This window comes from Alligator mississippiensis, chromosome 2 (genome assembly GCF_030867095.1).
Source record: "Alligator mississippiensis isolate rAllMis1 chromosome 2, rAllMis1, whole genome shotgun sequence".
NCBI classification, from domain to species: Eukaryota; Metazoa; Chordata; order Crocodylia; family Alligatoridae; genus Alligator; species Alligator mississippiensis.
The window spans coordinates 90,380,326-90,452,414 of NC_081825.1; positions in this window are offsets into that span (position 1 = coordinate 90,380,326).

The window sequence follows — 72,089 nt, forward strand, 5'->3', positions numbered from 1 at the left end:
TTTTCAAGCTAATTGGGATCCTTCAGCTGAAGAGTGAGATAGCCATTAATAAGGGCTGACAATGCCAGGGATAAATATAAAGTTATAAAAGACTCCTTTTGCCTGCAACTCTCCTTGTCTGGACCAGATACAATCAAGCACTTTGTAGCTTATTCTCTTTGGAGCCATTATATGCTCTTTGGTTTCTATTTTAAAAGCATAAGGATTTAAATGAAAAATTATACTAAACCAAAATTACTTTCTCTCTCAGGACTCACTCTGCCATAATTTATTTCAATGGGTGATGCAACCACACCAAATCTTTTTAAAATGATTTTTATATTAAATGTCTATTAATTTAGAGGACACTACCCAGATTTCCCGATGTTTCTAAGGAATAAGGATGTGCATATGCTTGCTAAATCTCAAATTAAAAAAATTTGAATTCCCTGAAAAATCCCTGAAATTGCTTTTTTGTACTATACAGTAAAGCCAACTTCATTACATTGACTGCTGCTGTGGCTATTTGGGACTGCAAGTTGAATGAATTCATAATAAAAGTAATTTTATGTGGATGTGGAGAAAACTGGGAATTATTAAGTGAAGAGTAATGAACACCTTGCCATCAGAAGATGGATGATAAGAAACAGTAGTCAATACCCCATTAGCAAGTCTATTATAACCTTGGAATAGAAACATACTTTATTTTAGAAAGCTAAAACAATGTAAGTGAATTTTAACAGCTGAATAAATGTATGGGCTAATTTATGGTTACACAAGTTAAATAAATTAGTCATACCACCATTTCTATAGCAAGATAAAGTTAGTAACTCATTATCAGACCCATTATCAAACCCTTCATTACAACTATGTTCACTTATGGTTACTGTAATGTCAGCATTTCCATTACAAACTCCTGTTTTAAGGGGTTTATAACTCGGTCGTAAGACTGAAACTTTGCAGTGAAAGCTGCAGCTCTGTAGCATTTTTTTTTTTTTTTTTTTATCAACAGCTTTTAAAAATGTCAGCCCCTTTAAAAATGCAGTAGTGCAAAAATAACAATAATTAGCCAACAACTTCTGGGTTAGGCATTTCCTGGCAGGTAAAATCAATCAGGCTCTTAACATAATTGTGCCCTGCCAGGAAATGCCCAACCCATAATTCATACTATTGGTTTTGCAGACTGTCAAGTTAGACAGATATGAAGAAAATTTAAACTGCTTCATTTTTTCTAGATAGAACATGTAAACATTGTTCAGCTAACTGCCATGGGTATGTTGTTCAGCATGAAAGTCTAGTTACTTAATGGTTAATACTCAGTGTGTTTTTGTTGTTTGATTAGGCAGGGACTAATTTTGTTAATATGTTCATTTATATCATTGTAACTCCATTAAATGAGTTCTCTCTAATTGACAGCAGTGTCATGACCTAAAGTAAGTCTACTTTAATCTTTACCCTCATCTAGGCTAAAAAGCCTCTGAGCATATTAGCAAGAGAAAAGTAAAATAATTCAGAACAAGTAGGACTAAATGCATAGTAGAAGCAGAGAAAATGTAATTAGCAACAGCAACATCCTGCCACCCTATTTCATATATAACAATTTGCTCTAAGATTATATCTTCATCATCTATGTGAAGCTTAATTTCTCTGCCAGGTAGAATATGGATCATTCAGAAAATGAATCTCTCCCCGCTCCCCCAAGTGTTAAATGTGGTGCAGAGCAGCTATACAACCACTCTTTCCTGCTCTATTTGCCTCTGGCCTGGATTAGCAACTGCAGTTGCTTTGTTTCAGCTGTCTTTAGAATTTTTGAATTCACAAGAAAGTTAATTTCATGAGCCCGTCCCTGCAACATCCCAAGATCAGCTTTCTGCATTAACCTATATGAGAGCAGCACAAAGGCCTCTCAAGTCCACATCCTTATAAAAGAAGGTAAGGTGGAACCTTTTAGACTAATGCATTCAAAGAAACATGAGCTTTCAAGTAGCCTACAGCCTACTTCAATAGATGCTACCAGCACTGTACCTAGACTTCTGGAGGCCCTAGGTAAACTTTTAGTATCGGGTCCCTCTTCACCAGAGATAATGATAATAATAATCAGACAATGGGAAAAAATTACCATTTTCAGGTCCCCTTTCTGTCCGGGTCCCGGGCAGCTGCCTGGTTCGCCCACGCCTGTGTTCGGCCCTGGATGCTACAAAACAGCTGATAAAGATGATTCGTACTTCTGATGAAGTAGGCAGTAAGCTTATAGAAGCTCAGGCATCTTTGAAGGAGTTAGGCTATAAGATTCCACTTCACCCTGCCTTTTGCCTAACTTCAGACTAGCACAGATAACTACCTTTATAAAGGTAGTTCCTCTATACTTACCTGGCAGGGGAAACACCATGTATCTAGGTCTATGAAGGCAGTTTTCCTTAAGCGTTCCCAAGGATAACTGTTCTTCTGGCGTGATTTAGTACCCACCAAGGTGTTGGGGCTTAAAGCCCACTTTACGGAAATGGGAGGCTCCTCCCTAACTCTGCAGCCATACGGGTGAAGCAGGCAAAACTTGGGGGCATCCAAACCCCAAGCCTCCAGGCTTGGGTCTGCACGTAGGATGCCTTCCAAAAGACTTTGGAAATATCTGAAGCCCCTGGTGGGGGTGGAGCATGTTTGCCAGTAGTAGGGCCACTTATGGTTCTGGACTGACTCACAGATTTCGACTTGATTTGGCTGATTTAGCTTGGAACACAAAACATTTATTTAAAAAAAATAATAAAATAAAGTTCCTCTCTATCTTTAGAAAAGCTACTTCTATCTTTAGAAAAGCTGTTTCAAGATTTATTGTGGTTCATGGATGTGCTGGTGGCTTCAGTTTGGGATGTTATTTGAGCACTGTATTACTCAGTTAAATTTCCTCCAGAAAGCATTTTTTAACAAAATAAACAGGATATTAGCATTTTTTGTATGCCGCTGGAATTCAAATCATGGTTTTTAGTTACCCCCTACATGATCTCAGTTGCATGTACAGCCCAAACTAAAGAGGAAATTTTGCATGGATATCAGTTGTCACATGACAACTGGCACTCATGACATAGGCACTCAAGAACACAAGCTGTAGTGATTGAATCTGATCTGCAACTGTATACTGTAGTGGTATCTCTACATGGTAAAATGACTTATGCTACATCCAGTATCCATACTGGCACTGCATTTGAATCCTACACTTTGCAGAAATCTGAGCATGATCTGTTGGCATGATTTTTAAATTGGGTATCTTAAAAATATAGGAAATATGCTATGCTAATTTGTACAACTATTTCTTGAAAGATAATAATTTATACATGCTCTGTACTGATAGACTGGGAGAATAGCTGTTGGACATACTACTACTTTCCCTCTAAGGGAATTGTAATATCACCCAGCAATTGATAGCATCAGTTAATCAGTTAGCACTGATTACCTAGAAGGAAGATGAAATGCAGTTAAGAAAATGTCATCATGTTATACTAGGACCAAGGGAATCCTGACATTCAACAGCCCAACAAAATACAGTGCTCACCCCATTTTTGGTTTTCCTTTTTTTTTGCATGCATGCATGCAGACCTTGGGAACACACGGTTTGGGGTAAAACAGCAAAAGGGAATGTGAGTGCATGTGGAAGCAATACTAGGAGTTGCGGGAAAGGGAAAGAGAAATGGCAGAAGCAGGGTTTAGGGTGAAGCAAGAGGAAAGGGACTAAGGCAGGAAGATTATTAGGGATGGGTGGTAGGGGACTGGAGAGAATTTGATAGGCTTAGATCAGGAGATGGGCATATGATTAAGAATGGAAGAAGACCAGTGAGCCATGTGAAGAGTAGATGGGGGATGAATGACAAGAATGAGGGAGTTAGCAGGCCCTTTGAAATTCTGCCCCTCTGTTTCTGGCAGGATCCAAAGGATGCTACTTCACTGAGGTTCTTCTCCCTGCCACCAGATCAAGCAAGACCTGGGATCTCTGCCCTTCTGAGGTAGTTTGGAACTTGCTCCTTGAACTCCACACCAGATGGGGTCTGGGGATGCAGTTACTCTGCAGGGGCTGAACCCTTCTCCCTCACCCCCCGATTGAGAAAGCAACAGAGAACGCTTGCAGTATCTGGACTCCTTGCACACATGTAATTTGTTTCACTGCTCTATATGTGTTAGTACTTGGGAGCCTGAGCCACAAAGCAGGGGAGGGGCCTGATCTCTCACTTTTGAGACAAGATTTGTGGAGAAGAGGATTCCCTTTCTTCAGGAAATCTGTGCTTTTCTCCCAGTCTGACTCCATGTGAGCCAGGGTGAGGGGCCTACTCTTTTGATAAATCTACAACTCTCCCCAGTTCCCCATGTGATCTGGCATCTAAGCAAACCATGCCCTCTGAGCAGCTAAGAATAGGTATTCCTGGATCAGGCACCAAGCATACAATACTAAGACTAGGGTGAGAAGCTAAGAATAAGTATGGTCAGGACAGTGAGACTCACGATCATGGATTATATGGATGCAGGATGAGAAAAGCCATGTAGAAAAATAAGTCTTTCACATGTCTTAGAGCTACTGTTTCAGACTGTATTCTTCTCCATGGAATATTCTCATTCAGCTAAGAATGTCTTAGTCAGATGAATGGGCAGCTGGTGGGAGTATGAGCTCTGGAAATAAAAGAGGGGGTGTTGTAGTAGCAGTGCAGAAAAGAGGGAGATGGACAGGTGCAGATCACTGCTGTGCAGGGGAGATGATAGTGGCTTCAGCTAAAACCTCAAATCCAATCAATCAGTTATAAGTACTTATATGTCCTCTGTTACCATAAAATATGCAAATCTTATAAGTCAATGTATTTATCCTAATCACACCCATCTGGAGTGTCGCATCTCTGAAATCCCACATCCTAACTACTACTGGATTACCCTTCCTCTTAGGCTACCCCGCCAGTGCATGTCACCCTTTAAAAAAATCATCCCCACTGTTTCATACTTGTTAGGGGCTGGAAGGGACCTTACAGCTAGTCTCAGCTTTCTCTCTCCAGCTCCTCTATAATGATACATGCCTGTTTGCTGAGAGCTGGAGAGAGGCAACCAAGCTGTGCTGGACAAGAGGGGTGAAAAGGACAGGATGAAGAAACAATGAAGGAATTTAACACATGCAGCCAGCACATTCGGTGGCAGGCACACTTGTCACAGAGGCAGAAGCAATAGGAGAGGCTGTGGTAAAATGTGCATATGAGAAAAACTATTCTTTTAAACATAAATGGAATTAAATCCCTCAGAATTCTGTTAATACAAAGTTAAGGATGCCAAGTAATGCCTTGTTGCCTTGGAGACTGTGAAGAGGGTTAAATTAAAACCTCTGAAAAGGAGGAAATGCAATATTAAGGTATGGTAAAGTACATAGATACTTGGCTGTAATCATGGGCTGTATTGCCCAAGTCTTCCATCAAATGCAAAGTGAGTAGGTGTATTATGAGCACATGGATGTCTGGGGCTGGAGGATAGAGATTGTATGGGCCAAAAACTTTCCTGGAGGGACTTTCTTGAAACAGGAATGGGGATTGTAGTGGGGACATGGAGCCTGGCACAGTTTGTAGCTATAAAATTATGAGCACTGATGGAAGTGACAGCTTGTCTCGCGATCAGGCCCCTGAAGCAGTCTACAACCATGCACTGATAGAAGTGCATGGCTGCAACATGCTTTAAAAATGCCCAACCACATGACAATCTGAATGCTTATTATATGGGGGTTCACATGAAAGTGCTCTACTTTGAATTAACATCTGTCAGCGCACATTGGCAGTAGGGCTGGGTTGAAACAGTCTAGCCGCACACCCAGTGCTGTCTTCAAAATGGGAGGGGGAGAAGGGAATGGAGGGAGTTCTGTGTGGCATTTGTCCAGCCTGTGCTGGAGGGCGGAGTGGGTGGATTGGAGCCTCCCCACCTCAGTGCAACAAACCCACCTCCTATCCACCTGTCAAAACCCATAGGGCAGTTTGGGCAAGCCCTTGACCAAGCTCCCTCTGCTCCCTTCCCCTGCTCCCCATTCTGAAGACAGCACCAGAGTTGAGAAGGGGGAGAGGCGGGTTAGGGGAGAGTGGCTACAGACATGCAGCCACTCCAAACTGGAGCTTGATCCCCAGCCTCCCAGACCCAACGGCCAACATTTTTTGGATCAGAGGGAATGCTGTAACTCATGGTGCTTCCTGCAATGCACCATGAGTTACAGTGGGGAGCTGCACATCTGTCAGTGCCCTGAGGGTATAAACGTAAGTCACCAAATGAAGCAGATCAACTGTGGCAAGATGTCTCCTGCCATAGCAGATCCCCTTCCTGGGCTGAAATATACATCATCTATTGTCCTGCATTGAGCAATATGCTCTCTGTTTACAAAGATACATCTCAAAGATTCCCCAGGGTAAAATCTGTAAATAAGGAAAACCGAGATTCCCAATTTACATAGACATGCCCTGGGCAATCTCTGGAAGATTTCCCAGGGTGTGTCTGTAAGAGGGAAAGGCCAGGCAGGTACTCCTGGAACATGTTGGGCCTAATCCTACATGGGAATTCCTAGGGTTTGCAGGATCAAGCCCCTCAGATCTCAGGAGCACCTGTCTGAGGTGGCTGACGAGCATGAGCAGCTCTGGACTGCCTGTGCTCTGCCACCATAAGCCTAACAAACACCTGCCACTATAAAGCTGCACAATTGATAACACCTGTATTGTGGCCACAGATTCAAGACATTTGTGGAATGAAAAGGGGTATGGACATCTGTTTGCTTGGCTTTTGTGCTACCATAAACATTTTTATTGTGGCACAAAGTAACATATGCACCCTAGGCATGCATATGAACCTCTGATAAGTTTCTGCTTGTGATGGACATTCCAGAAGCAGACACCATAAAGCAGGAAGCAAAATCTTTACATACTAATAACTTCTATTAGATTGAAAATATAAACAGAAAATATTGGGAAACCTATACATTACAGATGCTGACAATCAGTGTTCCCTCTAAGCTGAGCATGTACGTGGCTGTGCACAAGTAAAAATCTTGCTGTGCACAAATTTTTTAAGGCCGTGCATCTGCCCAGAGAGGAGCTGGGTGCTGAGCGTGGCAGAGGCACCAGGGCCAGCATGGGACACTTACCAAAGCTAAGTTCCTCAACTCCTTATGCAGGGCAGGCACCAGCTCCTCCCCGAGGTGAGGCAAGGCAGGGGCGGGGACAGCAACAGATGGGGCTGGGGCTGAGCGGCTGGGGCTGGGGCAGGCTCTGCTGGCTCCAGAGAACTCCGTGGGCTCCGCCAGCTCCAAGGAACTGATTTGCTCTCCCGCATCAGCTTGGGCAGCAAGGAGGCACATGGCATCACGGCTGGGGAATGAAGCAGTTCCCCGGAGCTGGCACAGCCTGTGGAGTAATTCGCCAGAGCCAGCAGAGCCTCACGCGGGGCAGGCAGCGGCTCCTCCCCGAGGTAAGACAAAGCAAGGATGGGGGCTGGGAGCTGGTGTGGGCTCTACTGGCTCCAGGGAACTGCTCCACGGGCTCCACCGGCTTCGGGGAACTGCACTGCTCCCCAGCCCTGATGCCATGTGCCTCCTCACTCCCCGAGGTGATGAGGGAGAGCGGAGCAGTTCCCCAGAGCCAGAGGAGCCTGCACCAGCCCCAACCCCATCCCTGCCTTGCCTCATCTCGGGGAGGAGCCGCTGCCTGCCCTGTGTGGGCCCCAGCCCCAGTCCCCGTCCTTGTCCCTGTCCCCATCTCCGCCCCCGCCTTGCCTCGGGGAGGAGCTGCTGACTGCCCTGCATGAGGAGTGAGGAGCTTACCTTCGGTAAGTGTCCCATTCCAGCCCCAGTGCCTCCCTTTCAGTTCTATCAATTGTGTCTGGCCCATGGCTGCCCCACAGCACTCCACTGCACTGTTCTGGGCAGCAGTTAGCATGGAGAAGGGTGGTGGCTGAACCCTGCCCGCTTCCACCTGGACACCTACTTTGGGACACTTACTGGCAGACCATGCCACACCAAAAGGGGGAGGCGGGACTGAAGCGGCGCATTCATGGACCACTACTCCTTAGAGGGAACAATGCTGACAATGGCAGTATATTATGACATGCACTATACTTCTATCAAGTGAATCATAAAATCATAGGAAGTTAGGGTTGGAAGGGACTTTGGGAGGTCATGTAGTCCAACCCCCTGCTCAAAGCAGGACCATCCCCAACAAGATTATCCCAACTAAAGCTTTGTCTAGCTGGGTCTTGAAAATATTGAGACTGTTGCTCCTTGTTCTGTCATCTGCCACCACTGAGAACAGTCTAGCTCCATCCTCTTTTCATCCCCACTTCAAGTACTGGAAGGCTGCTATTAAATCCCCTCTCTCTTCTCTTCTCTAGACTAAATAAGCCCAGTTTCCTCTGTCTTTCCTCATCAGTCATGTGTCCCAGCCCCCTCACCATATTTGCTGCCCTCTACTGGACTCTCTGGAATTTGTCCACATCTTTTCTGTAGAGGGGGGCCCAAAACTGTGTTCCAGATGTGGCTTCACCAGTGCTGAATAGAGGGGAATAATCACATCCCTTGACCTGCTGGCAACACACCTATAATGCAGCCCAATATGCTGTTAGCTTTCTTAGCAACAAGGGCACACTGTTGGCATATATTCAGCTTATTGTCCACTGTAACCCCCAGGTCCTTTTCTGCAGAGCTGCTGCCCAGCCAGTCAGCCCCCAGCCTGTACTGGTACATGGGGTTGTTCTGTCCTAAGAGCAGGACGTTCACCTTGTTGAACCTCATGAGATTTATTTTGGTCCAATCTTCCAATTTGTCTAAGTCAGTCTGAAACCTAGCCCTAACCTACAGCATATCTACTACTCCCCCCAGCTTGGTGTCATCTGCAAAACTGCCGAGGGTGCACTCTATGCCATCTTCCAGGCCGTTGATGAAGACATTGAACAAAACTGCCCGAGGACCGACACCTGGGGCACTCTACTTGATACTGGCTGCCAACTAGACATCGAGCCATTGATTACTACTCTCTGAGCCTGATGTTCCAGGCAGTATTCTATCCACCTTACAGTCTATTCATCCAGCCCATATTTCCTTAGCTTGCCTGTGAGAACGTTGTGGGAGACTGTAACAAAAGCCTTGCTAAAATCAAGGTATACCACATCCACTAGTCTCCCCGCATCCACAGAGCCAGTCACCTCATCAAAGAAGGCAATCAGGTTGGTCAGGCATAACTTGCCCCTGGTGAAGCCATGCTGACTGTTCCTAATCACCTTTTCCTCCTCAAGTGCTTAAAAATGGATTCCTTGAGGATCTGCTTCAAGATTTTTCCAGGGATTGAATTAAGGTGGACTGGCCTGTAGTTCCTTGGATCCTCCTTCTTCCCTTTCTTAAACATGGGCACAATGTTTGTCCTTTTCCAATCATCCATGACCTCTCCTGATCACCATGAGTTTTCAAAGATGATGGCCAATGGCTCTGCAATCCCATCAGCCAACTCCCTCAGCACCCTCGGGTGCATCCTATCTGGCCTAATGGACTTGCACACACCCAGCTTTTCTAAGTAGTCTCTAACCTGCTCTTTCAGCACTGAGAGCTGCTCACCTCATCCCCAAACCATGCTGCCTGGTGTCCAGGGGCTGACCTTGCCTGTGAAGACTGAGGCAAAAAAGGCATTGAGCACTTCAGCCTTTTCTGCATCCTCTGTCACAAGGTTGCCTGCCCCATTCAGTAAAGGACCCACACTTTCCCTGATCCTTCTCTTGCTACCAACATACTTGTAGAAACCCTTCTTGTTACCCTTCACATCCCTTGCTAGCTGCAACTCCAATTGCACTTTGGTGTTCCTGATTTCATCTCTCCATGCCCAAGCAATGCTCTCATGTTCTTCCCTAGTTATTTGTCCAAGTTTCCACTTATAAGCTTCCTTTTTATGATTTAGTTTCCTGAAGAGTTCCCTACTAGGCCAAGCTGGTCTTCTGCCATACTTGTTAGTCTACCTGCACATTGGGATGGTTTGTTCCTGCACTTTTAGTAAGGCTTCTTTGAAGTACAGCCAGCTCTCCTGGACTTCTCCCCCACTCAGTGCTTGCTTAAAGTTCTTTTTACCAACCAACCATGAAATAAAGCCATCAAGCTTTTGGGATATAAACCATGTCTATGATTTTTTCCCCCTTGCCATGTCAGCAACTATACACTCCTATCATTTCAAAGCACCACCATTTTATCATCATACTACATGACAAAGCGTACAGGAATGAAAAGGATCACTTAAGAATCACATATCATCCCCTTGCCTAACCACAGTAGCACTCTCATACAGACAACTGCAGCGACAACTACAACTCCCTCCATCACCAGCATCAGTACCTACAGAAATATTTTATGTTCAAATGGTTTAGAAGTTCATTAACAACAATCTTTATTAATGCAATGTTAAGCTTATCTGGTGGAATGTTATGCCCTTCCAGAATACAGAGGTCAGAAAAACAGAAATCATTAAAAATTAAGGCACATGCCACCCCAACCTTAATTTACCTGCTTGAACAATAACCTAATATTTCTATAACACACATATATGACTTCTACATAAGTCAAAGTACTCAAAGAAAAGGGCACAAAATCATTTTAGGGCAGAGTCAAATATCTTTTTGCTAAGGCAAAACTTGTGCCTATTTATGCTGTACAAACCAGGAACTACCTATACTGGCCTTACACTCAGACAGTGAACCTACTCCACAAAAAGAACATCATCACAGTGGAATATCTTTACCCTTATGCCCAGGATCCCATCTGACACTAAACTTCCACTTACCCATCACTAAATCAACAGGCTACCTCAATGCTCATTAGACTGTGCGAACCAGCTAGTATTTGTTTCAGATTTGGATTCAGCCAATTCAGAGAACAGTGATTTGATTAAATAATTTGAAACACTGCCCCGAATCAATTCAGCCGAATCTGATTTGGAGATTCGGCTGCTGCTGAATTGGCCAAATCTCCAAATCATACCAGCCCCATCCCCTTCCTGCTCTCAATGGCTGCCCCGCCCACCCCAGCTCCTGGCTCTTTGGAAAAAAAAAACGCCCAACTCACAGACTACTTCCGGGCAGCAGGAGATCCTTGCTGCCCCTCATTGCCCCATGCCACATGGGGGGGCTCTTCCACAAGCCCCCCAACCCCTGCCCACTCTCCCAGCCCCCTTCCCCCATGACTGCCTCATCCACCCCGGCTCCCAGCCCTTTAAAAAAACAACAACAAAAAAAAGCCCTAACTCACTGGCTCCTGCCCAGCAATGGGGGGCATCCCTGCTGCTCCCCACTGCCCCATGCTGCATGGGGGAGTCTACATGAGCCCCTGAGGCTGCTGCAGCAGCTGGTGGGTCCAGGGAGGGGGTTGGGGTTTTTTTCTTAAAGGGCCAGAGCTGGGGTGAGTGGGGCAGCCATGGGGGTCAGTTGGGGGAGTGGGCAGGGGTTGGGAGGCTCATGGAAGAGCCCTCCCCCCCCAAATAGCATAGGGCAGTTGGAGGCAGTGGGGATTGCCCCCCTTCCACCAGGCAGAAGCCGGTGAGTGGGGGCTTTTTTTTTTTAAAGGGCCATGAGTTGGGGTGGGTGGGGAAGCCTTGGTGGGGGGGCTGGGGGAGTGAGCAGGGGATGGGGCCTGGCAGGGGTCCCCTCCTCACTCCTCCAGCCTCCCCTTCCCCACCCACTACTTACCACCTTGGAGTCTGGGTCCAGCTCCCTGCTGCAGCAGGTGAGGACTGCCCAAATCATCGAAGCTCTCCAAATCTTCTCTGAATCAATTCAGACAAGAATCAATTTGGACCTTTTAACTGGTCCCCTGATTCAATTCAGTTTTGGAGGTTTGACCACCAAATCGGACCGAATCTTCTCCGAATCTAACCAGCACCCGAAGCTTTGCACAGCCCTAGTGCTCATTATCCATATGGGAAGAAAACCACTGCACATTACGATTGAAAACCTGCACAACTCAGCACCAAAGGCATGCTAAGTCCTTCAGAATACTTATGCACCTGTGGCAGAAATGCCACCGTCTGTGTCTCTCTCCAGAAATCTGTCCCGGGCAGCTTGGGACACTGGGGTCAAATTCCTAAGGGAGGGGGGATTTTTTTCCCTGCCTACATGACAAAAGCCTGGTGCCTAGGATGTGGTCCCTCTGGTCACCTGAGTGGGGGAAGGGAAAAGCCCCTGCTCATTTGCCCAGGTAACCAGTGATGCTTTTTAAATTGGTTGGCTAGTTGCCAACACTGCTGGCTTCTATTGGACTGGGCTGCTGAGGTCAGAAAGGCTATATAAGGGCCTGGTCCAAGGAGAAGGGGGAGAGAAGCCATTTTACCAGCATGGCCCAAACACCAGGACACAGGGAGAGAGTCTGATCCAACTGAAACACACTCTCTCTGGAAACTTCTGAGCCAGATCTCTACCATCTTCTGGATGATACTTGTAAGTGTTTCTAGAGAGTTAGTCAGCTCACAGTGACGCATCTGCTTATCAGACAGCTACCTCAGCCAGACTGTTTTGTTCAATGGTGTGCAGGCCAGGCCCCGATCCCGCCGCCAGGTCAGGGGGGGCGATCCTCACGTGGGCTGTGGCCAGCAGCCCAGGGACGCAGGGTCGGAGAAAACCGGGGGCGAGCTAGAATTAGTCACAAATGCGTAGTGGTTGGTCAAAAAATTATTTACTTACACCCAAAGATGGTAGTGGTGTAGGCTGGACAGCTTTCCAGGTGCAGCTCCGCTTAAATCCTCGTTGGAGGACTACGACAAATTCTTTCCCACGGAGTTGTCAAAGCTCCATGGGCCGTCCGGTTCCCAGGCCCCAGAGTTGTTAAGCTCCGTGGGTTCGGTTATTAAGCCTCTATTGCCTGCTTAAGAGATGCGCGTTGGGTCCGCAAGGGTCCACATCACTTAGAGATCTTCACACAGCGCGAAGTCTCCTCCTCCTGGGGCTCGTAAAGTCCTCCAGTTTTCCTCTCTCTCCGACTTGGGCAGAAGCTACCCAAGCCTTTTGTATGGCTAGCAAGCCAATAGCTAGCGGCCACGTGTGCCTACATTTAGAACCGGCCAATAATGTGGCGCGAATCCAAATACGAATGGCGGGAACTCCTTTGCAACGTGCATCACTAGTATGCAGCAAAGAAATGCACCCTGCAAAGAAGCTACAAAACGGCGGGAAAGCCTTTTGCACCCAGAGCTCCCCTCCACAGCAGAGAACTCCACCATGCAAAGAAACTATAATTTGGCAGGAAAATAATTTAGCGGTGCCGAAGCACACACAAACAAAAACCACAACTTTGGGTTGTGACAAATGGTAATCCCTTGATAGTGCTCTACCTCTTACCCTATTCTAACACTACCCTGTGTAACCAATAAAGTTCTCTTTTGTGACTCGTGTAGGAGACTTATTGAGGGGTGGGTTTAATTATACCTAGGAGGCCCCTTAGGTCTGCGGACTAAGTGAGACTATCCTTTTTGGCCCCCAACTTGGGGAGGAGCCCCAAGTGTTTGTATTGGGTCAAGTATCCATAGGACTATTGGGCCTGTGTTTCCCCAAGGACACAGAACCTAGAAGGTCCCCTCTCAGGGTGGTGGCAGCACGTTACTCCCGGACTCTGCAGTGGGGCTCGAAAGGGGGTCTGCCAGGGCTTAGGCGCCCCTGGGGAGTCACATGGAATCTGGAAGGTGGACAGGCGTAGTGAGGTGGGAGTCTCAACTCAGGAGCTCCTCCTACTGGCCCTCCACACACCCTTTCCTAGGATCACACAAAGATCAAGGGTCAAAGCATGACTTGGATGCTCCTTCCCTAAGCCAGCTTCCTCCATCATAGTCATGGCTTCTGCCAAACTGCTGCAGCTAATCCCTCCACTATTCAATTATCCACATCTCATGCAATGAATGAACCTGAGAGGCATTCAGATAAAATTCCTAATAGCCACTGCCAGCATTATGGAGGCAGTTGAGGTAGAATTGGCACATACCTTAAGCTTGTATTTTCTGTTTCTCATTTGTTTGACTTAAGTGGATCCAGATTATGCCAGGACAAAAAATGTGAAACCTGCCAACACATCTCCACCAATCCCACAATAACTACACCACACAACAGAACCACCGTCATTCCTGGATCTTACACCTGCACCTCCAGAAATGCAATATATCTCATCCAGTGCACTAAATGCTCTGATGGAAAATACCTAAGAGAAAGCAAACAACAACAGTGTACCAGAATGAATGCACACTATCAAAGAGAAAAATACCCAATTACCCAATACCCAATTACCTGTGGGTGCACACTTCTCACAAGACAATCACTCTCTCTCTCCAATCTCTTAGTTCTAATCCTCAAAAGGAATTTACAAAACGCCTTTCATAGACAAACCTATAAACTTCACTTCATAAATCTACTGGATACAAAAAATCATGGACTAAATATAGACATTGGATTTATGGCACATTCTAACCTGCCTAACATCTGGTAACCCCAGGTAACCTGTCTGCATTTTACCAGCTGCATTCTATCACCCCTTCCCACCACCTGTCTCACACCTGTTGTCTCCCATTCCCTCTGAACCTCACTGTCATGCATTTTCTTTTTCACAGACCTGCATTTTGCATATTAGCTTCTATTCTACCCAGAAGAGCAGGTGTACAAATGTATGTGTATAAATGCCCACAAACACCAACAGACTCTCCCTATGCCTGAAGAAGGGTTTGTGCCCAAAAGCTTGCAAAGAACAATTTTTGAACTATTTAGTTGACCTAATAAAAGATATCACTTTTACTCAAAGAACCTTGTCCACCTATGTCCTTAGACCAACATGGCTACAACCAACTACCCTTAATACAACAAGTACTATCACTCACATATACAACTCTCTAAACTGAAAGGAGAACAAGGAGACTTGTATGTTGTATGATATATCTCTAACAATTCTGTCTATGGATTATTTTAATGGCAGGAATCTAATTGTTTTATCCTGTTGTATTCAAAACTCCTGAATTCTCTCCTTAGCAACATACATATTTAACGTGGGCTAAATGAGCACTTGTATGTTTTCCTGTCATGCTCGGATGGATCATCTGTTGAAACTGGCATATAGGAGCTGATGTGAAAGCACTGGCAAATCGCCTGGCCTCATTCTGTGACACTGTTCCAAGAAGTGAAAAATCACTGGGAAGCTTTCATTAGGAACTGGATATGACTTTTGGACACGGTGTTTCCAAAGGACATAATGCAAATTGTCAAGGTCTCTGAAAAAAACTTCACTGAATATATGAAAGGAGCCAAACTTCTGTACATCAGTTCAGTTCATTTCTACATTCTGGCTCTCAAAGTAAAATTATGTCAGCAGCCACAGGCCACAGGATTTTGAAAGAGGGGAAGGGTGTAGATCAGTGGTCTCCAAACTTTTTGGAATGTAGGAGATAACCTTTGGCACTTAAAAGCAACCCAAGATCTACTGTGCACCCCCCATCCCCAAGCAGGTAAGTCTGTAGGGAAGGAAGGGGGCAGTGCAGATCAAGGCAGAGGAAGAAAAACTGATTTGGGGTGGGGGGGGGGCAAATCTAGGCCCCAACCCTAGCCCCACTTCCTTCCACACTGCTGGGACCTTGATCTGCACCCCCACCACACCAACAGCAGTGAGGTAGGGAGTGGGGCTGGAGCAGGGGCAGGCCCTGCACAGCCAGGGTGCAGGACAGAACTGCAGTGCTCTGGCTGTGCAGGGCTTGCCCTTGCTCCAGCCCCACACTTTCCCTCACTGCTGCTGCAGCCACCAGTGCTGCCCAGAGTTTGAGGTGAGCACATGTCCCCTCATCTGTGTGCAGCAGGGGCAGCTGACATTGTGGGCTGGGCTTTGAACCCTAAACCCCACTGCAGCTGTGACCTGGGAGTGGCCCCACAGCACGTGCATTCTGCTGCTGGGCTGAGCCTCATCCCCTGCTCACCCAGTGGCAGGATGCACATGGTGTCAGGCCACTCCCAGGTGGATTGCAGCAGGGCTCGGGGTGCAAAGCCCATCCTGCAACAGCAGCTGCCTTGGCCACACACAGATGGGGGGGCACATGCCCCCAGGGGCCTCAACCAGGGTGTGCACAGCAGCAGGAGCCCCTAGTGCCCCTGGATGAGCCACCCAGGCTTGATCCTCTCACAACCCACCCAGACAGGGCCCCTCTTACCTTACCCCTGCTCCTGCTTCTACAGCACTCTGTTCCTCACCATGGGAGCCTCAATCTGCACCCCCTGCCCCACCAGCCTCAGATTGACTCCAAGAGGCTCTGAGATCAACCAGTTGATTGAGATCTACTGGTCGGTGTCCACTGGTGTAGATGGTTCTGTGTCTCATCATATAGAATTCAACACGTGTTTCTCTGGAGAAAAACAAACTATAAGCTATACTAAAAGATAAGGATCCAGGATTATATCATTTAGTTTAAAATTGAAGATAAACAATTATAACTTTATTGGAATGTGTATTAATTTGTTATATCATGCATTATGTATTAACAGCACAACAAACTAGACAAAAAAATGAAAATGTTATTTCATTAGTCCTGTAGTCATTAGAACAAAAATTTACATGCTTTTTTCAGATTCATAAAGCAAATTCTAGCCTTCCTGAGTATCTGGACAGTGCATCTAATGTTTCACTGAAAGTTATTTACACACCTGAATTAATGTTCATCTGCATTAATCTTTTTAACTATAGTTAAAAGCAGTCCACAGGGCTGTAAAATAGAAGCTATATTACCAGAGGCAGCTATCAGACAGCAGAATTTCAGGAGAAATGTTAACTTGATAGTGGACCATCCAGACCATTAAAAAGGAGAGATTGTCATTAACACCTATAGAATGAGGAGTTTAGAAGGAACCAGGTAGATTACAATAAGCTATGAAGTTCAAGCAACTCCCTCACTGCTACTTGAATAGAAATGCTACTGCTACTGCCAGGCAGTTGGTTTTAAACTTTGGGTGGACCAGAAATCAAGGGGGGCAAGATGCAGCTGCTTCCCACCCCCACCCTCCCAGCTCCATCCCTGTCAGTAGCTTTTTTCTACAGGTTTCCCTCGATTTATGTGGGTTCTGTATATGCAAATTCACTCATGTGATGAGCGAGCATATTTAGACCCATAATTCATTATATGCAAGGTAAATTTGCTCTTATACGATCAGCACAGATGCCCCACCCCACCCAAGCATGTAGGTCTGTAGGGGGAGGGGAAAGGGCTGTGGCCCCACTCACCCTAGCCCTAGCTGCAGCAGCCCCAGGAGCAGCCAGCACCAGCTGCCTGAAGCTGCTGGGTTGCACCATGCTCCACCTGTCCCCCCCGTGCCTGGGCTCCACTTGTCCACAGTCACCTCTGCTCCTGGGCTGTACCAGCTGCCTGTAGCCACTGGGCTGCACCATCCCCTGGTGCAGACAGCTGGTGTCAGCTGCTGCTCCTGGGACTGCTGTAGCTGGGGCTGGGGCGAGTGCTGCGCCCCGTGCCACCTGGGGCTCTGCTTGTCTGCACTCACCCCAGCCTGTGCTGGAGCAGCCCCAGGAGCAGCCAACACCAGTTGCCTGCACCAGGTTACGGCACAGCCCAGGAACAGAGGTGAGTGTGAACAAGCAGAGCCCAGGCATGGGGGGATAGGTGGAGCATGGTGCAGCCCAGCAGCTGCAGGCAGCTGGCGCTGGTCACTCCCGGGGCCACTGCAGCCGGGGCTCGGGTAAATGCCATTCTGATCCCTCTGCTTTGCTGCCTTGTGCAGTCCTGGGAGCAGCACCTCTCCCCCTGCCCCTTCCCTAGTCCCAGCCTCACTCCCTCCCTCACCGTCGTGGGAACCTATCCCTATTTGTTACATTGTAAAGTGGGTTTGCTTTATGCAAATTCGATTTATGCGCCATTCTCTGGGAACACATGTCCCACATAAATCGAGGGAACCCTGTATACAGTTTACTAGAGCACCAATCAAACAAATATTTTGTGCAAAATATGGGTCTTGTTCGGTCGTTCCATCCTCCCCGCAACCACCCCACCCCTCAATTCAGTGCTGGCAGTGATGCCCACCCTTGCTTCCACCAAGCTCCAGATCTCAGGGACTGCACCCTCACTATTCATCCACCTCTTTCACCTGCTACTGAATTCAGGGAGGGAAAAAGGGAGAAGAAAGGCAAACTGCAGCAGTGCTTATCCCCTCTGCTCCAGAAGTGCTTGAAAGCAGGGACTCCATGTGCAGCCCACACTAACCAGCTGGTGAGGTCATAGAGCTCACAGCAGATGCAGAGCTTCCAGCAAGAGCTACACTGACATGCCAGTGAGCTCAGAGAGCTCAGCAACATCCAGGATCACAGCAAGGGGTTGCAACTACACCCTTTTCATCTGCGTGGCACATGTGCAATGAGCGCTCTTCACTAAGCTTGCATCACACAGCCAAAGGGGGAGAGACAGCATCCCTGTCACCACAATCCTGGACCCACCCAAGAACAAAGGTGCTCAGGTACAGTATTCATAAGATTACATGGGATGAGTTAAATAGGTAACTATTAAAGATACCAAATAGCGTAGAGCATGCAAATTACTATTCCTATTTCTCTTCACACTGTATTAGTACAGGATAGGTTACAACTACGAAAACCTTCTTTCTTCAAAGAGAAGTTACAACATAGCTGAAATATACTCATGGAAGCACTGGTACAAAAGTACACTGGTGGTTGCTGGCTTTTTTACCATCCTGTCATGGACTAGTTCTGAGCCTAGTTGAAAGACATGCTAATAAAAACACTGACTTTACCTACACTAGAGTAGCTAACATTGCAACAACAGGTGCTTGGAAATAGCAGTAATAGTATAATCTGTGAATCTGCTAAGAGAAAGCTCAATGTAACAAAACCACTCCCCCTTGCTACACAGCCTCTTCCCTCCTCATATAATCACAATAGCAGATTGATTTTTAAAACACTACAGACCAATATGTTTCTAGAAAAGACAGTGAAAATTATTTTAAAACTATAGCATGGAAAATAACACTAAAAATTGATATTCACCCTTTCCCTGGACAAAACCAAATGCACGCCTTTTCTTTTTCCCAGTAGGGCAAAGGCTGGTATTGCAAGATCTTACAAAGCCTGCATATCAGCGATATATGGTCAATGGCTCAAAGTTCATTAGAAAATTTAAAAACTTACCTCTGGGTTACCAGACATTTTTGCTTTTGAACACTAAGTGGAAACTAATCACTTCTCAGTCTGAGAAGAATGACCTCTAGATACCAAGCAAGATGTCTTACTAATGAGAGTAACATTAATTCTCACTTTAAAAAACAAGGCCATTTTTAAGAATGGTAATGATTCTTAAATGTGGAAATAAGACATTATCATTAAAAACTATGCTGTAATCTCTGCAGTTCACCTACAAATGATTCATATGACAGGAATATGAATAAGATCATTCAATGCACCAACCTCATCTTTCAGGGCCAGAAAGTTTACTTGGGCCTCCGAACTCCAGTGAATGTCTTATACAGTTTTACTTTTTCTTAGGAGAAAAATGAAAAATACCTGAGGAGCCTGGTACTTTTGGCCACCCACTGTTCCCACAATTTTTTGCCACACATGTGTATGTAAACACACACACACACACTATTACATAAGTCATTTCTGGCCCCAGCACTTAAAGCTACCAACATAGTTGTCTACACTGAAAAGATGCTTCAATAATAAGTTGAGGTACGCTATCTCACCTGGACCATTTTTCCTGCATAGAGGCTACAAAAGTTAAAAGTAAAAAAATCAGCCCAAATGTAATAAGTCATTTAGACAATGGCACATAAATAAGGTTATGATGTGGCTAGCACAAGGGCAGACAATTATTTCAGGTGGAGGGCCACTTACTAAGTTTTGGCAAGCCATTGAGGGCCACATGACAGGCTGCCAGGGGCAGGTAAATATTCATTTTCTAAAATTTTTAGGGGCCCCACAAGCTAGACGGAATGGCCTGGCAGGCCATATCCAGCCCATGAGCTTCATATTGCTCAACCCTGGGCTAGCATCATGTGTGTCCACATTTGACCCCTCATCCTGAATGGCAGTCATCTGTTTACAACTGGGTCAGCTGAAGGCAGCTTTCAGCATTGCTAGGGACAGACATTCAAAAAGCCGGATCCTAAATTGATTCAACCTTTGCAGGTTAGTCTAACCTGCCTAAGTTAAACCGGTTTATAAAAGCACATGCCTGCAGTTGCTCAGGCCAGGGGCCAGGGAGCACTAGAGCGCACCCTCAGCTGCAGAAGAACTGTGCTGGGGGGTGGGGCATGGTCAGTTTGGGCTGAACTGGCCAGAGAGGGGTTTAATTCCCCCCTCCCTGTCCCACCATCAGGGACCTGAGCTGGCTCTGCCGGGCACTTCCTACTGCACTGCTGGAGCAGGGGCTGCCAAGGCCACTGAGGCACAGGGAGCAGGAAGGGAGGTTATTGCCCCCTGCCCCTGGGAAACCGCAGCCAGGCCTGCCTTCCCCAACTGCCACTGCCAAGCACTGGAATAAGCCCCCTTCTCTCCCCTCTGCCAGATGGAGGGGGAATAACCCCCATGCCTGCCAGCCAGTGTCTAACCCCACCAGGTGGGGGCTGGCTGGGGAGTGGACTTCCCTGGTCAGCTTGGAAGTGCTGTCAGGTCCTGCACCTGGCAGCCACCATGGCCATGCCCCCTGTCCTGTGCAGCACCTGGGGGCATGGGGGGCTGTTCTGTCCCCAGCTGCCACTGCCACAGCCACACCACTATGGGTGGGGGCTGGCAGGAAGCTTCTACCCCATGTGTAGAGCTCTGGCTCCAGCTCCTGGATGCCTTGGAAGGCAGAAGGTACCCAGGTAGAAAGCTTCAGTCCAGGGACTGGAGCTCCATGCATTGGGCAAAAGCTTATGGGCTGAAACTCCCCTTCTCCCCCCCCCCCTCCCCCCCATGGCCCCTCATGGCTAGGGTCACACTATGCAGTGCTGCTTGAGGCTGGGGGTACTTCCTTTAGCCCCACCCCAGCCCCAAGCTTAGGGAAAGTGCCCCCAGCCTCAAGCCACACTGTGCAGTGCAGCCGCAGACCCAAGCTTAGGGCTGGGCCCAGGCTGAAGGAAGCACCCCCAGCCATGAGTGGCACTGTGTGGTGTGGCCCCAGCTCTGAGCGACCCTGTGTGGTGTGGCACGAGCCGCAGTTGGAGGCAAAGGGAGAAAAGCAGCCCTGCCAGGCCAAGCCAGCTTCCCCTCACCTGTAGCAGTTACTCCCCCTCCCATTCCTGCCACTCCTGAGCTGCTCCGGGAGGTGGCAGGGGAGGGGAGGAGCTTCTGCCCAGCAGTTTCTGCCCTGTGCATGGAGCTCTGGTTGTATCACCCAGACTAAAGCCTTCTACCCGGGCACCTTCTGCCTTTCAAAGCATCTGGGAGGTGGAGCCAGAGCTCCACACATGGGGCAGAATCTTCCTGCCTGCCCGCCTCCAGAGTGGTGTGGTGCAGCCATGGCAGCAGCAGCTGGGGATAGAACAGCCCCCTGCCCAGTGGCCAGCCCTCAACTGCTTGTGCAGCTGCAGCCCCAGGTACTGCACAAGGCAGGGGACATGGCGGTTGCGGCTGCCAGGCTTGGGACCCACCGGCACCTCCAAGCTGGCTTGGGAAGCCCGCTCCCGAGTCAGCCCCAACCTGGTGAGGCCAGACACTGGCTGGCAGGGGCCTTTGCGGGTGCAGGGACAGAGCTATTTCCCCCTCCCTCTGGGGTCCAGTGGAGGGGACAGGAAGGGGCTTATTCCACCACTCAGCAGCAGTGGCAGTGGTCAGGGTGGGCAGACCCAGCCGCCGTCCCCTGGGGGCAGTGGAGGTAGAGGGGAAAATAACCCCTCTCCCTGCCCCCTCTGCCTCAGCAGCCATGGTGGCCCCCACTGCAGCAGCAAGGAGGGAGAGCCTGGCAGACCCAGCTCAGGTCCCTGCTGGTGGGACAGGTAGGGGGGAATTAAACTCCTCTCTGGCCAGATACCCATCTCTGCCTGTTTCTGCTTTGGCTGGGAAGCAGAGGGGCAGGGCCATCTCTGCTGGGCTGGAGCAGAGAGCCCAGCCCAGAGAGCATGCTGGGATTCTGGGGGACCAGGAACGGGTCTGGGACAGACATCGCATAAACTGGTTTGAGCCAAATCAGTTAAGTCTGATACAACATTCACCAGGTTTATCTCAAACTAGTTTCAGCTATTTTGAAACTGGTTTATGCGCACTGAATGTCTGTTCTGTTACAGGTTTAAACCAGTTTTTGATCACTTAAACTAATTTATGTGTAATGTCTGTCCCTAGCCCATAAGTTCATGCAGGGCTTCAACCCATGCCTCTGTAACCATAGTGAAACACCTTCATTGCTTTGTCACCTTGGTCCTCAGTTGTTCAGGTCAAAATGCCTCTTAATGAGGACCCTTGGATTTACCTCAGCCTGCATAAGGAAGATGAAGGATATAGCAATGTATCTACTTGATGGACAAATGTAGAGTTAGACTAACTTCATCCATTTTTTTCATTTGTTCAGACATTCTCTGGTAGAGCAGAGACAAGATCTACATTGTCATGCATCTCTTGAACCATTCTGTCAACCTCACCTTTCTTTCTTACATTTGATACTAATTACTTAATTATAAGTAATAAATGTATTTAGAATCAGACTTCCATGTCACATACCATGAACACAACCTATGGGGATAGATTAGGTTTGTGGACCTGTCAAAGGCTTGAGGCCCTCTCCATTGCCAAGACAGCCCTGAAGTGAACACATCAGAAACTTAGAAAATAAAAGCAAAAAAAGGAAAAAAGAACCCCCCAAAACCAGAAAACAACCCCCCCACACACACAAAATAAAAGCTCAAAATCAAAAACAAAGCCTATATGAGTCTACAAATCTTTTTGCAAAAGCAAGCATCTAACCTAGCATTTTTGTTTCACTAAATTCTGTTTGTAGATGTTTCAAAAAGGTTATAAATATCATATTAAATTAAAACTTGCAGTCCTTAGTGTATTGTATCAAAAAGGCTATTTAGCTACACACTTCTATTCCACTGCCGGTTTTTCCTGCAGCATTTACTAAATTGCTGTTTTACATCTACCCTAAATGGCTGCACATAAGCCATGTAGCTATGAAACACCTAAGCTCACTCACAATGTGTAGGTAGCAATAAAAGGAAGGATCTGCAGCTGGTGTAAATTGTTATAGCTTCAATGGAGGAAAGCAAATTTATCTTTTGTGGGTGAAAGGGAAAAATGAAGCCATGCACATGCATGCACATTTTTAAACGCAAACAGATACATGTGAACACATCAGAAACTTAGAAAATAAAAGGAAAGCCAGTGGCTTTACATTTGTATAACAGTGGCTTTACATATTAGGAAAATTTATCTTTACACATGCTTCATCAAATGTATCAGTTAAGACATGTGTTCTGTTGGAGACAGAAACAGTGTATGCTATAAGAGCTGCTGTCTTTCTATGTTTGAGGTTATATACTACTCTACTGAACAAGAAAATCTGCAAAGGGAGGGTCAAGATCAATGCCATTATCTAGCAGGCATTACTGAAATAGATTTTTAAATCCTTTGATGTAATTGCTTGCTGAGTTTGCCATTAGCACCGCTCCATCCTTTTGACTGATTGAGAGCCGTTAGCTGCTCAGGTTTTACTAAGACTGTCAAGTTATCTATAGCATCTAAAGACAGACAGATGTTCTGTGTTTAAATTAACTAATATACCACATTGAGGCTCAAACAAACAATATTAAATGTTAATAATAGCAAGAAGGTGAGGACAAAACAGGCAGCATAGTTAATCTACTTTCATTAGCGCTTAGCCTTATTTTAATTTGAAGTCATTAACATGGGCTCACATTGGAGGTCCTTGAGTCATGTTAGCTTGGCTCTCCTAAAAAAGAAAACATAGTTTTTTGCTCTCATCCTCTAACTAGAATCTGCTTCAGATATCTAATTGATAAAGACCTACTTCTCTGTTAGAAGATTAACCACTCCTTCTACAACCATCTGCTTCCTTTTTAGTGCCTTTCCCTGATTAAGAGGTGCAGCTTTCAGCTCCACTTTCCAACAGTCTAGCAAGCCACACCTGCCATCCCTTCTCTACAAGTCCAGTTGCTCAGGTAGTCTGTAGAGGACTTACTGAACTATGATGAGATCACAGTAGGACCAACTCAACTAAATCCTACCTAAATACCACTTATGTGTCTAAGTCCAAACATACAGACTCCTCAAATTCCCCACCTAGCTGTTAGTTAAGCTTGGAGGTACCAATGTGTCCCAACATTCCCTTGTAAAATTCCTTAGATGTATTAACTGTCTTCATAACCAGGAAAGCCACATGTATTCAAAGTGCTGAGTAGGTAGGTGTCTAGCTCAGTCCTAACTCCTGTCAAGATTCAAAGGCTTGGTTTATGAATGCTTTCTCTCCTGTTGAAGATGTTCTACTTTTCATGGAATAATTAAAGGTGAATGATTTCATATATTAGAAGTGTTAAAAAATAATTAAATATTGAATTGGAAGGAATGAAGACAAATCTATCCTAATGCTTTAGGATATTCATATGAAAGAATGAAGACTTGAATTCCAGTCCCTGTACAAGTGAGTGCTTGCATATTTTATATTAAATAGTCACTGGAAAAAATAATCATTAGTGTAAGAGCTAGAAACCTTAATCCTTTGGCAGCTGATTGCCATATCCACCAGGCTAGAGAATCATGCTGATAATCTTCATGTCATCTCTCTCTGACCCAATGAATCTTTATTCTTATATTTTAAGTGGAACAGCTTCAATAGGAGACACTAAGAGTCGCATCTGATCCCAAAGTAGTTTCTAGCCTACTAAGTTAAGACAGGTTCCTGGACGGATGTAGATGTGTGTCTGAATCCCCTCAAACAGATATGAGAATTGAACTCAGTGCTCTAATTCTGGAGCTATTGGATAAAGCACCATGGGGATGGCACCATGAGCAGGTTTTTTTAAGACAGGATAGGCATATATCAGTAGTTCTCAACATTTTTAGACTTGAGACACCTACCCCTAGCTTTTCTGAATTTGGTGGCACCTGGTGACGCACCACTGTCCCAGAAGCATAGCTAGTTATTTATGTGCCCTGGGCATAGAGTGGGGTCACAAGGGGATTGGGCTGAGCACAGGAAAGTAGGGGTAGGGGAGTGGCCAGGTAGATTCTTACCAGTTGTGGCATAGGCTCATCCAGGGACTTCAGGCTCCCTGTGGGGACTCAGGGCAGAATCCTCTTGTCAGTCTCACTCACCTTCTCACAGGTACCAGCAATCTGCATATAGATCATAACTATAAAAGCCTTGATTTGGCTGTGGCTGTAAAAGGATTCATGCAATAGGTATTACCACACAGCTAGGAGTGGGGCAATAGAAGCCAGGCAAACTACACACCCAGCTTGGGTTAACAGCCTCTAGCCTGTACTGAATGTAGACCCCATCACTCTGGCATTCCAGTGCTCTCTACCCAGGGCTTATGACCTAGTCACCTAGCCACAGTCCTCCATGCCTCTCTCTCTTGGGAAGGCATGCCAGGCAGCCCTGGAAGTGTTGCAGCACAAAGAGTTCCTCCTGCAGTCACTTCCCCATCTGCCCAGCACACCCCTGCTGAAAAGAGGCACATGGGACAATTCCATGTGGCTACAATGGTTGGAGCAGCAGTGCCAGTGTCACAGCACCCTAAGAGGTTCTGGCCAGGGAATTACCTATTCTCAGAGAGGCACTGATTTTAAGAAACACACTTCTCCACATTTTTTATTGACTAGTCTAGCAGCCCCCGATAAGCATGATCCCTTCCTTAGACATGGAATTCTTACCATACATTATATAGAGAGCCTAACTCAAAACTGTAGATTCAGGCAAGACACACAGAAGTTAAGCTGCACAACACTGAGCAAGTGTGTTTGTGGATATAAGCCTCAATTCCTGTCTCACTGTTGTATTCACAGGAAGAATCACAGCCTTGTAGGGAGTAAATGACAGCTATGTCATGCTAGCAGGCTCCACAGGAATCAGTATTATAAGTAAACCATCCTTAAAAATGGAAGTAACATCTTTAAGAAATTCTTTTGAAAAATTGAAGAGCAAAAATAGGTCAAGTAATCTGAAAGAAGATGAAAGAAAATACATAAACTAAGAACAAGAATAAAATAAGTGAATGGATTTGAAGCTCAAGGCTAGTATTTCACACAGACATGAAAATATTGCACAGCAAAATGTCATTTAATGTAGTTAATAAATACAATTGTAGGAATTTGTTTTTCCTTTTAAAAGAGAAATTTTGACCAAGGACAACAAAACTTTCTAAAACTGTTAATTGAGAGCCCAATCTAGCTTGATCTGATCCACTGCTAATTGAGACTCAAATCTGAGTGGATACCTTTAATAGTGTTATGTATAAGTTTGCCTCCAGATTGCAGGAGGAAACAGCAGATCTGTAGGCTAAGAAGGCTCTCTAAATAAACAAGCTTTATCATTTTATAAGTTTAATTCCTTGGTTATTTAAGAATAGCACATGGTATCAGGAGCGGGGTGTGAAGAAAGACGGAAAACTGGAGCATCTCAGAATGCCAGAGGACTTAAAGTTGTCTAGCAATGCAGCAGAAAACTGGAAGAAATGTAAGCACAACCTCACCATATCTATGATGGCCAGTGGAGCTATAGAGAAGGAAGATCCACCCAGGGTAGCTTTTTTTTTTTTTTTCAATATAGGAGGCTCAGAAGCTTTATAACAGCCTACAACTGTCAAAAGCAGAATAGAAAAGCTGTGGCACAGTAATAAAAAAGTTTGAGGATTCTGGTATACCCAACAAAATGAAATATTTCCATGGTATAATTTCCACATGAGACAGCAGAAAGAATGCAAGGTAATTGAAGAGTCTGTCAGAAACCTCAGACTGCTAAGCCAGACATGCAACTTTGGAGAACTAAAAGAGTCCATGATCAGAGACCAAACAGTATTGGGTATAAGGGATACAAGCCTCAGGAAGAGATTGCTAGAGGATCCTGAGCTTAATTTGGAAAAGGCAGTTGGAATGTACCAAGTTGCTGAGATAACAAATGCCAGGTTGCAGAAGCTGAAAAAAACAGAACAAGCTAAACTAGACAGGATTACAAGACTGCAAAAACCTACGGCAATACACAAACAATACAGAAAGGAGGACCTCACTATGAAGCAGGCAAGCAGAGGCCAAAGAAAATTCATTGCAGAAACAATGGTCAGCTACAGATGTTACCACAAACCCATGCAATACCCTGTATTTCGTAAGCACTGCAACAAATGCAAAAGATTCAATTACTTTGCAAGAGATTACAGAAAGGAGCAGACTGTAGCACACAAGAAACAGAAGGTACATGCTCTATGCAAAGAGGAAAAGGAAGAATTCCTCATTGGCACAATGCAAGAAGTTCCTTCTTTTGAGGACTGGACAATCACCCTGGATACCAATAAAATAAGGGTAACTTTTAAATTAAATACAGGGGCAGGTCAATGTAATACCAGAATACATTATTCAAAAAATGAAAACTAAACCTGCATACTATGAGAATAAGAAAGTGACACTTAGAGCATATAATAAAAACTTGACTGCAACCAAGGGTGTTTATGTACTGCATGTTAGATGCAAGGATAATATAGTAAAAGTTCAGTTTGTAACAATCCCAGGAAAGCTAGTGCCAATTATTGGGTTGTGAACATTTAAAACTCTAGGTTTGATTAAGAGAATGGATGCCATTGAGGGACTTGAAAGCAAGAATGTAGAAGAAGGGTTTTATGATACGTTTCAAGGCATAGAGAAACTGTCAACCGAGTACAAGATAGAATTAAACGAATCAAATATTCCCACCATACATGCTCCAAGAAATGTTCCCCTTGTACTGAGGAAGAAACTGAAAAAGGAATTAGATAGATTAACTAACATGGACATAATAGGAAAAAGTAGAGCAACCAACTGCTTGGGTTCATTCACTGGTCATAATAGAAAAAAAAAGACGGATCCTTGAGATTGTATCTGGATCCTAAGCAAATTAACAGATACATTGAAAGGGAGCATTTTCCCATTCCCACCAGGGAAGAGGTTTTCGGCAATGTGGCAGAAGCTAAGTATTTCTCCACCTTGGATGCCTCTTCTGGGTTTTGGCAAGTTCCCCTAGAAAAGAATAGCATTAGCTTATGTACCTTCAATACACCCTTCAGAAAGTATTGCTTTTGTAGGCTTCCTTTTGGATTGTGTTCTGCATCTGAAGTATTTTACAGAAAGATGCAACAAATATTTGAAGGTCTTGATGGAACTGTGGTTCATATTGATGATGTATTAGTTTTGGGAAATGCTATGGAAGAACATGACTTGTGACTAAGAAAGGCACAAGAAAGATTTTACAGAGCAAGTCTGAAACTGAAAAATCAAAAATATAAATTCTGGGTCAAAGAAATAACGCATCTGGGAGAAAAGCTCTCTGAGAAAGGGGTGCAATTCAATCCAGCAAGGGTTAAAGCCATTACAAACATGCCACCCCCTACAGATAAGGAAGGAGTGTAAAGATTCCTGGGAATGGTCATTTTTGTAGAGAAATACCTACCTAATTTTGCAGAGCAAACCAAAAAGCTTAGATCACTCCTATAAAAGAATGATCAGTGGATATGAGAACATGAACATGAAGCTGAATTTAAAACTTGAAGGAAAAAATAATGAAAGCTCTGGTACTAAAATATTATGACCCTAAAGAACCTGTTGATATTGTCAATACATGCTTCTAAAGAAAGCATTGGAGCTTTGCTTCAAAAACATGGGGATAGCTGGAGACCAGCAGCATATGCATCTAGGATACTCTCTAAAATAGATTGCTTATATGTATAAATTGAGAAAGAAAGTTTAGCTGTGGCATATGGCTGTAAGAAATGTAATATATTCATCTATGGGAAGCCTGTGATAGCTGAAACTGATCATAAACCTTGGGTAACTATAACAAAGAAAGGGTTATCAGCAGGGATCCTGGATTTCCTTAATAAAAATAATCACGAATTCCCTGATAAAAAATAGCAAATTCTCAGATTAAAACCCCCCAAATCCATGATTAAAATGAAAGGCCCCTCAACTGCCCCCCCACCCCAGTTCCCTGGCCCTGTTTGTGCCCCTCACCCTCTGCCACACAGCACCCTGGCACTGCTTGTGCCCCTCAGTCCCCTCCACAGCCCCTTCTGGCCCTACTCATGCCCCTTGCATCCCACCTGGTACCCAATTCCCCTCCAGCTCTGCTGGAGAGGGCCCCCAGCTGCCAGGACTTTGGGTCCAGGAGGCAGTGGCTGCTGCAGCGGAGCAGAGCCTAGAGCCTGGCTCCTACCCCGCTGCCTGTTGCCTGCCTGCTTCAGGCTAGGGCAGGGGTGGGGCCAGCTGCCCACTGCTGCACACACTCCCAGGTGGCGTAGACAGACCTATGCCCCCCGGATCTGTGCATAGGGTAGGAGGAGGTGTGGGCTCCCACCCTGCTGTCCTCCCCTGCATGCAACCTGGATGAAACCTGGCATGACAGGGAACAGCAGAACCGTGCAGGAAATCTGTTTGCCACTGACAACTCCACACTGCCCTGGGACCCTGTGTGTGCTGCAGCTGTGGGGGAAGCAGCATGGGTTTGTGCCCCTCGCTGGTGCCACTCACACAGGTGAAACATAGCCAGGGCAGCACAGAGCTCACAGCAGCAAGTAGCTTCCCTGCGTAGCTTCGCTGTTCCCTACCACACCAGGTTGCACCCACTGGGCTGTGGAGGGTAGCAGGGTGGGAGCCCAAGCCTGCAGCCAGCAGCCCGCCCCCACCTCTGCCCCACACACAGATCTTGGAGGCACAGGTCACCCCCGTCCCTCAGGAGCACACGCAGTGTTAGGGAGCTGGTCTCAACCCCCTGCCCCCAAACGAGCTGCCCACAGCCCCGTCCGCTCCCTACTGGGGCCCTGTAGCCGGGCATTGCAACCCCAAGCCCCAAACTCCATGCACTGCCAAGCTTGGCAGCAGCCCCAGCCATGGCCCTGCATTACTTCTCCCTCCCTCCTTTCCTTCCTATGGGGGCCTCAATTTCCCCCAACTTACCTAAAGAAGCTGCTCTCCAGGATGCCAGGGACCATGCACATATACATGCACATGGTGCCCCCTGCCTGACTGCCCTCCTCCTGTTCCCTCCCAGCCTCTTTTCAGGCTGCAACTCTGCCATCCTTGCAAAAATGCAAAATCTGTGGGTTTCTCTACTAAAATGAGAAATCCGCATTTTGCTCCAGTAAAGGAGCAAAATCCTTGTTTTTCTCCATTTTCCCATGGACAACAGAAAACCCAGATCCCTGATTATCAGACCTGCCACACAAATTAGAGACTTTTCTTTCAGCTGGAAGTGTATTATCTAAACATACAGTTGATGCCAGGAAAACATTTACTTATTGCAGATATATTGTGCAGAGCATATGACACAACAGAAAATGACAAAATTCTAGACTCAGACATAGTACATGTTAATCTAATTAAAAGAGTGATTCCCATCACAGAGAAAATGTGGGCACTAATTTCAGAAGCTACTGCTCAGGACACCATATTGCACAAAGTGATAACAGCTATTTGTGTTGGCTGGCCTGGAAAACATGTACCTAGCCCCTACTCTCAGTTCAAGAAAGAGCTGTCAGTACCAGATGGCATTTTGTTCAAAGGTTCATGACTTGTTGTTCTAGCAATGCTAAAGAAAGACACGTTTAACAGAGTACATGAGGGGCATCTAGGCATTGACAAATGCAAAAGGAGAGCAAAGGGTGCTCTATATTGGACCGATATAAATTATGACATACAAGACACTGTAAAGACTTGTACAATGTGCCTAAAGTACAGGTCAGTTCAAAGAAAAGAGCCCATGGTGATCATGGAAGAAGCTGTAGCTCTGTTGTATGAAGTGGGCATTGATTTATGCATGCAAGAAAAAAATGTGCATCAGTGCTGGATTATTATTCTCACTATCCTGAAACTGCATTGCTCAAAAGCACAACAGCAAACCATGTCATAACTCACATCAAATCAATTTTTGCTAGACATGGGATACAACAGACAACAGACCTCAATTCAACTGTCTTGAGTTTAAAGAGTTTGTAAACAAATGTGGATTCCATCATGATACTCCAAGCCCTAAATACTCACAATCCAATGGTCTGGTAGAAAAAGAAATACAAATAGTGAAGAAATTGCTGAAAAAAGCTACAGATTCACACGCCAATGTTTCCCTGTCACCCTTAAATTAAAGGGCAACACCCATGAAATATGGATTGTTCCCAACAGAAATACTGTTTAACAGGAAACTCAGAACCAGGCTGCCAAATCTTCTGAATGATGCTCATCAGTATATAAAGCAAAATGTGAAAACATTTTAAAAATTTCACTAACTCAAACAAAAATAGTACTATGGCAGGGGTTCAGGGAGTTGCCACAGCTACACAACAAAGATACGGTGTTTATTTCAGACAGATGAACGTGGAAACAAAAAGCACTAATTTCCCATCAAGTAGCTCCCAGATCCTATCAAGTAGTCACACCAGAAGGGCAGGTATTAAGAAGGAACAGATGACACTTGCAGCTCACAAAGGTGAGAAAAGAAGCAGTATCATGAGATTCACCAAAGGAAACAGAGCTAACAACAAAGCAACAATAAATGAGAGAGGAGAAGGAAATGACACAGAAATAGAAACATCTGAACAAGAAAACCAAGCAAGGATTGAATCAATAAGGACTGAGAATGCAGAGAAACTGAGAAGATCACTTAGAGCTAAAAAGCCAATACAAAGACTAATCAACTCACTAATCAATCAAATAGAGACCTGTTAAAATGGGCTTTAACTATGTGTTCAACTAAACTGCCAATGTTAGTATTTTATGGGGATATGTTACATGTAAAGGGGGAAAATGTGTCATTACATTGGCCCAGGGATGTCAGCAAAGAACAGCAGATCAGTAGGCTAAGAAGGCTGTCTGAATAAACAAACTATCATTTTATAAGTTTAACTCCTTAGTCGTGTGAGAATAATACAACATCTACGACTTCCCAAAGCCCACAGCTTTCACCTAGAAAAACAAAACTTGAACAGTTAGGAAAGAGGAAAAGAAATAAAAGGGCAAATGTAGGGACCAGAAAATATTAATGGGCGTCTATGACAAGTTGTAGCTACAGTCGGTCCTCAAGCTTGAGGAACAAGTTGGCAATTCATCTTGAAATTTTGATGCTGTTAGAGGTTACTTTTAAACCATGCTAAATCTGTGGAATATTAGGTGGTATTAAAGTTAGAAGCTTCAGAGCATAAAAACATAAGAAGTGCCATACTGAGTTATATCAATGGTCCATCTAGCCCATTATCTTATCTCCTACAGTGGCAAAAGTGGATGCTATAGAGGGATGCTTTGAACCAGATACAGAATGATCTATCTCCTATTCAATATCCTCCCTGGCATTCACTATTATAGGTTTAGAGATGCCAGAGAAATATCTCCAACCATTCTGTTCAATAACCAGGAAGAGATCTTTTTGGACTTGGCTGTGCTATCTATCTCCACCATCTTGTGTGGCAATGAATTCCACAAGTTAGCTATACATTGTATAAAAAAGTACTTTGTCTTGTTAGTTTTAAACCTGTCACTCACTAATTTCAGCAGGTGCCCCCTAGTCTAAGTATTCTGACACATGCTGAACAAAAGCTTCCTGTTCACTTGGCCCACAAACTTCATGATTTTATAGACCTCTGTCATATCCCCTCTCAGCCTTCTCCTTTTCAAACTAAAGGGTTGTATAGCTTTTTCAGTCTATCCTGGTATGGCAACATCAACATGCCCCTGATCATTTTAGTTGCCCTTCTCTGTATCTTTTCTAATTCTACCACATCCTTTTTTGAGATGTGAGAACTAGAACTGCACACAGTAATCATAATCAAAATGCGGATACACCATAGATTTGTATAATGGCATTCTCCATTTTGTTTTCAATTTTTTCCCAAGCAGGCACACGATAGCGCTTAATGCAGTCTCAGACATGCACAATTTTGACTTGCCACTAGAAGCCTAGCAAGCAAGGGTATGGCTAGGAGCCAAGATGTCTGAGCAATATGCTTTTTCTGAGTGGCAGGGATGAGAGAAGGAGAAGGAGTCATTGCAGCATGGCATAGCACAGGTCTGTGGAACAGCATGGGTCTTTCCACCTACAGGACTTCTCATGGACTTAAATGACCCCTCAGTGAGTCAATTCAGTCCAGGGGGCCTGTCACTGCAGCTGCTGGAGCTAGTGATTCTGGAACCTAAGGAGTCAATGCTCCTACAGCCTGACCATCCCCTCACATCCCCCCATGCACATACTCATTGCTGAATTTAGTTGTAATTAGCAAATCAAGTTGGGGCAAATGATAGCTGTATTAACCCTAGGTTTCAGAGCCACGCCAATGCAGTCTCTCCAGCAGCCACAGGGATTAACGCCACCACCACCACTCACAGGTCATCCAAGAGAAATGCCATGGTCTGGACCCGCTCATGTGAATTCCCATGATCCAGATCTGGCCCACAGGGACATATGAGCTTGACACCCCTGTGCTAGATAGATCATGACTGCAGCTGAGCATGTGACCATTAAAATCAATGGCAATGTTCATATTGGCATCAATGTCTTTAAGACTGAGGTCCTAGAAATTTCAACTGAAATTTCGCCCTTTAAATTTTAAAGAAGTAAGAAGGCAGAAACCCAATTTGCTACTTGATAGAAAACAGGCCAATTATTATAGAGCAAAATTCTATCTTTCTTATACTCAAGTAACATTAATTAATATTAACATATATTCTTAAAAGTATACACTTAGTATCTCAAATGATAATGCAGCTAAGGAAGTCTTGTACTAAGAATGAAATAACTGCTAAGAATTAACATCTCATTTAAAGTTGCACACAAAGCTTTTAGAGGAAATTTGTCATCACTGAAGGACATTGACAGATATAAATAAAATGACTGTTTGTAACCTAGATCTCCAAAGTATCTAGAAATATCTGTATAGCAGATGCCTGAAAACCTCACTAAGAAAATCCATCTTCCATTCATCAGCATAATTTACAGTCATTCAAATTAAATACATCTCAAAATAAATTTATAATTAATTACTTAATATGACAGGTGTGGAAAAAATACCACTAAAAGCCCAGATTCTATAAAGTGCTGACTTCAAGAGGCTGACAGCTCTCTACTCTCACTGAAACCAATGTCCATACAGAGGGCTCAGAACCATGTACGATGCGACCGTACTTTTGGGGGCTCTTAGGTAATTCACACACATAGTTCCTCTCTCATTTGTTAGTTTCCTCAACTCTTCATAGTTCCAATCAGCTTTTATATGCCTGTTCTCAGACAGGACCAGATAGTCAAGGTAATTTCACAGTTAACTAAAGCTGCAAAGAAATTTACACCTCAAAAGATCAGTTTCCACTTATCTGAAGAACCTAGAATTCTAAACTTAAATAAAGAACAAATGCCAAATGCCTTTTAGTGGTTTGATAATTATTTTATTTTATGACAAAAAGCCTAAATCCATTTCTGTATGAATTTATTTTATAGTAAAACAATCAAACTGGAGTAGAATGTGTAAATATTTTGATATAAATTCTGGTTTTAAGCAACCAGTTTGTGAAGGAGGCAATATCTGTTGATTTAACATTAATAAATACAGAACAATTCAACTTGGTAGTCTTTTGTTTTGTTTTTAGGGGGCTGGAGTTTGGGTTTTTAGGGGGCTTTTTGAGAAGTGGAATTGGGGGGGGGGGGTTCATTTGTTTGTTTATTTTTACCATTTGCAGAAGTATTCATTTTATCTCTCAGTGCTCAGCAAAGATACTCACATGTACAGTGCTAAAAATAATGGACTTGTTTATTTACTTATTTCTATTACTGAGGATAATTGCATGAAAAGAGTATGCAGGTCTTAATTATCCTATCATACAACTTTTGCCTGATAAAACTCTTTGAAAATCCTGATTTACACTATGGTAGTCATTATTTTTCTTGTCTGTTTTTGCTTGTCACGGCGGGGTCCTCACGGAGGGCCGTGATCTCCTTGAGGCCCTCTCACCGCGCTACTCCGGCCCGAGGGCACCCTCCATTCTCGCCCGCCACGTCTTGATGTAATATGTAATAGGGAGGCTGCCTTGTGTTTCCTCGGGCCTGTCAGCTCCTGGACCCCTCGTGGGTCTCCCCGTACAATGGGCGCTACCCAAGCGCCCCAGCCTTATGGGCTATGCGTGGCTCCTACCAGCCCCTAATACCACGCCCCAAGCCTCTCAGATGTAAAGGACGTTGTTCGGTCTATACGCCCGCTTCCCGGGCCTCCTCTCTAATGTGGCCCACTCTGGGCTCCCTGTCTCGTGCCCAGCCTCTTGCTGGGACTCCCGTCTAGCCCACTCTGGGCCTCCCCTGCCGGTGTGGTTCCGCTTCGGGACTTTCTAGCGGGCCTCCGGTCCTATGGGCCAACCGCACGGACACCCTCCCTGACTCTGGCTCCCTGCGCTGCTACTCCCTGTCCTCTCAGGGGCAACCGCAGCGCACTGCCTTGGTCTGAGGGGTATTGCCGCACTAGCCTGCGGCCGGGCTCGCTATGCCCGTGCGCCCACACTGGGCTACTCAATAAAACCCAATGGCGTTCCCCCTCTCTGGGGCTCGCCGCGCCCACACTGGGCTACTCAATAATGTACAAGGGCGTTCCCCCTCTCTGGGGCTCGCCGCGCCCACACTGGGCTACTCAATAATACACAAGGGCATTCCCCCTCTCTGGGGGCTCGTCGCGCTCACGCTGGGCTACTCAATAAAACACAATGGCGTTCCCCCTCTCTGGGGCTCGCCGCGCCCACACTGGGCTACTCAATAACGTACAAGGGCGTTCCCCCCTCTCTGGGGGGCTCGCCACACCCACACTGGGCTACTCAGTAATACCGCCCCTTCCTGGGGCTGGGGGGCTATGTCCCCCCCACATGCAATCCGGGGTCTCGGTCCCCGTCCGCAACCTACAGGTTGCGCCCGCGACCCACTGGCCGTGCTCCTCGCCGCCCGCTGCTCACGCAGTGGCGTGCGAGCTGTGCCTTCCCTGGCGCTATACAGGGGCTATGTTCCCCCACACGCAATCCGGGGTCTAGGTCCCCGTCCGCAACCTACGGGTTGCGCCCGCGACCTACTGGCCGCGCTCCTCGCCTCCAGTTGCTCATACACTGGCGTGCGAGCTGCGCCTTCCCTGGCGCTATGTAGATAATGCGCCCTCTTGGCGCTAGGGCATCCCACACTCTCTGGGGTCCCTATAGTTGAGGCCTCCTCCAACCCCTACAGCCTCACCCAAGCCTCCGGGTGTAATAACACAAACACAAAGCAAAACCACAAGCCCCTAGGCTGTAACACAAATGCAAGCCACCTGGCCATAACTCATCATCATAGCTCAAGCCTCCAGGGCTATCATGAGCTGTACTTGCGACTTAGGCTCCTTCCCATATCTCGGCCGAGGGAGCTCCTGCCTCTCCGGCTGCTGGCAGCAAACTCCCAGCCTGGCCTCAGCCCTGAGCTTTATAAGGGCCAGGCCCTGCCCCCTACAGGCAGCTGGCTCCGCTTAGTTGCTCCGGCAACCCGCTGCTGTGCTCACTTGGTTCTGCCAGGGCTCTCTCCCTGGCAGTTTCTCCTTTCTTAGGAGCAGGCACCGGGGTGCCCTGCGACATTGCTCTTGACTTCAGGTAACAGCTTGCTCCAAAATATCACAACTGCATGCTATATGCATAGCAACTAATGCTGATATCACAATCATTTTTTTAGAAAGAAATTGTGTTCCTTTTATGGACTGATACTGAGGCCACCATGCAGAAGCAAGGATTTTCATGGGCAATATTTTTATCGAATGAACTGCAGGATTGTGTATACTTAACAAATCTACACTGCTACAGGAATCATAGTGTTCTACATTCTCAGTTTTTACTGATTTTCACTGATAAATTCACAGATTTTTTAAAAATAAAAACTGAGAATATGGAATACTAAGTAATCAACACCCAACACAATGAACCATCAGAATCCACAGATCCTAAACATGTGCATCTGGAATGTGTTATTTTCATCTTGTGCTCCAAATACCCTCATGGAAACTATGTGAGTGAAAATGGACTCCCTGGTCCTATTAAATGACTAGTCCTGATACTTGTGGATGTCAGTGGGATCAAGATTTTAATATCAGTGATTTTCTCTTGGAGGGTTTTTTCCATGTTGCTTTCAATCCAAGTTGAGAGTCAAATTTTGCTCTGACTCATGCTTAGTGTAAATCCATTGAGTTCACATATTTTGGTATGCATCCAAAAAAAGTAAGAGAAAAATCTTAACATCTGGCATGATAGGGACTTGTTACACATTATGAATTGTGGCCAAGAACAGGTTTTTCCTTTCCTTTCCATTCGATTTTTTTCATAGTTTCATAGTAGCTAGGGTCAGGAGGGACCTGAACAGATCATCTAGTCTGAACCCCTGCCACAGGCAGGAATGAATGCTGGGTTCACAAGACCCCAGACAGGTGATCATCCAACCTCCTCTTGAATTTGCCCAAGGTAATGGAGAGGGAAGTTGGTTCCAAATTTTGGCCACCCTAACTGTAAAATATTACCTTCTGATCTCTAACCTAAACCTATTCTCCATCAGCTTATTACCATTGTTCCTCGTCACCCCAGGTGGTGCTGGGGAGAAAAGGGCTCTACCTATTTGCTATTGATCTCCCCTGATGAGTATATAGGCAGCCACCAGGTCCCCACTCAGCCTCCTCTTGCTGAGGCTGAACAGGTTCAGGTCCTTCAGTCTCTCCTTGTAGGGTCTGTCCTGCTGCCCTCTCACCAAGTGGGTGGCCCTCCTCTGAACCCTCTCCAGGCTGGCCACATCCCTTTTGAAGTGCGGCGCCCAGTACTGGACGCAGTACTCCAACTGCGGCCTAACCAAAGTCGCATAGAGGGGGAGTATCACCTCTCTGGACTGGCTTGAGATGCACCTTTGGATGCACGACAAGGTATGGATGGCCTTGCTGGCTGTGGTCTGGCATTGGCGGCTTTTTGTTTATATCGGAGATAAGATTAATTTACTCAGAGATCATAGCATGAAAAAAGAATGCAAAGATCATACAGTTCATTACATATAAATGTACAAGTTATAGAAAAATAAATAAATAGTGACACATACTAAAAGTTTAGGTCAAGATTGTGGCTTTGCCATAATCTCTGTGTACTGGACAGCATATGGACCCTAGGAGATTCACAAGGATGGAATTGTTCTGGGGGTATTTTGCTATATTAGCAGAAAATTACAGGAAAATTACTAGCTGATATGGTGTGGATGGCTGGTTCTACTACTCAACTATTCCACATCCAACCGCTTAAACTCTAGAACCGTATGGGGCCAAAGTACAATCTAAAGGAATTGAAATTTATGAAGTGCTCTGCAATTCTGGATCCAGCGTATAGAATTTACTATATGAACAGAATCTTAGAGTGTAATAATAGAATCTAATCATGTAATTTTAGAATGTAAATACAAAGGACCCAATTATGTCATCTTTACTGAAACTCACTTGTAATTTACTGCATAAGAAGTGTGTCTACACATCGCTCTACATGATCGTAGCAACATGCTACATCACCGTACAGCACACTATGGCAGTGTAGCAATCATGTGAGTCCACATGTGATCAGCAGTCCTTCACTGTAGCAGCATGCTTTCCCATTTTAGCAAGCCACTATGGTGAAGTAGCAGTGAAATCTAACTGTGCAGTACACGCACAGCGCAGTACAGGCAGTTACCAAAAGGAAGTACTAAAGTATGGCACTGTAACAACATCACCACGCGATGACGTGTTGATGCACCCAAGTTGGACTACTTTTAACAAAACGTTATTCATTGTAAAGCCAATGAATTCTGTTTGTAACTGCAATAAAGAGTGTTCATCCAAGGAAAGGAACACCTTTGGCACATATTTAGAAGAGGGCTGCAAGTGATAAAAAGCAGCTGCAGCAGCACTTTTGTTTTCCTATCACCTAGCCCAGGGGTGTCAAAGACATGACCTGTGGGATGGTTACAGCCACTGAAGCCTTATCAGCCAGTCCCTGGGTGCTGCTCACATGCCTGGTGCTGATCCATATGCCACCTGCATTGCACGCTGGATCAGCTCTGCAGGCAGCATAAGACATGGAAGACCAGTCCAGGAACCACATCATATATAGTTGCTACTCTGGCCAGTTTGGGACATGCACTGCAACTGGGACCTATTCCAGTTAGTCCAGAAAGTACACAGCATATAGCACCTTCTCTATCCAGTCCAGGGAGCACACTGCCCATGGAGCCTGCTCCAGGCAGTACAGGGAGTACACTGCACATAGCACCTGCTCTGGCTGGTCCTGAATTAGACTGCATGTGGCACCCGCTCTGGCATGCACACTGCATGCAGTATACATGTGGAGCTGGTCTGGGATCATGCTGTCCACTTGTCCAGCCCGGGACATGTGTACCATCTATCTGTTTTAGGGGCCCTGATGAGTTCAATACCCCTGCTCTAGCCACATCACATCAAGTTGGAAGATCATATGGAAATTAAGATACCCACACCACATTTTTCCCCTCAATAGAAATTCTAATTCCAAATGCCTCATCCCTCTTCCAGGACTTATGCAAGAAATTGGCTTTGTAGCATGCATGTCAGTTAGCTGGTTTGTGCCATTTTAAATCCAGGTACTGTTGAGAATGAGAGGGCCACAGTGATTATACCTTTATCATACCGTACTGTCTACTTACTAAATAGGAAAAGGAGTTGCCAAACATTTGATTCAAGAGGGTAAACTGTTGTAGGGAGGGTAAGAAAATGGTAAGAACTGAGTATTTTCAGTTTTTTAGGTGAAATTCAACTAAAACATAGCTCAGAATCTATCCATTTCATGGCACATATTTTTTTTCTCTAAGAGGCAAACCTCTGAACCACAATGCTCCTTGAATCTGGCACCCTATGTAATGCATCATAAAGGAAGTGGAATTGGAGACTGACTCATGCACTAGAGCATGTCTCAGGAGAACTGCTGAAAAACTGAGAAACCCTATTTGAACTCAACTGCTGTAAAAGTGTCTAGAACTATAGTCTGTACAACAAGGTCAAGCTGTTGAAAGGGAGTAGGGGAAAAAGTCTGATAAAAAAACTGACTGCAACATGAACAGCTTGCCAACCATGACAAAACCCAAGTCAAAAAGAGTGCTGGCCCCAAAGAGAAGCAGCATGTTGGAAGCCCTATAATCTTAAATTACGACTGATAAATTCATAACATGAATGCTTCACAGTACTCCCCTCCCTTTATATACAACGTAAAAATATGTAGTATACATGATCTTAGATCTGCAGCAATGCGTAACAGGTTTTTCCAAAGATGAATGACAAAATATGGGCATTTTGATTTCAAGTTCTCTAACATTGGGCATTACAGAATCTTTTGTAGCTTAAGCCACACTTGAAAAATAACCTATAATATATTAGCCATAAAGATTTACTACGTAGTTCCTATACTAGATCTTAAACTGGTGTAAATTAATATAGTCCCACTAACTTCCAAAGACATCAATATATCCTTCCAGTTTTACTCCAGCTGAGGATCTGCAACCTTTTTTTGGACCAAATACTGGGTTTGTAACTTCTGAAAAAGAGGAGGTTAAAAAGAAAATAACTGCTAATCAAAAATCTGAAGAGCAGGAGAGGCAATGTAGCAAGTAAACTAACTTCCCTTAAACTTCATGCTGAAGAGGCTCTTTGGGGGATTTTTTTTCCTGCTTTCACTTACTTCAGAATCAGTCTATATTAAATCAAATCATTTCCAGGATGTCCCTAATGTACAGTACAGTAAGATCTATAAAAGAATCTCATACTTCTTTTTCCACAGTGATTACAATTTGAAAAATCTGAAGCCTATGCCTCTAACATTCACGGTTGAATATCATTTAAGCAAAATTGATGAGTTTTGAATAAATTAAGGACAAGCGTAGTTTTGCTAAAATTCTATCTCAGGGTCTTAGTAGGTTATAATCCAACCATAAAAAGGAAAAAGTCTTAACTTTGGAGATGAACTTTGTGCATTCCAAGAATAATTTTTATGTGCCTGTTTCTTCATTACTAACCAAAGGCTTCTGTTTCTGAAGGTTTTTTCAGCAAGTGTCAGATCTGTAGTTTGATTAAGATCACACACAAAAATATCTGAAAAGAAAAAAATGCCGTTTTTCTTATTGAGAAATTTGGTTACTAAAAAGAAGATAGATACGACAGCATGACATGGAAAATGTAAGCTGCTTCTTCAAAAAAAGAGCACTACCGATACTGACAATCTATCATTACATTTCCTGAACACCAGGCACCATTTTGATATGCAAGGAGCTGCAAGAGCATATCTGTGAATGGAAAATTTGGTGAAGCTTATTCATGAATACAAAAGTAGAGTAAAATTCTCACTTACAGCAGGCCTGCTGGGAGTGGCATTTGCACTGCCACATGAATCTTGTGCTCATATGGTACTTTGTGCTCTTCCCTCACTGTTGTTTACAAATAAGATTTGTCTTAAGTCACAGCAGAAGTAGATAAGATGCACAGCTTCCACTTATCCAGCAGTTCATATATCCAACATATATACAAGTAAGAATCCACATTTTGTTCTTTTAATCAATTTAATCCTTATTGCAGGGGGCCCATGATATGCCACTACAGTTACTCTGCCTGAGTTTCCTTCATGGTTCTCAAATAAACTCAGATGTACAGGACTTTTAAACAGCCTTCTGCCTAACTGATTAAACATTCATAAAATAAACACAATATATCCTGCCCTTCCAGTCTCAAATGTGACACTAAGTGAAATTTTTGGTTGAGATTTTTTTTTTTCTTTTTGGCCAAAAATGCAGATTTAGGTTGATAAAACGTCATAAATTTGTGTCTATGTCTCCAAATTCTTTTAGTCAAAAAAAAAAGAAAAAACAAAATAAAAAACTCAAGGATTCAGAATACCTTCTCCGGTGCTTCTAAAATGAAATGTTTTCATTATTTTATTTTCAACTTCAAACTACATTTACTTTAGAAATCTACAGTTTTATTAAAAAATAACAGCTTCAGAGAGCTCAAAAATGGAATATTGCCTTGGTATTTCAGCATGCTTTAAAAAAAAAGTTCTTCTGAAGTTGAAATGCAATTTGATGTTATCTTTTGGTGCTGCAAGGAAGCCAAAACAGTTCTCACACAGCTCTTCTCAAGCTCTTCCATGTTCAGGTCTTCCAATGTACCCTGGTTCCACAGTAATAGGCTCCGGTTCTTTCTTGACTCCCTTGTTCCCTTCTGCCAGACCCACTCTCTACCCTTAGCTTCTCCCGCAAGAATTTCACAGCAGCAGCACCAGGTTCTTCCCAGTGCTTGAGGTGGGCAGCAGCCTGCTCTCATCCCATGTGCAGATCTGGAGGCACGCACCCTCCGGGGAGAGCCCAGCACAGCCCTCCAGCCCACAGCCCTCTTGGGGGGCGCGTTGCAACAAGAGCTGCACCCCTCTGTCCCACACCCCACACCCACTGATAGTTCTCCCCGCTTTGCTCCCTGTTGTGAGTGGTTCCAGGAGTGAGCCTCAGTGAGGGGATGTAAGTTGTTGTCCCAGTGAAAGGGCGGAGGAGTAGCCCAAGCGAGGAGGTGGAGGAGTTGGACCCCAGTAAGCCCTCAGACATGGTGAGGCTAAGTTTTGGGTCAGAGGGAGACCCCACTAAGCCCTCAGGCATTTTGAGGCCAAGTGTGGGTCAGAGAGGAAGAACTTTGGATGCCATCTGCGAGGCATGGGACATGGTATAGGGTAGGTTGGAGCTGTGTGTAACACCCTAGGCACTGGAGCACTAAATGGAGCCTCCCACATTTTACATCAAGTTTATTACAAACAAGTCATGGCAGATGAGACAGGGAAGACTGCCCTAGACAGAGTGGTGGGCTGGTATAGTGACTGGCCACAAGCCAGGCCCCTGTCACAATCATACTTGCTGCTCTACCCCAAGAAAGTCTTTCAACCTTTCCTGAACTGTTCTGGACTAAGTCTCTCACAAATTAGCCATGCACCTCAGGGCACCTTGCAGATAGCTCGATCTATGGATCCTTCACCAAGCTCCCTGATTGGAATGGGCTTGGAACAAGGATGTGCTGTGTCCATTCTCCCTTCTTTCTAAGGCCAGGTACAGACATTACACTTCTACCTGTATAAGAAATTGGAAACTGATCTATACCTGTAACAGAACAGAAGTTTGCCACACACAGACTATTTTAAAAATTCTGAAACCTGGTCTAAGATTTGCACCTCCTCCCCCCACCCCCCCCCCAAGGGCAGATAAATGTATGTTCTGTTCACTACTGATCTAAACTATGCCACTTACGTAAAATCACATAACTTAGATCGATTCCACCTTGGATTTTTTTTAATGTCTTTACCTAGCCTAAAAGAGGACAAGTGACCTATTACTAGTCTGTATTCATTTTGGAACTACCATAAGGTCAGATATCAAAACCTACGTCTCTGGTTGATGCAGATACTCAGCTTCTTCCAGTCAGCACCATCTTAAGCAAGGCTCTTCATCCTACCTTTGGAAAGATCAAAGATTTTTTAAACCTGTGGAGAAAGCTGGAGAGCTTGAAATTAAAATATCACAAACTGTAGTCATTTTTTCAAATTAAAAAGCATCTCACAAGCATCTATCTCAAACAATTGAAACCGGTACTCTATTTAAAAGTTACAGAGCTGAAAATAAGTATCCAAACTTTCATTCAAATTGCATTGTTCAAAAATCACTCACTGCCAATGAATCTGGCAGAAGGCTGGTTGTATCAGTGCCCGAGTTCTAGCAACCAGGAATGCATAACATTAACCTCTGTACAACAGAGGAACTAGTTCCAACTAGTCTCTTCAAATGTAGTTTTCCACGTTTTCATTCCAAAACTAACCCTAACAATAAAAGCATTGAATAATCAATGAAAACTGTAATAAGGGGCTTTCTCAGGGCCCGCCCACCTGTTTCTGAGCCAACTGCCAGCCTCCTCACCTGCCATGCCTTGTTGTCTCTTAATTAGTTCTAATAAGGTGGGAAGCTGCCCATTCTTGCCCCCTCAATGCAAGGGGGAGATATCTGTGATTCCATTCCTCCCCTACACCATAGCCCAAGCCTCACAGATACCATCCAGGTGACATAATGCTCCCAGCTTACAGCCAGACCAAGCTTAGCCCTCATTTTCAGGCCTCAGACACACACACATTCATACCGCCCTCCTCTAACTAGGGCCTCTCATGCTCCATCCCCTTTCACAGGGTCTCTTTCATGCATCGACAACTTATACTGCCTTGCTCCCCCTTGGAGCGGGCCCCTTTGGCCATAGGCTTTACCTAGTGCACACCTTGGGTGGCAGATTTACCGTCCTTTGGGCCTCTCCCATGACCCTTCAAGCTTGCCCTGGCCCCTCCCAGGGCAACTCTATATACATTCACACACACATACTGGGCTCCGAGCCTTCTGGTTTCCCCCTCACTGGGGCTCCACATCTCTGCCCCCTCACTGGGGCCATGGGGCTTCCCTCCCTGGTGGGGGCTCAGGTGGCTGTAGCTGTGCCTGGCCCTGCCTGGGTCTTACACCCTCTTTGGGCTCAGGTGGCCGTAGCCATGCCTGGCCCCCTTGTACCCACAGTGTTGTAGGGCCTAAGGGTTAAAGCGCCCTGACCTACCTTTCACTGGGGTGGTAAGTGGCCTGGTATTTCCTGGGGGCTCCTGCACCACTGGGAGCCCTACCAGGCCACCCACTCCTGGCAGGGTGCACTTTTAGGTCATGCCCAGAAGCCTCCAAACCATCCCCTTTAAGCTCCTGCCTTCTCTATCCTGATTATTCTGTAACATCTTAGGAATCACCTTAATAATTTCTCTAAATGAAATTCTATCTAGTATGAGAATTTATTATTCCTTACACCTTAAATTTATAACAGAAGCTGGAAATGTACTGTCCTATTCATGCTGTATTAATAGCTTTAATTACAACCTTAAGGCAGTCGTTCAAGCAATCAATTCCATATTTTGTCTAAGATCAGACATGGATTTTTTTCTTATCAGAGAGACATGTACATCATCTAGTGCTAGACATAGCTCAAATGTATTTTGGGCATCTGCAATCAACAGATTTCTCTCAGGTTAATGTTCAATTTCCAACATATACATTTTGGGGCTAAAAAATACTCTTTGTGGTGCAAATAGTGCTTTCCAGATGCCTTTCAGCAAGAAGTGGTTTATGATCAGTTCCAACTACAACCTGCCTCCCAGAGACAATTAAATGAAACTATGTTAAAGCCAGAATCTCTGTCCTTACTTAAGTACAATACTCTTTTGCAGCAAGCCATTGGTCCAGAATGGCTTTGGGCCATACTGCTGTAAGGGGAAAATAATTTAGTGTCCTGCCACCCCTTATTTTTCTCTTAGTTATGTTATTTCCATTATGCAGAGTTACTTTTTGTTTGCCTGCTTTTAGACCAGCAGTTCTGACTCTTTCCAGAGCAGCTTGGAGCCACTAATCATACCTGGGTCCAACCACCATCTGTGTAAAACTTAGTACCTCCATGAAAATTTAGCCAACCCAATAAAAATGGCAGCCTGAGGAAAGTTTCTCCCAAAGGGTGTATTGAATGAATGCATAAATATCTCTTTTTCCAAACGTACTTACTAGAATTTTGCTGATGCATTGGCTATAAGCAAATATTTAGAATCAACCATCTCTCCAAAAATTTATCCTCTTGTACGTAGTAAAAAATGTTCCCTTTCTTTGCACATTTATTTATTCTTTGGGATCTATACATAACCCAAGAGCTTCATTTTTTCATGCAGTGACAAGTAAGTGTGCTCACTTGGTTGGTTCTACTATTTATTATTCCCAGAGCAATGAGCCTATCCTACTCCTCTTATCTCTGCCTTAAGGCAAAAAAAAAACAAAAAACCCACCACTTTTCTAGAGGCATGAATCTTGGGACTGCTGGACATTTTCAACTCTATTCTGCATTCTGTTGAGAACTTCCTTATCCCCTGGAAGATGGATATCCTCTTGACCATCCTAAATGGTTTGATCTTCTGCTCCTTCAAGAACTTTCCAATCATGCCAAGGGCTTGATACATTTCTCACCCCCAAACAGCCACTTTTTCCCCTGGTACTAAATTGTTTCTTTTACCAATATATTTACCCATGTATGTAGTTCACATTGTGAATAAGAGTGCTTCTGTAAGCCCTGAGCTTCATCAATTTACCTTCTTCTGTCTGTAGGTTTTTCAGTGCTAATATTACTGTCTTTGGCACCTGTGTCCAACTTAAAATTAATAACTGTTCCACTTATTTTCAGGCCGATAGTCCATTAGCCTTCAGTTGAAGCACTGTCTATTGCTCCTACGAAGCTAAACTAATGGTGCTGGTGTCATTTTCTTTGTCCATGCTGTGCAAAATCAGCTGGTGCTTGCCAGCTTTTGCAGAGTGATGCAATCCATTGTAGCTTGTTATCTTTTTCCAAGCACCAGGCACTGCCTTGACTTGTGATATTTGCCACAGCATGCCCAGCTCCACGTAGTGTTTTTGTGGACTTTGGCTTTGAGCCCTGCATGTGTTTCTGCATCAGGTCTCTTTTCTTTTTTAAGCATTTTGGATTCTCTCTCAAAGTCACATTTTCTGAGCACTGTTCACCCTCCATCAGATGACATCCTTCTCTTGGCAAAGTCTTGGGTGTTTTCCAGTAGTCTCTCTCTGAGTAGTTTGTCCCAGGCCCCAGCCACAATCTGCTTCTTTACCAAAGACTCAGTTACCCTCCAACCTTAGATCAGTCAAAACTCTTCTATGTCTTCACCTTTTTGGGGGCTCTGTTTAAAACCATATTGCTAGCATGTTTCATTTAATTTCATAACAAGGAAAGTAGTACTCCACAAATAGCTATATTAGTTTCAGAGCCTCCTCTACCAAAATTAACTGATGGCTATTACAAACATCATGGGCTTCAAAACCAGCTGTTGCCTGTAAAGCTATCTTTTGACTCTTCCTTTCCCTAGCATCCATTGTTTATAAAGACAGAATGGAGCATTGTTTAAATCTTTTCCAGTTTGTCTTTCACACTCCCAGAGTTTCCAGTTTTTAACTGCCCCATACTTCCACTCAAGATAATGTTTTGGACTGTTTAAATCCTAATCTCATGCGCTGGTTAGTCAAGGAAGTTGACAAAGATCTGCTTTATTCGGTGCCTGTATTCCAACTTTGTATGGCATGAGCCTCCACACAACAGAACAACCCCTTTCAATAGACACTAGTGAGAGATTCTTAAGGGCTTCTCATACAGATGAGCCACAGGTACCAAAATAATAAAATACCACCAACAAAAATATGACAGCTATCCACATCAACCCACTTACTGTCACATAACCTATTACCCTAGCAACCCATGTAATATACGGGTCAATCAGTTTGCTCTCTCTTTAGTGACAGAGTAGATGCACTAACTTTTAAACCTCTACTACATCAGGCTGCCTCCTCAGCATACAAACACTACGTTAGTCTTTTCTGGACTCAGCCTCAGTCAGTGGGCCCTGATTTAAGTCATCACAATCACTGAGGCTTGATGAATAAGTAGTTCCAACTTCACCAGATGTTTCAGTAGAAAGAGATTTGGATGTCAGCAGCACATTTCAGCTACTGAAACCCACACCTCCTCGCTATCCCTGTTGATAGTTTCAAAAATGGTTTAAGCAGGAGGGACACCAGTTGTACCCTGTAAAAGAGACTCCTACACTACCATCTGGGATTTCCCAAAATAAAGCTCAATAACAACTAGCTACTCCTGCAGATGTGTTACAAAGACCTTGTGCAAACTCACAACCCATTGTTTGTGTAAAATATATACAGATAGAAATAACAACAACACAGACACTTTGAAAAAGCCAGTAATTGTAAAGAGCAAAGGGGGTGGGGAATCCTTTCTCTGAAATGTGGCTAAATAATATGACTAAGCACTAGGGAACAGCAAGGATAGTGGCCCCGGGGTGTGCGGGGGGGAGAGGGGGAGGAGATCTACCAAACATTCAGGCCCCAAAACAGGAGCAGTGTACAGTTTTTACTCTGTCTTAATGACTGGAGTAACATCTGCAGCCTTAATAACCTCCCAAAAGGGGACAAATATAAGCATCTTAGCTATTGGTTGAGGTCAAGTGAAAAACTTAACATAACTGAAAAGAGATGTCTCAAGGGGAAAAACATGGAGAGATGGATTATTTTCTGTACCTGATTTATGCTCAGCTGAGAAAATGGGTGGCGGTCTTCAGCAAAATAGTTCTGGCCCTCCAATAATCACAGACCAGACCTGAATTTGAGTAGATTCCAAGATACTGTAACTTTTGCTACTGCTGCAGAGTTATTAAATGTGAAAGACTGTTATGGTAGTGAAGGACTGTAATGGCAGAGCAGAGCTCTGCTATATTGCTCCCTTCTCCCACACCAGTATACTTCTTTATGCCCCCAATATGATCTTATGGCAGGAAGGTGATGGACTTAGGTAGGGGAGCTGGTTGCAGCACAGGAAAATTCTCTGCTGGGACTTGAAGTGGGATAATGCCAAATATGTCAGTTAATCTGTGGCTCTGTTCAGGAACCAACATTTGAAGTTGATTATCCCACTGTCAGCTAGTATCCCGTGTTCATTTGTGGGGGAAGTCAACTGGCAAACTTGTGATGGAATAGCTCCATCAGTTTCATAAATCCATAGATATTACTGACCCAAGACTGCCTTCAATAATCAAGGCTAGCTAGAGCTCAGACATGAATTAGAGTGGATTCCAAGGTATGGTAAATAAACATTTATTAAATAAATATATTAGATAATTATCAACTGATACAACTAGTGTAGTTCTACATGTGCATATATATGTGTGCATTCATATAGATGGTCCTGAATCAAGGATATATTTAGGATTTAAAAGGTGGCTTAGAATGCTCCCTGAGTGCCTGGAGTTGGTGGGAGGGGAGGGAAGGGGAAGCAGAGAAAATATGCTGCCCACGCTGGATGGGGAAGTGGGGAACACCATTTTAATACCTCATACTGGTACTAGAACTTGTAGCAGCCTTTGCCAACATTGACTCCTAGCTCTGCTGACACACTGATGGACTCCAAAAATGGGAGAGGTTCCTGAATGGCTCTGTTCCCATCTTCCTTAGAGAGCCCAAATGGTAATAGCCTTGGGTGGAAAGTAATTGTTTGCTTTCTCATGTAAAATAAAACTAGTCCTTTTCCCCTTCCCCAGCTCTTCTGCAGCATATACATAATGCTAGTGAGAGAACTGTGATACATTTAGCATGCTAATGAGATGGAGCTCTACATGTCTGGCCTAATTATTCAAGTGGCAATAATAATACTTTTATTTATTTATTTATGTTTAATCATTCTTGTCAGGTTTTATCTTCTCAGCAGGGCAAATTAGCCCATATAAGGCTTTAGACTGGTACAGCCAAGGTGCATATGGTACCCACATAGCTTATTTAAAGCTAGCTTGAGTACCTCGTAGAGATGTAAATATCATTTAAATAATTACCTATTTAAATTCTTCTATTGATACCAGTTACATGGTTAACTGAGTGGTAACACATAACTAGCACCCGCATGTTGCAACTAGTCCTCCTCCCTCCCTAGTCAGCAACACACTGCAGGGAGAGGGAGGCAGAGATAGAGCAGTATGCTGCAACTAGCCACCTTCCTGGGGCACCACATCACTTTCCTTCCCTGCTGGACTACATCTGGCACTAAATGTTAACTGTAATGCATTAACAGTATAAATATACTTGCTGTTTAACCTTTCACATCCCTAATACCTCCCCACTCCACTGCAGTAAACATATTCACAGATTATAAATTCTGATTATACCAATTCACAATCTCAACCAAAAGCAATTAGCCTTAAAACTGTGATATGGTTTAGATTATTGCTTTTAAAAAAAATCACATTTCACTTTTATTCCTGTTGTTTCATTTTTAAGGACTAGGGAACAGCCAAGGAAGTTGAAAAATGCAGCACAATCAAGAGACAAAAATAAAGTCAGCAACCATCCTTGATCATTCTATCAAGACCTTTCCTGAACACTCCAGATTAAAATAGCTTTGGAATGTAAATTTGTACGCCTGTGCTGATTAAATTCAACATCTTTAGACATCAGATAAAAGGAGCCATGGTTCAATCATTACCCCAAGTTCCAGAACAAGTAAAGTGAAACAAAACTGTTTTAAAGGAAGAATAAGCATTAGTATCAAAGTAGCCAACCAAGCTTGGCTTTCTATCTGCTAACCATTGTTCAGCAATGAACAAAACCTGCTGAGTTCATCAAAGAGAGATGTATTTTAGTGCTACCCTAACCTCCAGATCACTGCGAATCTAATCACAACAGAAAAAACAAACAATAGTTTAATGAGTTTGCTGGAAACGGGACAACTGTTTTCTCATTTCTTATATGTCCAGAGGCATGTAAATCCAAGCAAAATATAACAGAATCTCAGTGCTAGTCTTAGACTTGGAAACAGTTGATGTACATACAGTCCACAGGCTGAGGTTCAATTGTTAATGGCTTAGATAATTACATAACAAAAAAACAAAATACATTAATGCTCTATCAAATATTTGTCACTGTGACTGGCATGCTACTTTTAATAAAAGTAAATCAGATAACCATGTAACCATGTAAACTTGGATTATAGGCATACTAGTTTCCTTATTGGAATATTCTATATTGTTTGGTATTTTTCTTTCTTATTTCCATAATATAGCTTTCTGTTTGTACAGAGACTCTTGTATATTCATCTTTTGAAAAACATTGGAGGGGGACAAAATTTCTTTCAGGAAGGTCTTGAGGAAAAATCTTAATTTCAAAGAAAACAAATCTCTTAAGAAATATCTGTTAACATTGCATGAGGTTTCAGAGTCCCATCTAGTGGTCAAAAAAATAACTTTACTGCATTGAGAAAACAAATACATCTTATCAGCAACAAACGGAACAGATCTCAAAAATGTATTATCTGCTTAAACTCACCAGTCATATCATTATGTCAGGGCTAGCTCTAGGCTCAGTGAATTCCTGGTAAATATAAGCATCACATGTTAAGGTGCAGTTATATACTAGATTTGCTCCAGACCACTGATAATCTTCATAAAGAGAGATTCATTGCTTCTAAAAACTAGGCTCATGTAAGGAAAGCTATTATTGATTTTATTTTGTAACTGTTTCTGCTTCTTGAGAATATTTTCTTGTGGTAAATATTGTTATGTAACGGTATCTGAAAAGTGCCTGGTGATGCTAACATTATAAACAGCGCTCTACAGATACTGTGAATTATATTACCATTGATACAGTCAAAAGCAAACAAGAAAATTCTATTTTCTTACCCCAACACAGCATCTCTCTTGGACTCCCCACTGCAGAGTTCTGAGAAAGCCCGGTTCTTCCAATTAGGAGGAGGCTTTCATTGCCAAAATGTATGGGACTTATAATTATGTTGAGACATTGGAGCAGTTGAGGCCTCTCAGGGTGAGCTTGAGCCCTGCTGAGTGCTGATGTCAAAGGCTGTCCCAAATCAATCCAGCTATAAATGGGCACCTGGCCATTCTAGCTGGGGAGTCATGATGATTGGACATAATGCCAGGCTTCCACTCCTTTGTGTGCCTTTATCACAGTACCATTATGGGCCACTAGGCTCAGGAAGACCTTTGACCTTGAATTTGGAAAAGTATGCATACGTTGTGACTAGCTGCCATTTAACAGAACACTTTTGTATGAACCCAAGAATAGTGACATTCATCATTTTACTGTAGCTCCTCATTTCGATCACTTTAGTCAAGATTTTCAGATGCTTTAGGCATGGCATCAGCAGGGGTTGCAACATACACACATACAACATACAGCACACCTTCAGCCTAGGCCAGTTGTCAACTGGGGGTATGCCTACCGGGGGTACTTGGGAAGGCCCCAGAGGGTATGTGGCAGCAGTGTGGAGAAGCGGGGGTACTTGGGAAGTGATGCCATCATGCCTGAGTGCTGCCCCACCACCACCACTTCATGACCGACTGCCAAAGAAACGCCCCCTCCCCCCCACTTCACACCCAGAAGGGGGTACCCACCAGGAAGGGTACCCACTAGAAGGGGTATTGTCCTTAAAAAAGGTTGAAAACCCCTGGCCTAGGCAGTGGGAGTAAGCAATGCATTTCAAGTCACAGTTATCTCCCTGCTTTGTGCTTGGTTAGGAAAGGAAGTGGGAGGCACTAGTAATTTGCTTCTGGTCTATAGAAGCATCAGATTACAATGTGTTATGCATCAGCTCAGCTTAACTTCCCTTATTAGGAGGTGGGGGGCAGGCAGCAGGGGGAACAGGCACCAGGGAGAGGCATGGGAGAGGGTAAGGAGCTCAGGGGGCAGCCAAGGAGGGCAAGGGGTCTAGAGGCAAGGGGCTGGGATCTGGCCCCTTGTCTCAGGCCACTGCTTTTATCACCACAGCTATTGAGGGAAGGATTTAAGACCTTCCAGTGAATAGATTCTATACCTAGAAAATTAGAACAGATTTATAATTTCCAGGTATAGAATAAAAATTACTGGGGGGGTCATCTTAAATTCAAAGTCACTGTCGATTTGAGTAAATGTGGTCATTCATATCTTGCATTATAACCAGTTGAATTGTAATGTTAAACACAAAACTCCTGAACTGCTCTATAAAAGTCCTTGTAAAGTTTTTTCATTCCATATTACCCTGCAAGTAACGTAAGAGCTAGTTGAGGAAAGGAGAAGGACCCTGAAGAACATAATTATACATGGTAAAGTTTTATATCAGAAAACAATATGCCTTCCTTCCTAAATCCCAACTCAATTTGATCTTACATTCAAGCTACCTGTTATAAAAGTGTTGTACCCAAGAAGAATTTTCCATTCTGGACTGAATTTAACATATGGTATTATCACTATGTGGAATATGTTGAGGCTCCTAAAAACCGCCTTGTCCATTTGCAGGCTAGAATATATAGTTTCATGAAAATTCATTATGCATTAGGAAATGGGTTTTAAAAGTGCTGCCTCTGATTTAGATAGTCAATATCAAAACTTAATTGAAAGATTAAAGTAGAAGAAGAAACTAATAAAAAGCTTCAGACCACATATTAAGCTGTAGTGCACTCTAGATTCATCAAAGACATGGAATTGGCATGCATAACAGAAATTACATTTAGGTCAGGACGATTACTGCATTATTACACTGGCTAGCTGAATTATGTCCAGTCGGAGAAAGACTAGTGTCTGAGCCTGGGTTATGAAGTGACATTACACAAGAAGCACAAATGTGTTGTACAGCTCCCTCATTAATTTAGTTTTCTCCGACATTTCAAAGCAAACTTGACTGAAATTTTGTTTAGCTGTATTCTGAATACAAATGTATTTTAAAAAAGAAAGAAAGAAAATCTGGCTGGGGAAAAAAACCAAAGAAGGTATGGCATTGAGAAATCCAGAGTGTCTTCTTATAAAGAGATACTTGCAATAACCCCTACCATTTGCAACCAAGCAGTATGACAACCACTATAATGTATATTACAGGATATTAAAATTGATATGGGGAGAGATAATTCATGCCCTCAATTCATGTAAACTTGTATTAAGCTAATGAGGGTTCATACTTTCACTAGGGTCATATGAATGAGGTTTATTTCCCTGAGTAAGACTTTTACATGTATTGGAATTCCATATTGAAATTACATGTGTTTGTCACCATCATGTGACTAAATAACCTCTGGAAAATAGTAATGGTTCATGAGTATGGTTTAATTTCTCATAGGCTGAATGCTTCATTTTTAAAGCTGACTCTCTTACTTTTTCTGTGCCTTGACAATTAATTTAGTAACCTGCCATATTGGTTGGTGTATTCAGGGGTTCTTACCCCTTTTCCCAGAAAAGAAATTGTATCAACGATACCTGTGCCAGCAATGGTGGATTTAGCCTTGTTGATCAAACCAATGGGTGCCTATACACATGTTCAGGGGTTGGGGGGGGGGGGGAGTTTAATTAGAGTGGTTCCCAGAGAGCTGCTCTAATTAAAACGCTGAAGCATCACATGTATTAAGCCCCCAGACATTTAAAAAAGGCTGCAGGATGCTTTAACTGTGCCCCAGCAGCCATTTTTAAACCCATGGGGGATTAAACGCATGATGTTGCGACGATGCTAGAGGTTTCTAATTAGAACACAGACAGGACTCGATTAATTGAATCTGCTCAATTAATGTTCCAATTAGACCATGTTGGAGCACATGTATAGACACCCAGTTGTTGATAGAACCAACCACTGTTGATTTAGCATTGTTGATAGAACCAATACTCTTAAGTATGCTAAATTCATAGCTATGAGTGTACTTTAGAAAGTAACAACAACTTCAGAATAAATCCATTCTGTTGCAATTATCATTTACTGGCCCACATCATTTCTCTACATAGTTGTGAATGATGGTTGTATTCAACAATGCCACTATCAGCATTCCCCATTACTGTGTAGTTTCGTACTCATTGCACACAAAATGGTTTTATTTTGAAGTTGTCATTATTTTTTGAAACACCCTCATAAATATTCTCTCTCTCTTACACCCTCCCCCTCCAGGTATTACTGGGTCTTTTCTATCAAAACAAAAAAATCCTCCAAACCAAGTTATTTTTTGTTCGATATTAATCAATGCTAGCACTAGCAGGTACCAATTGTTGTATACAGAGCTCAGGGCTTCTAGCATTTTTACCACATCATCATCTTTACACACTGAAAAACAAATTTAATTGACATGGCCTTATATGAAAAAAAGTCTAGTCCTACCCACATTCCTGATCCCAACACAGATTCCAAATTGGCTGGATTTAAAAAAAATATAAATCCTTGAAGTAGACAAGGTTTCTGAACATCTAACTATCAAGAATCTTTGCCCAAAAAAAGGACTCTCCAGTACTCTTTCTTTGTTAAAGTGAATACAGATATGGGATACCTATTATTAATCTACATCTATTTACAATTTGCTCAAACACTAAGAGGTAGCCCATGAACAGTGTTATGTGGGGTTATCAGTGTCACTGTTGTGGTTATTCTTGTCTGCTGTTATTGATATGCTGTCAGCATTGAAGTCTCAGGAACTGTGGTGCCAGCAAAGTTGCAGCCCATAGTTCCCAGCATTTATCTTGTCTTAAAGAATGAGCACAGGATCAGTTCAATGGCAAAGGTTTGGCAAGGTTTATTGTCTACAAGCACAGCCCTAACATGTTTTGGCCTAACAAGTATATCAGACCAGGAGCTAAGGCATTTGTACCCGTGACAAGGTAGTCAGCACAACATCACACAGGCTCTCCCAAGCCACTGGAAAGTTTCCCTGCTTTCTAGTTCTTTTATCAAATGAGCGTAACAAATTTACATATTGCCTTCCATCTGTATCTTGAACATCTCAAACCGTCACGTACTATGGGCTTGCTTCACATTCTGACCTGGTTGTTCCCATTCTGGCCTTATCATCCTGGTACTGAACTACCATCATCTCCCATTCCCGTCTCTTGGCAGGAGTGCATATCTGACCCACAGGCCAAGTTTTGTTTATGTGAGGAGTTCATACATTGGTCAGATTTGCTGGCGAAGCCTGCTCTGACCAATGCTATAGCAAAGCCTTTCTGTAAGCAGCTTATATTGATCAATGCTCCAGTGAGGCCTATAAACAGAACTATCAAATAAAAACAGAAAAGCACTGCTCACAGCTCCAGCAATAGAATGTGTATCATTACCTGTACAGATTATTTCTTCTCCATAGTGTTCTATCACAATGTAATTTTTACTCCCTTCCCCTCCCCCCCCCAATCCTGTTTAATTATCATATTTCAGAGTTGTTCAGGTACAAGTATGAATCAAAACCACCTAATCAACTGATAATAATGCATCCCCTTTCATATGAAACAATCTTCAAAAGCATACCAATTCTAAGCATCATTTTAGATATAATTTTAAGGGCTGAATGTTTAGGTGTCTGGCCCCCAGAACCCTGCATGAGGTGCCTAAGCTTGTACACAGTACAAGGGGGCAGTTAGACACCTGAGGATGGAGCCATCTATAGCTACCTAGTAAGAAATACTGATAATAGGTGTGTAGCTGCAATCCCACGCCATTTACAGCTTTGGAATCTGACCCAGGTCTTCAGTAATATACCTCCAGCTACTTGGGGTCTACAGGATGGATTTATGTCCAGGAATTAGGTCTCTAAAACCAATAGTTGTCATTCCCCCTCCCCCCCCCCCCTTTCTATTGCAATATCTGAGTAGTTACCAAATATCTGTTCAGGAGTGGGCAACCAGTTCAGTTCCTGCCCTCAGCTTAAGAAAGTTCAAAACTACATTGCTTATTATCCAAGCTATACACTACTCTAAAGGAGGAAAGGGCACTCTCCACAGTTCTTTTTTGAGTCTATGCCACTGTGCAGCAAATCATTTCAGATTCATTGGGCAAGCGAGAAAACATAAGACAAAAACTAACTCTTTAAACTAGCAGTCTAGAAATTCTCTTGCTCTCTAGTGCTCTCCTCTCACCCAGTGAATGTAGAATCTTTTTCCACAGTAGCACAGCTTTAGCAGAAAGGAGGGATACTGCCCCCCATGAGAATATCCCCTAGCCCATGCAGTGAGAGTGTAGTGCAACTTGGGTGGATAAGAGAGATAACCAGTCTTTGCTGCCCCATTCAGTCTTTGCCGCAGCATCTGTGCACCAGTTGGCCAGAGATACCAGGCTGAAGCAGAACTGCACCACCCAGCCAAAGGAACTGCGTTCTGAGACCACCCTGCTTCCCAAGCCTGTCCCCAGCCTCCTGCACTCAGCACCCTATTCCCCCACACCCCTGTGGAGAATTTTCCCCAGGGTTCAAACTCTTTAGTTACACCTCTGATGAGAGATTTGAACTTCTGCAGCCTGGGGTGGGAACTGAACTTCAAGTCCACCTAAACCCTGCTTGGTGTTCCTGTATCCTGTCCTGAATCTAGGCCCCTCAGAGAACATATCTAGCTGTCATGGGTCCTGAAAATGATGTCAAAACCCAAAACCCAGGTTATATTAGGGTTATCAACTGAACTAATGGTAGAAACAACAGAAGTTTTCAAAAGCTTCTCTAAAGTAGCCGAGAGATTGAAGTAACCCTGGAAAAAATAAAAGATGTACATTTCCTAATTGAAGAACTTGTCCGGGCCCCTCACTTTATTTACTGTATCTTTGGCATAATGCTAATACTTTACTAAGATGTTTTGGGGAATCATGTACAATATATGGATTACATTTGATATTAGTAACACTGTGCCTCAAGCTCCAAGTCCATTCCATTTTGATAGTAAAACCGGTCTTTGCCCATCTTACCCACCATCTGAAACTATAACATTTCTGGCACAGAGCTACCAAAAGTTATAGGTGCTATAGGACTAAAATGTAATCACTCAAGATGATAAACCACCCTGAGGAAAACTAAGTTGCTGTTCTTGCTTTGGAGGGTGGGGGTAGGAGGGGAAGGACAGCAAGGAATAGATCTCCAGGGGAGACAGCAAGAAACAGGAGATGCTCTGCTTACCAGGGCACCCCTTGGAGCAACTAGGAACAGCAGCCACAAACTGACAGACAGCAGAGTTAGGTTAGACATGTGGGTTCAGCAACACCACTCTGGACACTGCAGTGCTGAACTAACAGTTATTTATTATTATAACTCTCTGGAATCATATCCATGGTGGATCTTAACAGTCGCACCGGTATTTGTATGCAGATCTTATACCTGCTGTGCCTCTGACTTGACCCAGTCCAGTCCTGTGGAGGGAGAGGAACCATGAATGCCTCTGGCTCCTCAGGGTAGAGAACAGGGAGTCCCAGTGCTGCAAAACTGCCACAAAGTGAACCCTGCAGTGCTGAGCATGAGGACTTTGGTTGTAAAGGGACTGTACAAGGAAAACACAATAAGACAGAATAGTCAGCCAACCACTTGGGAGGACTCTGTTTCCTCTGTGGTCTTCCCATGGAACCGGGGTTCAGCGGGTGATGGCCCTGTCAGCCTACCTGGAGACTCAACAGTGATGCTTCCTTGTAATGGTGATGGCATAGGGTTTGCACTGATAGAAACAGGTAGGCACTTCTCCAATTAATCCATGTCTGTCGGTGGGGAATTGGTGCTTGGAGACTGCTCAGGTGTGGGGTTATCAGTAGGAGAATTCCCACACAACTGGTCCACATGCTGTCTCCAAACTTGTCCGTCATCAGTCTGGACTGTATATGATAATACGGATCCTGTGGCACTTACAATTTTAGACTGAATGCACTGTGGGCCTGTCCCATAGTTCCGAGCACACACAGTCTCTTGTGGAATGAACAGACGTAAGGTACCAGATGCCAATGCGGAGTCCAACTCCTTTTCTTTCCTAAACTACATGTCTCTCACAAGGTCTGGTTTAACACGGTCAAGGCATGTCTTGAGATGACAACCCATAAGAAGCTCTGATGGGCTGGACCCTGTTGTAGGCCAAGGAATTACATGTTAAGCAAACAGAAATCTGGCCAGTCTGGTAGGCCAGTCTCCTACAACAATTCTTTTCAGTGCATTTTTTGTAGTCTGCACCATTTGCTCAGCTTGCCCATTGGCCTGGGGCCTGTGAGGTGCAATGGTAACAACTTGAATGAGGTTGTGGCTGGCAAAATCTTGGAACTCTGCTGAGGTGAATGTACTGCCATTTTCAGAAATGATAGTGTCAGGCACCCCATGGGTTGCAAACAGCTGACAGAGAGCTGTTATAGTGGCAGTCAATGTAAGAGTTAAGACAGTAATCACTTCAAGCCATATTGAGTAGAAGTCAACAACAATTAAATTCTTACCTTGAAAAGGACCAGCAAAATCAATGTGGATGTGTGACCAGGGTTCCTTTGTCATTTCCCAAGGGAATACTGGTGCCTTCGGTGGATTATAATGGGTTGCTTGACAAATGCTGCACTCCCTCACAACCCTTTCTATGTCATTGTCCATACCTGGACACCATACATAACTTCTAGCCAGCACTTTCATCCTCATAATGCCTGGATGTGCTGTGTACAGCATTATCAGTATGATTTGCATCCTGCTTCTGGAATTATGACATGGTTTATCCACAAGAGGCAACCCTTGTGTGCAGATAGCTCCTGCTGACAAGATGAAAATGGCCTGAATTCCTCAGCCAATTTGTCTGCAGGCCAGCCCCTCCATACTCAGTTGAGGACACGGGCAAGGATAGGGTCTTTTGCAGTCATCCTTGCTATCTGATCAGCTTGAAGAGGGGCTTCTGGCATGGATTCCAGCATGAGGACTTCCACTGGTGGAGGAGTAGCACAGTCAGGCATTTGTAGTGGTAGGCAGCTCAATGCATCAGCATTTGCGATCGTTTTACCAGGTTTGTACATGAGTATTTAGTCATATGCATTTAGCATGATGCTCCAGCATTGCGTATGAGGGGACAAAATAAGAGGAGTTGGTTTCTCGGTAATAAAAATTCCAAGAAGGGGTTTGTGGTCCATTCGGCTTTCAAATTTGTGGCCATAAAATTAATTATGAATTTTTGAACTTCTGCAATCATTGCCAATGCTTCTTTATCAATCTGTGTGTAATTCCTCTTGGTTGAAGTCATCGTTCCTGAGTAAAAAGCAACGGGTGCCATCAGGCAATGTGTGACTGAGGACAGCACCAACACCAAATGGCAAGGCATCACAAGTAATGGACAGTGGCGTCTGCTCATCATAGTGAGCAAGGACAGAGTCTGATGTCAGAAACTTCTTGATGCCCTGGAAGGCTTTGTTGTGCTGGCAAATCTATTTTCACTGAGCTCCTTTATCCAGCAAGCAATGAAGAGGCTCTGCTATGGTGGCTTTGTCTTTTAAGGAGATGTGATAAAATTTGAGAAGTCCTAAGAATGCTTGAAGATCCTGTCTGCATTTTGGTATAGGGGCATCATGTATTGCTTTTACCTTGTCTTCAACTGGGTGAATGTCAGAAGCATCAATTTGATATCCCAGAAAGTTGATACTGGAAACTCCCAATTGACATTTCTCTCTTTTTTCTTTGACACCTGCTTTATTGAATCTCTGTAAAACTTCTCTGAGTTTCTCAGTGAGTTTCTTTCTAGATGGCCCCATGATCAACACATCATCAAAGTATGGAACAACCCCAAGAATTCCTGCTAGCATTTTCTCCATGAACCACTGGAAAATTCCTGGTGCCACAGAAATTCCAAACTGGTGGCGCTTGACACAGAACGCTCCCTGGTATGTAATTATTGTCTGGGCCTCAGGAGCTTTGTCATCCACTATCAATTGCTGATAGGCTTGATTGAGGTCAAGTTTGACAGAAACCTTCCTTCCTGCAAGAAGGCCCCCACATACTCCCCAGAAGACCCAGAAGTGGACCAGAAGTACTTACGGTCTGCTACCGGTTTTGCTACCAAGCATGCAGGGCTGCCCCCCAGCTCCCCCTGGATGCTCCATCCACCCCACCATCACAAGTAGTAAATAAGTGCACAGTAATGACTGCATAGTAGTGTTCTGTGTATACATGCCCTGTATGTACCTTTGGTAAACCAATGCTGCATTTAACCCTACTTTCTATTTGCTGCTAAATTTTTAGTATTCTGTTCTTCAATTTTTTTCTAAAGGCTGTTGTGTTCAAACTAACATGCCCATACTTGTCTGGATACTTTTATCTTTTTGTTCTTTCTTCCTCCTCCTCCTGCTACCATTTCCCACCTAACTTTCAATTCTTCTGTTAGCTTTTTTTGCCATATAAAAGCTAAAAGAAGAATTTTACGTTCTTGATCTATAAAAAAATACTGACACATTGCTGATGGAGGAAAGAATAAAATCACTGAAATAACAATTCCTCCCATTACTAGTTCCAGGTACATCCCAAACCTATCCTAATTCTGGTATAATTTACCTGATAAACCAGAACAGCGCCTTTGGGGTCAGTATAGTTTCTTATATAAGTGCATCTTCAATTTGTTTACTAATCTTGAAAACTCATTACCCAATAGGCCTCAATGGCTCATTCCCAGCTATTATAGTCTATCATATACTATGCTATCTGTCTTTTAGCAGTTTTTACACATAGATTTTGACCTTAACAGCAATGTGAATTCACAAGTCATTGTGTATAAATGACTGTGTAAATCAGTCTAAGTGTCTGTGTTTTGGACTCAGTACAATGGCTTCTGCAAAATCACTGTGGTCTGTAGAATTAATCAGTCTTCTTTGTTTAACATATGCAATTTAAGTGCTGCAAAATAATTATGTATGCCCTCAGAACCCAAAACCAAATAGCCTTAATAAATAAAATCATCTTTGGAATGAAACATCCTATGCTAAGTTCTTACAGAACTAGTTTAGCAAGGGATAAACCATGGATGAGTAGGCTTAACAAAAGATACCTCAAGGAGAGGGAGCAGGAGCTGGAGCAGGAGCTGTCATTAAGAAACTGAACTGAAACTAAAGATCTGTGCCCAATTCTTGTTTCTACAATCTATTTCTGGGTGACCTTTGTCAACTCACCTTATCCATCTATACCTCATGTGTGAAAATAGAGATAATGCTTCATTTTTACACCATTGTTTTGTATATTTAGATTGTAAGGCCTGGGGGCCAGGATGGAATCTCTTGCTAGGTACAGATATTCAAAAAGCCCAAGGTGAAACCAATCTAAGGTATGCGGTTTTTCTGTAACTGGCATATTTTAGACTGATAGTGAATGGAGCATACACTTGCCCTTTGGTAGGGGAGGGCGGCAATCTTAGACTGGGTTCCACTATTTTTAAACTAGTCTGTGTGCTGAACTTCTGTTCTGTTACAGGTATAAACCAGTTTCCAACCACTTATACCAGTAAAAGTGTAATGTCTGTACCTGGCCTCTGTGCGAGTACATGCATCTGTGTGAGTACATGTGCACACACACTCCTGCAGCACCCTGATCTTGTTTGTGTCTCTTGGTACTACTTAAATACAAATATATAATAAGCACTGACACATCTACCCATATGGTGAAAGGCAGTGCTCTGTATTCAGGGTGAAGGTGATTAACCATGAAAGAAATACACCATGCATCTGTATGCATAATACAGTGTACTTCTAATTCCTTTCAAGATTACCTGTCTTTTATCTTCCTGTTTCTTCTTCTTCTTCTATTTTCACCTGCCATGGTATGTCCCTATTTAGACTTTAAGCTCTTTGGGGTAGGAACTGAGTACCTAGAGCTCTGCAGCCTCCAGGGCTAAATACAGACAATCAAAAAGCTTATTCTGCCTCAGCTATGTGGCAGCTGAGAGGCAGGGTCAGCTCTGGTTCAGCTGCAGCAGGCAACACAGCTGATGCTAACCTTCCTGCCCTGAGAAAGGGGCTAGCAGGGGGTTCCAATGCATCTTGGGATGCTGGGAGACTAGGACATAACTTGAGTCAGGAGGGAATATAGGACAGAAGTTCCATAGAGCAGTATAACCTAAATCAGTTAAAGGTCTTATGCTACATTCATCCAGATTTTTATCTTAAACCAGGCTTAGCCATTTTGAAATGTGTACTGTGTACTGAGCTTGTGTACTGAACTTCTGTTCTGTTACAGGGTTTTTGATCACTTATACCAGTTTGTTCGTAATTTCTGTCCCTAGCCCAGGTAACACTGTAAGACAAACGGTAACATTGATGCCTACCTGGAGAGCCAAATATTTTTCAAGATAAAGCTCAATGTTTTTCAGGAGCAGATAACTTGTTTTCCCTTCTCATGGCCCAAATTCAGGAAGGCATCCCTATACAAAGCACCTGCTTTACACTAAAGAAATGGCAATTAAGTACCTGATTCACTTTAATTATGTGTTTAAGTACTCTCTTGACTAGAAATGACTTAAGTATATATTGAGTATATGGGGATAAATTAAGCTAAGATATGGGATAGCACTAGGATGCAAGATAAAGCTGCTATAATTGTGTCTTGTTTAACTTTTAGGCTGTTTATATGAAACAAGTTAAACTCCCATAGTATACAAAAATGACTGATACAACAATTAATCCAGAAGATCACTAAGGCTCATATTATTTTTATTTAACTCAATTATAAATTAAACTGTTAACATAATTAGCGTTAACTGAATACTGTGATGAAAGGAATAAAACATTAGCCATGTTCAATTTTCTTTGAAATTCTCTACTCACAAAAAAGCAAAACTTCTCTATCCTGTGTATAAATTTGGCAGATCTTTAATGAGCAAAAACTGTCTGCACAAATCATTAGAAAAAAAAGAAAAAATGAGAACAGAATTGTCTGGGAGTCTCACTATGATCACAGTTCACAATAAATTAGAACTTCACTGATATAAGAGGAGTTACCACCCATAAAAGCAGTGTGGGATCAGAATCTGGCCTTCAGGCTCCAACCCACATGCAGGGAACAGAGATGTGCTGGTTTAAGCTATTCTTTAACTAGAAAACTGGTATATGAATAAAAAAAAATGCCAACAAACTTGGGCCAGAATGTCCCTTGCCATCACGCAAATCAGTACAAGAAGCCTTGTGTTTCTTTGAAGTATTCTGCACAATGACTAAGTAAAGCACAGTCCCCATGGAAAAGGCAGAAACTTCCCCTCTTTGTAGCTCTGGGGCACACACAATTTTCACAAACTATTTGAAATATTGGCACTGACAGTAAAGTTTCCTGTGCAACAGGAACTCAAAGAGACTGTCTTTCAGTAAGAAACAATCATTCTGTTAACTTCCCAGAACCTTCCTTATCTCAAAGGCACACTTATGGCCAAACACCACAATCTAGAGTTTATTTATCAATCTTTTGCCACTACGTTGTATCATTGTACAGGTGAACCACTGGACCTTGGCTTTTTGTACATTGGAAACATTTGGCACTGGGTACAATTACCAACCAAGATGTATAAAAGAATATGCATTGGTTGTTGTAACATTGCCTACTATCCCAAAGTGTGATGTTATTTTAATACCCAGGGAAGGAGGGATGGCTCAGTGGTAAAGGTTCTAACCTGGAATCTGGGGGTGCTTGTACATGTGGCAGAGGTTTAGTCCTCCAGATTTTATTCTATGCCCACTAAATTTAAATGGTGGGTTTTTAACTGAAACCCACTGTTTCAATTTTTCCATCATATTACAGTGAGGGGGCCAAACCTTGTTTGTTTGTTTTTGGTCAGAGCCAGAGCCAGACCACGGCTGGGGGACAAGCTGCTCGTGGGCCAAGTGGCCCCTGAGCTTCAGGGGGCCCCAGTTCTTCCCTCCACAGTGGCAGCGCCCCCTGGGGCTGCCTGGGTGGGCTGCTAGCAGCCTGGCTGCTGCCCCAGCTCAGAAGTAGTACCCGGCCCAATCCATCTGTTCCCTGAGCCCAGCCATGGAGCAGCACCCAGTGGGCTTCCAGTGGGCGGGCTCAGGGAACAGTTGGATCAAGCTGGATGCTGTCTCTGAGCTGGGGCAGCACCCAGATCACTAGCAGCCCATCCAGGCTGTCCCAGGGATTACTGCTGCCATGGAGGGAAGGCCTGGGACCTCCCCACAGCTCAGGGGCTGCTCAGGCCACTGGCAACTCAAACCCAGGCCATGGAAGAGGTGGTCAGGTTCCACCAAAAAAAGATCTGGCCCCTCACTGCTACTACTTTAAGCAGGCTCCTGCAGCTGGAAGGTTGTCTGGGGCCACCTGGGAACAGGCTGGCTTGCCCCTGGGGCAGCACAGGAAGGTGGCAGGAGGGCAGCTGCATTTTCTGGCAGCCAGAGAAGGCAGCAGGGACTGTGCACAAGGCTCTGGAAGCCCAGGCAGGCTACTAGCTGACCAGGTGCTAACTCAGCTTGGAGGTGCCTGATCCAATGCTTCCCCAAGCCCATTGGGGCTTCTAGCACCCTGCACACCATCCCTGCCATCTTCTCCAGCCAGCAGGAAACCCAGCTGCCTTGCTTCCACCTTCCTGCATTTGCCCAGGGGCAAGCCAACCCATTCCCAGGCAGTCCTAGGCATCCTGCCAGCTGCAGAAGCCTGCTGAAAGCAGAAGCAGTGAGGGACCCAATCCTTTTTTTCTGCAGTCTGCCCACCTCTCCCACAGCCAGGGGGTGAGCTAACAGCTGCGTTGTTGCAATTTGCAACATTGAAAACTAAACTACATCACAATGTAGCTTAGTTTGCAATGATGCAAACTCATTTAAAACCCCCAAAACTCTTGTACATGTACAGTGTGACACCATTAAGCAACACAAAGTGACACTTTCATCATGTGTATATGGTAATGGAATCACATGTACAAACACCCTGGAGATCCAGGCTCTATTCTTCGTCCTACCACTAAGTGAGGGGGAGTTTACTACGAAGTTTGCCAGGAAGCTCTCTCCTAACTCCTTCACTGTAAGCTTGGTGAGAATAAGCAGGTTAATAGGGAAAAAGGAACCTTACAGGACGAAAGGAACAGCCTACAGGCCAGCTTACAGGGGAGTTTGCTGTTACCAAATTTGCCCATTACCTTGGGGTGTGCTCATTTATTAGTGATAGTTTCTAGGGTCTTGGTGATTCTGTCAATGTGCTGCTTGTGTTACTATATGGAGCTGTATTTCTCCCTTCTGCAAGCCCTCACCCCCAATGGAGCTATCTTGCAGGACTCAGTCTCAATGGGGCTGGGTTCCTCCAGTCACCAAATCAGTCATACACACAAACACACACAAATTAACATGACATGCCTGACCTGGCCGGGCTGATCAGCATGGACAGGCTGACACCCTTATATGCCAAGAATCAGTTCATAAGAGCAACAATAAACTGCAGTCAGACACAAGCACACAGGTAAACAGAATCCCTCTGAATCCAGCTGGGTGTCCAGCTGACACCCTCATGGGCCAGCATTCAGTTCATAAGGGCACGGCTGAGTCAAACTGGGTCAATCAGCCTGTACAAGCTGATCCCCTTATGTGTTTCAAACTCAGCACATCCCAATCTTTTGTCTCTTGATGAGCAGACCCCACAATAATTTGGGCTTCACAGGGATCTTTAGCATAGGTAAAAGAAGCGTTGCTGCAGAGCACGGGAGGAAAAAGAAGCAGAGAAGGAAAAATATACCCAATTACTACCAGTTTGCCTATAAAAGTTATTTATTGCTAAGCATATGAAATATATAATAGTACTAGTAGTAATAGACAAGCAAAAGAAAAACAAACACAGACAATGACAATACTACCCTGGTTTCACTAAGTATTTGGGGAAACTTAGCTCAAGCTTAACTGATACAGTTCAGGTTCAGAAGTTTATGCCTAGAAAGAAGAGAGAGAACGCTGGGATCTCACCTAGTCCATGGTACTCAGGCTGCAAAGCTGACAGGCACAGTCCATAGCACAATCCTTGAAGAGAGAGATGATCTGTTCTTCCAGCGTCCCAAGAACGACAGGGGATGGTGTCAGCACAGGAGTTTCCTTCTTCTTTCTTCTTCTCCTTCTTTCCTCCTGCTTCTTCTTCTTTTTCCTTTTTTTTTTTGAAGCACACACATTTACAGATTTTTATACCCTCAGTTCAGCTGCTTCGAAGCACCCTCAGTAGTGTAAATCATTGTCTTTTCTATTGACAAGGGGTTATCTGGTTTGGACCATCTCAGGAAACTGATTGATAATCAGGAAACACTTAAGATTAGGGAGTAACCCAAATACTTAGGAGCCAGCTTGAGATTCCTATGGATGGCAGATATACTGATGGGATATCTCATGGTTTCTTCAGGAACAATAGATAGCTTGCAGCATCACGATTTTGGATTTTTACTTGTTGTGCATAAGCCTCAGCTTAGCATGACTTTTCCAGATCTTACTACAGTCTTTTAACAGACTTAAAGCAATTATTGAGGTGCTCATAACCTTTTGTGGAGAGGACTCCCACCAGTCGTCTCAGGAAAGATATGACAACACCTGGGATTAGGGCTCCAGCAGGCTGGATGCTGTGATGAACCCTTAACCATTGTTCAAATGTTGCCCATACCCCCTCTGACTCGGTCTATTGCCTCAGCATTCTCTAACCTGGCAAGCGAGTTTTAGTCAATCAAGTTTAAATAGGCCTCCCATAGTGGGACCGCCATTCCCCACCATAGTGGGGAATGTACGGCCCGAGATGCCTATTAAACTTAGAGCTGTGTGTGTGTGTCTGGGGGGGAAAAGTCCTTAGTAAATCCAGATTAGAACTGGTCTGATAAATGCTGAGCTGGGTGTGTGTGAACATGGGTTGATTAACATTTGAAGCACAGATTCCCCATCATGCAGTGCTCTCCTGCTTCTCTGGTCCCAGAATTCACTGCAGTCTCTGCTTCAGGCTTTCTGTTCTCCATCTCTCATGTAAATTAATGGTCATCTGGTTCCATCTTGGATGTAAATGAGACCTAGGGCAGTTGTTTCACTCTTATCACCCTTATCTGGTGAGGGTCTTAGGTGCGTCTCTCACTGCATCTTAATCAGTTTCATTTACGTAGAGGAGGGGAGGGAGGGGGGGGGGGTGAGTCCTTTGTGAGTCAGACAGACTGCATCCTGTGCCAGGGTTGCCCAAGAATACAGAGCTGAGGCGTAACATTGCTAGGGAACATAACAGCCTTTACAAAAAAAAAACGAAGAACAGAATGCTAAAAATATAGAGGCAAATAGAAAGTAGGGTTAAATGCAGCATTGGTTTACCAAAGGTACATACAGGGCATGTATACACAAAACACTACTATGCAGTCATTACTGTGCATTTATTTACTACTTGTGATGGTGGGGTGGATGGAGCATCCTGGGGGAGCAGGGGAGTGGCCCTGCATGCTCGGCAGCGAACCTGGTAGTGGTCTGTAAGTACTTCTGGAATAAGAGAAATACAGGATGGAAGACAAGTAAATAAACACAAACAGGATCTGCTTTGCATTTCTATTAGGCTGGTGAGAAGAAGCAGGTTAATAGGGGAAAAGGAACCTTACAGGATCAAGGAACAGCCTACAGGCCAGCTTACAGGGGAGTTTGCTAGGAAAAGCCTTATTGGAATGAGGGGAGGAAGAGAAAGGAGGTGGACTAAGAAACCCAGAGAAATGGCTGAAGGACATCGCAATGCCAGAGCCACTGCCACCTTTTCCTCTGCTTGCACCTGTAAGGTGTCTGAAAAGGCAGGATCATTCACCCAGTTCCTGGATTGGTGCTATAGAGACTGCAGTTTGCACGTTCTTTCCAGTGACAGCCCAGTGGGAGAATACCTGTGATGTGAGCATTGTCTCTTGGTGTTGTCTCTCAGGGAACAGGCATGAGAACTACAGAAGGAGGTGGCAAGGCTCTGAAGCATCCTCCACCATGACAGCTTCATCAATTTGATGTTGGAGGAGACTGCTGGCAGCAAGCAGACATCTTCATCCCCACCTGCAACAGTTTGCCTGGAGCCCTCACAACAGAGGAGGAGAAGCATGTTCCATTGGTAAAAGAGGCCAGACCAGGCATCCCCAAGATTGGAAGGATCAAGACCACTGCTACCAAGAGGAAGCGTTGGGTGGTAGTTGGAGACTCTCTTCTGTGGAAGATAGAGGCATCCATCTGCTAGCCTGACCTGTAGTCTTAGAAGGTCTGCTGCTTGGCCAGAGCCCAGATCTGAGATGTCATGAAGGGATTACCAAGACTCATCTGGCCCTCTGACCACTACCCCATGCTGCTCATGCATGTGGCCATAAATGATACTGACAGGGGTGACCCTGAGCAGATCAAAAAAGTGATAACAAGGCTCTGGATACAAAGTTGAAGGGGATGGGGGCCCAGGTGGTGTTCTCCTCAATCCTTCCATCAAGGAAAAAGGCCTGGGGAAGAGCAGATACATCCTGCAGATGAATGCATAGCTGTGCAGATGTCACCAGCAGGCCTTTGACTTCTTCAGAAATGGGAGGTTGTTCCAACAAAAAGGATTGCTAGGAAAAGATGGGGTCCACCTGATGAAGAAAGGGAAGGGTATCTTTGCAGGCAGGCTCACTAACCTGGTAAGGAGGGCTTTAAAATAGGTTCACAGGGGGATGGAGAGCAAAGCCCTGAGATAAGTGAGGAAGTGGGTGACCTGGAGGAAGCACAAGAAGGAGCGGGTAACAAGGGAAGCTGTCTCATTCTTTCTGAGAAAGTAGTGTAATCAGCTAGTTACCTCAGGTGTCTATACATGAATGAGTGGAGCTGGGGAAACAAGCAGGAAGAATAGGAAGTCCTTGCACAATCATGGAACTATGACATGATTGAAATAACAGAGACTTCCTGGGATAGCTCTCATGACTGGAGCACTGTCATGGATGGCTACAAACTATTCAGGAAGGACAAGCAGGGAGGAAGAGGAGGAGTTGCACTTCATGTAAAAGAACTGTATGATTGCTCAGAGCTCCAGCATGAAACTGGAGATAGGCCTGTTGAAAGTCTCTGGGTTGGGGTCAGAGGGGAAAGCAACAAGGTTGATGTTATGGTGGGTATGTGCTATAGACCACCAGACTAGGAGGATGAGGTGGATGAGGTTTTCTTCAAACAGCTAGTGGAAGATTCCCAATCACAGACTCTGGTTCTCATGGGGGATTTCAGTCACCCTGACATCTGCTGGGAGGGCAATACAGCAATGCACAGTAATTCAGGAATTGTTTGGACTTGGGGACAACTTCCTGATGCAGGTGTTGGAAAGGCCAAGTAAGAGCCATGTTCTTCTTGACCTGCTGTTCAAAAATAGAGAAGAATTTGTGAGAACCATAGAACTGGATGGCAACTTGGGCAGCAGCGAACATGAGAGATCTGAGTTCAGGATCCTGAGAATAGGAAAGAAGGAGAGCAGTGGAATAAGGACCCTGGACTTCAGAAAATGTAGACTTCAACTCACTCAGGGAACTGTTAGGTTCCCTTGGAGGCCAGTCTGAGGGGGAATGAAGTCCAGAAGACTTGGCTGTGCTTTAAAGAAACCTAACTGAGGGGATAGGAATGAACCATCCCGATATGCAGGAAGACTAGAAAGTATGGCAGAAGACTAGCTTGGCTTAGCAGGGAACTCTACAGTGAGCTAAAACAGAAAAAGCAAACTTACAAGAAGTGGAAATGTAGACAAATGAATAGGGAGGAGTATTACTCAGGCATGCAGGGATGAAATCAGAAAGACCAAAGTACAACTGGAGTTGCCCCTAGCAAGGGACATAAAGAATAAGAAGGTTTCTACAACTATGTCAGCAACAAAAGGAAGATCAGGGAAAGTGTAGGTCCCCCACTGAAGGGGTGAGGCAACTTAGTGGCAGATGATGTGAAAAAAGGCTTCACAGGCAAGGTCAGCTCCCAGACTACTGCACCTGGCAACACAGTTTGGGGAGGAGGTGAGCAGCAAACAGTACCAAGAGAACAGGTTAGAGACTATTTAGAAAAGCTGGATGTGTACAAGTCCATGGGGCGAGACATGATGTATCCAAGGCTGCTGAGGGAATTAGCCGATGTGATCACGGAGCTCCTGACCATTATCTTTGAACATGCATGGAGACTTTGAGAGGTTCAGGATGATTGGAAAGGGGCAAATACAGTGCCCATCTTTAAGAAAGGGAAGAAGAAAGATCTAGGGAACTACTGAGTAGTCAGACTCAACTCAGTGCATGGAAACATCATGGAGCATGTCCTCAAGGAATCCATTTCTAAGCACTTGGAGAAGATGATGATTAGGAACAGTTAGCACAGATTCACCAAGGGCAAGTCATGCCTGACCAACCTGATTGCCTTCTAGGATGAGGTGAGTGGCTCTGTGGATGTGGGAAAAACAGTGGCCATGATATACCTTGACTTTAGCAAGGCTTTGGATACGGTCTCCCACAACATTCTTGCAACAAGCTAAGGAAGTATAGGTTGGGTGACTAGATTGTAAAATAGATAGAAAACTGGCTAGATTGTTGTAGTCAGAGGATAATGATCAATACCTCACTGTCTAGTTAGCAACAAGTATCAAGGGGAGTGCCCCAGGGGTCGGTCCTGGGGCCGGTTTTGTTCAATATCTTTATTGACCTAAAAGATGGGATGGAGTGCACCCTCAGCAAGTTTTAGATGTCACCACGATGTGGGGAGTAGTAGGAGGGTGGAGGGTAGGGCTAGGATTCAGAGAGGTATAAAAAAAATGGAGGATAAGACCAAAAGAAATTTTATGAGATTCAATAAGGAGAAGTTCAACGTTTTGCATTTAAGACAGAACAATCACACACACTGGTAGAGACTGGAGACTGACTGGTCAACCAGCAGCTCTGCGGAAAATTACCTGAGGTTGCCAGGTTCCTACGCTGAATACAAGCCAAGAGTATACCCTTGTTGTGAAGAAGGCTAATGGGATACTGGGCTGCATTAGGAGGAGAGCTGCCAGGAGACTGAAAGAAATGACTATTCCCCTCTATTTGGCACAGGTGAGGCCACATCTGGATTACTTGTGCCCAGTTTTGGACCCCCCATTATGGAAAGGATGTGAACAAATTGGAGAGAGTCCAGCAGAGAGCAATGACAGTGGTAAGAGGGTTGGGACACAATTTATGATGAAAGGCTGAGGGAATTGGGCTTATTTAGTCTGGAGAAGAGAAGAGTGAAGGGGGATTTAATAGCTGCATTCAACTGCCTGAAGGCTGGTTCCAAAATGATGGAGCTAGACTGTTCTTAGTGGTGCCAGATGATAGAAGAAGGAGCAATGGTCTCAAGTTGCAGTAAGGGAAGTTTATGTTAGAGATTAGAAAAAACTCTTTCACAAGGAGGGTAGTAAAGCAGTGGAAGAGGCTACCCAGAGAGGTTCTGGACTCTCCATCCTTGAGGTTTTTAAGATCCAGCTACTAGTTGGGGACAGTCCTGCTTTAAGCAGGAGGTTGGACTAGCTTTTGACATTCCTTCCAACTCTAATTTTCTATGATTTTATGAACTGACTGGTCTGGGGTGGGGAATTTGGA